Here is a 72,089-nt window from a genome sequence, read left to right as displayed (position 1 = left end):
GATGTTTTATATCTGCTGGGCTTCATAATGACTGAGCTGTTTATTATTGAGTAAACAGAACAAAAACGTATGACACTCTGGGAGCAAAAGAACCCACTCAGTGGAAAATAAAGACCATTCAATGTGATTTCACCAGCATTCAGTCTGTCCTCTGCATCTCAACCTTGGACAGAACAAAGAGTTGAAATATTTTTGAAGACATTGTTAATGTACTTTGGTAGCGATTTGTGCTGAACATCTTTTTAGCTTATGGAGTGCTGGTCTAATGTTCATGGGTTAATTTGACTGAATACTTGCTCAAACATTTACTTAACAAACAGCCACACAGATAACAATACTAATTTTCTATGTTTTTTGACTCAGAGAGCAGAAAAATGAACCGTGTAGAAGAAGCCACTTGCTAATTAGCTAATGAACTCGTTGCTGCTAACTGATCAGCTAAAAGTACCGTTCACACATTCAACACACACTGGAACATCATTAGCAATTATTTGGAGTCTAGTTGCTTTCAAACTGACCTGTATATCTGCTTTAAGCTTTAGTTTGTCTCCATCATTATCTGAAAATAGTAGCCTTAGCGGGCTAATGCTGAGCTTTGTTCATGTGCTAGTTGCTAACACTGTTTGCTGGAATCAGGCACTTAAAAATGTGGTGTAGGGCTGGGGAATACTTTGAAAATTAATCAAAACTGACATTCAGAACCTCTAAATGACCTTTTTTCTTTATACCTCTGTTAATGCCGGGGATGTGCAATAGAATTCTGGATTTTCTGACCTGAAGATGTGACCCATGAGATTCATGGATATCCTAACTAAAGGCTTGATTATGAAATTATAATTTATGTGTAGAAGTTGAAATCAACTTGTTGTTTTTGAAAGACAGCGGTGAGCCATGATTGCTGTTTGTGTTTATTAACAGGATCTGATGCACTTCAACATACGATCAAACTGAATCAGCAGCTAATGACTCATCTAGTGTAGTTTGATCCCCACTTTGTCTTTGTAAAAAGATACCACCAAGGTCCAGAACTCTGAAGCTATATCCACATTTAGAAACACAGCAGCATGAACTGGACGTTCTTTCTATTTTCTTTGCATGGTTGCGTATTTAGTGACGCAATGATCAGCAGCAGCACAACTTTCCTCTCTTTCTCATGTGCAGGTGCAAGTGAGCATTGCCATAGCCACAGGCATGGTGCTTGTCAGTCACTTGAACTGTCTTGCAGGCCCTCACTTCATCAGAAATAAATCAGAGTCTGAATTATGACTAAGTATAGAAGATTTTTTTCCTTTCTTGTAAATGCACAAAAACAAAATCTAGTCAGTTTATACAACCCTACATTAACAATAGCAAAGTACTTCTTTGGAGCCTTCAACTATAGAAATTCAATGTTACTGAAACAGTATTTAAATGTATATAATTGGTATTCACGGGTGTCATGGTCTCATTCAAAGTGGTTTACAGAAGACGTCACAATTTCACATTACCTTATATTGTATGCTGAATGCCATTGAAAAGCTGTTTATCATTGTGTGTGTGTGTGTGTGTGTGTGTGTGTGTGTGTGTGTGTGCGAATGGGGGTTTGGGGACAGATTTTCCTGCTTTATTAATCTGATGTCAATCATCCTATATAAATAGTTCATTTGTCTGTGTTCTTCAATTATTCTGAATTCACAAAGATAAGATTTACAGTCTTTCATTAGAAAAACTGTTGCAGCTTTAGTAGTTGAGCATGTTTACAGTATAAACCCTGTCGACGAACTATGAGGGAAACAACAAAAACAAACATAGCAAAAAAGCCCCAAAGTAATCATTAATCGCAATCAAGGTAAAATGTTGAGATAATCCTGATATTGATTTTAGGCCACTTCACCCAGCACTGACTTCATCAAACCTTTTTAAATGGGGAGTGGTGAAAGCATCTCTGGCTAAGCTGTAAAGTATTTGACGCCAAAACGTGAGTAATTAAGTGTTAAGAGAGGATTAAAAAGTTCAAGAGTTACTGAACTCTTTTCTTCAATCTTTGTCGATATACATCTTGTGCTGATTGGTAAAAATCATAGACTGTATAAAATATGGACGTAGTATCCGTGACGCCGACCATCTGTTTCTGAAGCGCTGTTTTGAGGCCAATTGTCGGCGGCAGCCATATTGCTGTTGTTGAGAGATTGTGAGGTAAAGAGGCGGGCTTTGAGCCTCCTAGCCAACAGCTGCAGTGTTCCTGCCTGTCAATCAAGTCAGCTGTGCCTCTCATTGGAAGACTCGTAATCTCAATATCTTTGAAATTGCTGTGTTAGAAAAAAATTCACCCCCGTACAGTGTGTGCTGATCAACCAATGAACTATCCAGACTACACTCATCTTTTGTACCAGGCTGTAAACATGTTTATTATTGCTGTAAAGATTGGCTTTTTATAATTGGTGTGTATGTGGTTTCCGGTACTTCCGAAGCCAGCCTCAAGTGGATCCTTGATGAACTGCAGCTTTTAGCACTTCTGCATTGGACTCATATTTTTAGACCGGAGGTTGCCGCTTGGTAAAAATGTGAATGATGGACAAAGACAGGCAAGCTGTTTCTCCATGCCTCCCATGTCTATGCTAAGCTAAGCTAATCTCTTTCTAACTGTCTTTGAGGTGTATAAACAAAGAGAGAGTAAATGCCTCTTTTGAACAGCAAAATGTTGATATTATGACTAATTCTGTGGTCAGTAAAAAAAAAAGTTATATCCAAGATAATTGTTCAGTTGCATTTTATTTCAGGAAACTGGGTTGTCTTTGTTTACAGTTTGCAGTGCATTTTTATTAAAAGTTGCAAAAAAAAACACCTGGGAAATTGTTTCTAAGTTGGTGAACGAAATAAAAAGTCCATGTGTGTTGAATGACTGAAAATGGAAACAATTAAATCCACTCACAGAGAGTGAGTGTGTTAAAGTGATTCATAGTTTCAACCGGTTCAATATAACCCCCGACTGTTAAGCTGTATGAATGTGAGTCATTTTAAATGATGAGAACAGGTAAAACTCTCACTCTTTGTGGCTCAAAATGAAATCAGACAAACTTTGGATGATTTGTGGAGCTTACTTTAGGCCACAGAGCAGATGGAGACTCTGTTATCAGAGTGGCAGCAGCAGCAGCAGCAGCAGCAGCAGCAGCAGACAGACCTACATCCCTTCAGCAGTCCTCCTCATCCTGGCTTTCACAAAGTGGATGAAGTTTTTAGGGAGTGACCTCATCTTCCTCTTGGGTACCTGCTAGGGTCAAAGCCATCTTCAGCGGTTGCCCATAAATCCCAGTCAGGTGACATAGACCTAAGAGTAACATTAATGTCATATTATCTCTATTAATTACACAGGTTTCTGTGTTATTTACAACCAAAAAAAAGCTGCCCAGCTTTAAAACACATGCATTTATTGCAATTGGCACTGACATACTGCCAGTAAGTGTTTTAAAATTTGTACAATTACATTAAGACTGAAAATGATCTAAGCACAATTAATACATGATTTTAAATCCATTAGTGAGACATCTGTAATGCACATTTAAGTCTCTTGTTTGGATTAAATCTGATTTGTAGTTTTTAAATGGGAGAATAAATGAGAGTTGTTGTTTTTTTGTTTTTTTTTCTCCTTGGATTTTGGTGCAATCAATGACAAACAGTAGGCCACTAATTGCATTAGTGTGCAGCAGACACAAGCCCACTACACTACACTACACTGCAGCAGTAAAGAAATCCAATGTGAATCACAGCTGTGAATTTCTTCTTCATGCCTGATTGTGTTATGTTCATTTCTGTCTGCAAGATGTGTGGCTTTTTCTGTGGCATTGGCTTTAATGAATTTGCTGAAGTCATTTAGTTAGTGAGTGATATTTGGTCTGACAAAACAAACAACAGTAGGTGATGTATCACAGAGTGCCCAAATCATCACCAGCCTACATTGACATTGTCCACAAAAATTGATGACAACATTTTCTGCCAATGAATTTAATTGCTGATAATTAGCTGATTACGTCATCACACATGTTTTTCATGCTGTGAGCAGACACAAAATCATCTTCTGTAGCTGAATTGCTGAAGAGTGACCCATGTTGCATCCTTTTGTTTAGTTGATTGTTTGATTGATTGATTGATTCTTTTTGTGGGTATGTTTTGCCTCTGTTAGATAGGACAGCTGAAGAGAGAAGGAACATTTGGGGAGTAGAGAGCAGGGGGATGTGTAGCAAAAGGTTGGAGGTGGGAGTTGTACCATCGACCAGCAGTTGATGCTACAACTCCCGCAAAGGGTTGAACATGCAAAACAGCAACAGATAATTAAGCAAAATGGCTGATGATGCAAGCTCATCTAGCGTTAAAACCATAGACTGTATGAAATATGGACGTAGTATCCGTGACGTCACCCATCTATTCTTGAGCGCTGTTTTGAAGCCAATCCACGGAGGCAGCCATATTGGAAATGCGGAACTCAACCAAGCAGAGTGTGACATGAAGAGGCCGTGTTTGAGCCTCTTCGCCAACAGCTATATGTTCCCGACCGGAAGTCAAATCAGTCATGTCCTTATTTGTGAAAAACTTGTAATCTTGATATCTTCGGAACCATTGTGTTAGAAAAAATTCACCCTCCGTACAGTGTGTACCGATAGAGAAATTAGCTACGTAGAGGCAAGACGTTTTTTGAACCAGGCTGTAAACATCTTTATTAATGCTGCAAAGATCGTCTTTTTTGAATTGGTGTCTATGTGGTTTATGGTGTTTCTGCAGCCAGCCTCAAGCGGATTCTTAATGAATTGCAGTTTATAACACTTCTGCATGGGCTTCATAGTTTGAGACCTGAGGTTGCCGCTTGGTTAAAACCTCTTAAGAGTGGGAACATTTCACCCTCAAAGCTGGAAAGAGAGGGATTTCATGTAAAATGTGTTAACTGGTCCTTACTTATCACGGGAGCATCAACTGTGATAATCAACTTAATAGACCAAAGTTACAGCCATGTTGTGAGGATGTGTTACACTAGTGATGTTTAAAGCCAAAAACAAAACATTGCTTGAACTATTTATAATTTCCTGTTTTTGTTTTAAAAGAGCTGTGGTAAACAAAAAAACCTGATGGCCAACTAAGGGTCATTAAGTAATTTCAAATTAATTATCTGATTTTTAATTGCTTTAACAATCAATGACTTGTCAGCTATTGAAATTGTTGTTAGTTGCAGACCTGATTTTCTAGTGACATAATCAGAGAAGAGAGAGAGATAATAGTTGTGGTATGATTGGTCAGTAGGTGCACGAAGTTTGAAATTGTGTTTACTGGTGTGACAAAACCTAAAGCGTATAAGAGGTATCTTGATAGAGGTGATCAACTTTTTTGCTGACTCAGGTTTTCTTTTGCCAGCCCTATGCACATTCCCATACAAGGGCAAGTTTGTTAAGACATTTGTTTCCTCTTCAGCACAAACTTATTTTGTTTTTGGTTTTAAGGATGGAAAAGATCAACAGATAAACAGGGTGGTGGGCAGCACACTTCATCAAAAGCATGCTATAAAAGCCACAGTGTAATGTTTTCAATATGATGACGGATGACGCAACAGAGACCTACACTATGGGGACAGTTTTAGCATTTATATCTATGTTGTATGCCAACGGACAGATGCACAGACATCTTTGCATCACTAATCCAGAAAATAATTCTCCTTCAGCCTCAGATGTTTTTTGTTCCTCCCACAATGCTCTTCTTGGTTAGCACCAGTAATATGATATAGACGTCATCACTCATGCATGCTTGCTTGCAAATACTTCCGAATGCGTTCTCTCATCAGCTCAGAACAACACTGTGTCTTGTGGGATTTTTGCCAAAGGGGCTGGCAGGAGAAAGTTCAGACAAAGTCATGAAAATTTTGCCTGGTTGCTTTCACACATGCTTCCCACCTGGACATTCTTGGGAGTTTTCAGGAGTTTTTTGCAAATGTGTATACAGCCAGAGTTACTCTTTGACATGTTTACACTCAAAGATTCATATGATCAGTAAAGGAACTCTGACGTTACGCTGAGCTGTTTTTGTGAGTAAATTGAACCAAACTTCACACACAACACTGAAAGCCATACGTTTATGAAGGCAACATGCATAGTTAATCAATATCTTTTGTTGTTATGGAGGACTTGTTTGGCATATGAGGGTAAGAAAGATGAAATACTTAATATGTCTTACAGAGGCAGCACTTTGAGAGCATCTCACTCTTGTAATTTCCTGTTGAGTTATGATGATAAAATGTTGTATTTGATGGGAGGAGAGGAAGGGCTGGATTATTCAAGAATCGGCTTTTCATTGATGTCCTGGGAAAATGATGAATCTTCAGATAAGGTGGTTTTGAGCTTATGATTAAATGCTCATTTATGGGATAATAATATTCTCCTACCCCATTCCTCTTTCATAAAGCTTTTTAAAAACATTCATAGCAGGGATGTTTTGCTTGTAACTAAATGTTAAGACCCTAGGTGTATGAAGGATATCTGCATGTTTGTGAAATATTTGGAAATGTATGTACATTGTAGCATGGAAAATGAAATTTACAAAAAAATGTTTTACATATTAATTATTGTTAGAGCAATTTTCAGTTTTTTCGCCATAACTATTTCAAACCTCTCCCTCTGCATCATTATCCTTTCATCAAAGCACTAAAATCTCAGTCAAAGCGTTATCACAGGATGTTCAATATGTCCCTATATTTTATGCTGTGTTATTACACACTTATTTGTCATAGAGGCAGCCAGGGAGTCAAGCTGGGTATGTCCCTAAAAGATCCTACAGGAGCTTTCAGAATATTTCATCCTGGTTGTCATATTGTCCTCATCTCACTCACCATCTAAGCGGCAAAAGCGTCTGCGTGGAATAGGAGTCTGCCTGTGCATACAGCCATTAATCACAGGCCCGGAGGTAGTAAACACTCTCTGATGGTCATTAGAAAACAGTTCTATTACAGAGGTTACTGTGTCTAGCGGTTAACCTTCTCCTCTTTGATGTATAGCAGCGTAGGTTTTCATAGGAGGAGGAGGAGTTGGGGTATAAGGAGGAGGGGAGCAGCATTTTCACCTAAGCTGGAATGTCCCCCTTCAGCAGGGTTGTGCAATCATCGTGCAACCTTTTGTTTCCCTCCTCTCCTTTTGCTCCTCCTGCAACCCCCCCCCCCCAGCCCCCACCTCCAATCATTCCCTTTCCTTCCCCCCTCCTCCCTCCCTCCCATCGTCCCTCCGTCCCCCCTGTCATCTGAAATGTGCCCTGCATAAGTGGAGGCAGCTGCTTAAGTGCTGAGAGAGGGAGGAAAAGGGGAGAGTGGAAAGTGGAAGGAGGGAGGTAAAGGGCCGAAGAGGGAGAGAAAGAGAAAGAGAAAGAGAGAGAAGGAGAGTCTGACTCACAGTTAGCTTTGCTTTCCCTCCCTGAATGCTGCAGCATCTACTCCTCCCTTTGCACTCAAGGTCTCTTGCTCCTTCTCTTTCTCTCTCTAACACACACATACAATCATGTGCGCACACACACAAACGCACGCATTTTTGCAAGCATAAAAAAACTGTTTTAGTATTTTACTTGAGGTTTCTGGGTTGTTGAAAATAATTTTGTACTGTGCCGCCTCAGTGCATTATTGACTTGAGAGGCTTTATTGTCATCGTGTTTTTTTGTTATGAAATTTTAATGCGGACCCTCATAATTAGGGTGGCTCTATTTGATGCAGCTACCAAGCTTATCTCTTGCCGCTGTGCTTCAGTGTTGGCGGTAGAATACGCAGAGCCGCTGATGCAATACAAGAAATAACACTTGGTTAGAATAGTGACAATTGTCTCTGTCAATAAAATGTCAGATGAAATGCTTCTGGAGCTTAAGGGCAATTTGGCGAGGGGTTTGTGCCTGTGTCTTTAGTGCTCTTGTGGCAGTGGGCTTCATAGCTAAAAGCACACTCCCCTGCAGTGGAATTACATAGTGCCAGTGACGCCAGCAAAAGCCCAGGGCTTTTATCAGCTGTCATTCACTCAGGAGGAGCTGGATACAGGCAGCAAGGCCACCGCGGCACAGCACAGGACAAAAGCCTAATACTGGGCTGTAATTGTCAGGAAAAAGGGGCATCTAACAAGGTCAGAGCGACGCAGAATGAAGTCGATGCACAGTGCCAATGACAAAACCGCACTGAAGCCTTGATTTGGATCAGCAGATGCACTTCCAGAGATTATACGTGTAATACTCTCACATCCCTCATGCTGTTTGGTTCTTAATGCGTGAACTAATGTCAGATGTGTGTTAAGATCTTGGCAGGCGAACAGATAAGCTATATAAATGATTAAACAAAGCATATACTGTACACTTATTATGATACAGGTGTTTTTTTTTCTTCACTCCAGCAGCCTTTGAATAATTTTGGAAACCAATGGATACCTGGTATCAAGGAGTAATGCATTGCTGCTTTTGATGATATTTTAAAGCTCCTGTGAGGAGTTTTGAACTGGTTATGAAACAGAGTGAAATCAAGGATTATGCCTCTTTATGACATAAGCAAAAAAGACTATTAGTGAGAACACTGACAATTTCTATTAATTCATTTTTACAGTCTGAAACCAGTACAGCAGGATAGGTGTCAGGTGAAGTGAGTAACCACATGCCCTAGAAACAGCCTTTGTTTACATTTTAACACGGCAAGTGAGAAGTGATTGTATCGTGATGAATGTAGAGGGCGCTGATTAAACTAATACAGTAGATTCAGCCTGCATGGGAAATGTACTGTATGGTAATGTAAAAGTTTGAGTTGAGGCTTGATAAGTTGATGATTTATTTATCTCTTCTCAGTAAGTGATACTCTACCTTCTTCCTTTTTTGACGAGATGATTAGATTACCTTGTGAATGATGACGCTTAAAATCTTACTTGAAAGTAAAAATCATTCAGGAAAATACTGAGTGCTGCCGAAAGGAACACAGTAAAGTAAATAGACTGATATGCTAACTTGATAAATTAGCTTGAGCAAAAGTACTCTTAACCTGAGTGTTGTTTTTGTTTACCTTTTCAAACTGATGTTCACTTCTGAATCAAGCTAAAACAAAGTCTTATCCATGTCAACATTCTTGTTTAATGTCACTTGTACTTGGCACAAGTTGGCCAAATTGCACACACAGATCTGTTTAAAAAGGTTCATAAGAATCCAATGGTGTATTAACCATTTTTACTTGTGTACTATACTCTATTAAACAGGAGAATTATTCTTGTTGTTCTGGTCCAGTAACATGTAAAATTGTCTTTAAATAAACCTGAAAAGAATGGTGATAAAACTGAGATAATAACTCTGCCAGAAAAAAAAAATCATGAGATGCTATTTTTGCCATATCACCCACCTTTAGTACCTATCATAGACTGTATAAAATATGGACGTAGTTTCCGTGACCTCACCCATCTGTTTCTGAAGCGCTGTTTTGAGGCCAATCGTTGTCGGCAGCCATATTGCTGCTGTTGAGTGATCATGACGTAAAGAGGCGGGCTTTGAGCCTCCTAGCCAACAGCTACAGTGTTCCCACAGGCAGCTGTGCCTCTCATTGGAAGACTCGTAATCTCAATATCTTCGAAATTGCTGCGTTAGAAAAAAATTCACCTCCCGTACAGTGTGTGCCAATCGAGAAATGAGCTATCCAGACTACACTTGTCTTTTGTACCAGGCTGTAAACATGTTTATTTCTGCTGTAAAGATCGTCTTTTTTTTTATTTGGTGTGTATGTGGTTTCAAGTACTTCCAGAGCCAGCCTCAAGTGGATTCTGGATGAACTGCAGTTTTTAGCACAATCGCATTGGACTCATATTTTTAGACCGGAGGTTGCCGCTTGGTACTTATACATATATGACACATTATACACCATGCAGTCATGACACCTCCATGTGTCACATAAATTCCTCTTGAATGAGCTCCCAGTTAGCAGCACACATAGTTAAGCCACAGATTAAACTGATTTAAAATAAAGATTTCTGCAGCCTGTTGTGTTTGAATGTAGAGACTTAAAATGACCTACTGCAGTGTAGAAGTTTGAAGGTTTGTTTTAAATAGGATTTTGCTGAAGACTGTGCAGAGTTAGATGTGTAACGTGTGAGGTAACTGCCCTAGATATGTACAATAGATGTTTATGTACCATTATCTGGTACAAAACAGGTTTCATACAAGATATATCTTCTTGAGCTTTTTTCACAGATATGTTGCTCTTTCAAGAAACACAATTTTCTGTCACAAGGGTTTGGGAGGTATGCTTTGACGTGAGCTGCCACAACATGAGCAGAATATAGGATTGTGCATTCATATACTCATCGTCACACAGTGACTTGTTTAACACACGATAATGAACACTCGCCTTACATTTGACCTTTTTAGAAGCTGTACTTCCATAAATACCTCTTGTGAACATGATACGTTGTTGCTGTGCAGTTTAGTCAATAGTTGGGACACAGTGTGGAGTAGATCAGTAGAATCCTGTTGTTGGTTTACAATTTAAAAATCTGAGATTGTTCTGATTTATGTTGAGGGGAGCAGAGTTAATGTTTCAGGGGGTCACCATCATTAAAGTGGTGATTATGATTCAATTTTGTAAAAGTGCAGTTTGAAAGCATTTCACACCAAAGCAAAGAAGTGTGATCTGTGATTTCTTCCCCAGTGAAACAATGTGGATGAATCTATGTAGACAGTGCTTTCCCCCATGTGGAATATAAGCCAAAGATGATATAAAATGTAGTAAAGGATCATTCTTTGCGAAACTTGTCTTTGTTTGCTAGAGGCAAATTTAAGTGAACATGCTAACAATCAAGTTTGGATTTGAGATGGTTATATTACTTAGCTGCTTCAAACTGGAACACAGTGAAGGTGTGTGTGGGATTACTCACTTTTGCCATTCTTTATCAATGTTCAGTGTCGGGCGGGGGGGGGGTAATCATCTATTAAATCAGTCAGGAACTAAATCCATAAGGTGAATGAAGAAAACAGTGAATAAGTATTTATATTTTTAAGGAAACATGCTAAGGCACAGTTCTTATCTCACTTAAGGTTCATAGCAGGTGAAGAAATTCAATTTATAAAGGCTATTTCAGAAGTTCAAGCAAGAACAAATCAACAAGCTAAAATGTGAAGATAGTTTAAACTCCAGGTACTCATACATGAGGCCCAAATATATTTAAAGTACTGATGACCATAGATGAGTGCTGAACAATCTGTGTTATCACACAGTGATTTTAAGTGAGGAACAAATTATCAGCATGACAGCTTCAATTCACGAGGACAGTCCATGTTGGTTTATAAGAAGTTTTAGGAATTACAAATTTGTTTCCGTATAAAATGACATACAATAAAGTACCTCTAAAGAGGGGATGCCAACAATGCAGTTAAGTATTTGTAGTTTTATTACTTAAGTGACAGAAAAAACACAGTCTGCATTCAATACTGTAACAACTTGTTTGATCAGGTTTTTAGACTTCCGTATTATACCAGGTGACACCAGCTATTCCTCTTGGGATTCACAGTGACAAAACAAATCACATGATTAGATCTAATCATGAGAACACAACGTATGGCAGCTACACCCATGTTACAATTTCTGTTTTATTGTAGCAGCTGACAAGTTTACATTTCTGCTATTTCAACAACAAACCTGTTTTCATGTTGGAAAACATTGTTTTGGCCATATACAAGATAAGCTGTTTGTAGTTTCTTGTTTTCATATTTGTGACACTTCTAGTGTCTGCTCCAGGTTTGTAGAAAAGTGTGTTGCTCCAGTGCAAAAAGGGTGTTTTAGTTGTATTGGGTCAGATGTGCCACCCATTTTATAGATTAGAGACACCTAATTGGATAACCTGACCTCACCAAGTGCTGCTTTTCAATGCTTCAAAAACAACATTTTGATCAAGGATATACTCATAGATATACCATGATGTCTTATAAGTAGAGGTTTTGTGATTCTGAAGCAGTTTTAATGTGCACCTCTACCAACAAATGCCATGAAAACAGCTCTGTAGCCTTTAGTAAGCAAAAGTGAAGCACCATTGTTGGCAGAAAGTGGACCAAGCTAAATTTCATGCTTGAACAGGGACCAATATTGCAGAACTTTAGAAGGGACTCTGCTGCAGCACAGCAGTTAACTCTGAAATGGTTTTACAGCTAAAGCTAACTGGGCAGACCTCTCCACCTTGAAGCTTTTCAGAACTGCTGTTTTCTAGTTATCCCTGACCTGTGATGCTATGAGTCACCGAGTAGTGCAGCTGCTAGTAGCAAACTCAGCCTGCTTGCATTTTCTGGATACACTCATGCATGTGTGCTTTTTTTCTCAGCAACTGGTGCTTTCATTTGCTTCTTTCTTGTGTGTCATATTTTCAGCAGCAATTACTCATACACAACACAACACACACCTACTCACTGACACGCCCTTTGTAAACACGACCTCAACCACGCTGCAACAAACTCATGCCCAGTTTATACTGAAACTGTAATTTCTGATTGAGATGCTTTATTAGGACATAGACTTATTAACCTGATGTTATCATTTATTTAATCTGCACAATGCCCTCTTCAGGATAAACACATTCACATGGCACTTCTACAATCAGATCAGGCCAACTCAGGAGGCCTGAAACAGAAGCACGTCCACAATTTGAGAGACTAATGAGAGTAAACAAGGACAACATAAATCTACAAATAAACAAGAGTTTCCTTTCCCAAACTGATGTTTTAATTTTTGACTTTCACACTGCATCTTGCTAGCTTGTTCTTGTTTTCTTTTCACACATGGACATTTTCACTCCCTCTCACGTTGATTTGTTCAATTTAAAAACACCTGTTTAGTCAGTGTGAATTTTAGTCAGGTAAAAACAGTTTGTTTAAGCACTGATCTCTTTAAGTTCAAGCAAATAATTGCATCAGTGTAATGAGTTTCCCATTCTTGTTTTTTTTTGTACGCCTGTGCCTGTGAGCCAGCACCTCACAAGAAAGGCAGAGGCTTCTCCCCTCCTGATTTTTCTTTTAGCGCAATCATAAACAAAATGCAGAGTGCTAAATGAAAGATATGAAATGGAAATTAACAGAGTCAAACTGCTTGACATGTTTCATTTGTGGAACAACTTGCCGACAGCAGAGTTTCTGCAGTAAGCATGAGACTTATTTTGATATCACTACTTCTGCTATTACTACCACCATGAAAGAACAATTTTCAGAGTTTGTTCCTTTTGTCGCTGCACAGTGCATTACTGTCACACTGACAGCCCAGAGAGAGAACATTTTCTACATTGTTTTCTGACGCCGTACCACCTCCAGTACTGACAGAATATATTCAAAAATGTAGTATGTGACTGTGTGTACTAGAACATTATAACCCAATGATAAAAAACAAAGTAATGGTTTTATGATTGAACAAAAAATGATGTAAATGTTACTCCCAACCTTTTTATGCAGCTGCAGAACAGATTTTATATTTTCAATTATAGCCCTTATGTTAGAGAAGGATGGTTGTTTTTGTGTAGATTTTTTTTTTAGCAGACAAAGACAGAGAAAATGCCCCAAGTTGAAAATACAACAGATATGATTTCTGTTTGTTGTTTATGTCTTTTTTTTTTAAACAGCATTGTTAATATCAGAGTGTATAGACTCAGTATTCCAAGATATTTGATGGTTGTGAAAAGGGCTGCAACCAATGAATACTTTGATAGTCGATTCACTAGCAAGGACCACGCCACACAAGGATATAAGTTGAACATTTAATGAATTAGTTGTGCATGGTGTGCCCAGCAAAAGGAGACTCAGGATGGGGGTTCCGTCTCAGCGTTATCCTGCCAGAGCTGATCTTGACCCAGGTTGTACCTGGAAGTAGACTGAGTAGGAGAGGACAAGGAAATAGATTAAGAGCAGTAGAGTAAGGTGAGTGAGGGTGGGTTGAAGAATCACGGACGAGCAGTTGGAGTAGGCTGGCTACATTTAAGAAGGCTTGTCAGGTGATTGAGGGTGTGGTTTAGGCGTGGTCCTGCTCCCGAATCTAAGTTAACACCTTAACTTCATCTAATCATCTATTATCAAAGTAATTAACTGACTTAATGGATAATAAATCACACAGTTATTGAAGGGCTAACATTTAGTTACCAGGCTTTATATTTTAACATTATTCCTTCAAACTCTAAACACAACCATTAAAAATCTTAAACCAAGTCATATTTTTGTTTTGTGTTGAACATGACTAGCGTTGATGTAAGACAGGTGGTTTAGTTTTAGTATGGCGACTATGGTAACATGATAAGTTTGCTCAACTGTCAAGGAAAAGGAAAGAAAAGTAGATAAGGGAAAAACTATTCAGTTATACAGGAAAGACAGACATTATAAAACTCATCGAATGGCTCTAACTTTGGGCTGTCAAGTTGAATGTCCCTGATCATGTTTGAAAGAGGCTCATAAACATGCCTTTTCTTGAAATGCTTGTGCCTAACCTGCTGCCATGATAAGCAAGTTCCGATTTACAAGTCTTGCAGGCAGCTCTCAGCGCAGGGAGTGAAATGCTCTCAGTGTTTACCATAGAATGTATAAAATATGGACGTAGTATCCGTGACGTCACCCATCTGTTTCTGAAGAGCTGTTTTGAGGCCAATCGTTGGCGGCAGCCATATTGCTGCTGTCGAGCGATTGTGATGTAAAGAGGCGGAGTTTGAGCCTCCTAGCCAACAGATACAGTGTTCCCGTCTGTCAATCAAGTCAGCTGTGCCTCTCATTGGAAGACTCCTAATCTCAAAGTCTTCGAAATTGCTGTGTTAGAAAAAAATTCACCCCCCTCAAAGTGTGCGGGGGATATAGAAATGAGCTATCCAGACTACACTCGTCTTTTGTACCAGGCTGTAAACATGTTTATTTCTGCTGTAAATATCGGCTTTTTTGAATTGGTGTGTATTTGGTTTCAAGTACTTCCAGAGCCAGCCTCAAGCGGATCCTCGATGAACTGCAGTTTTAACACCTCCGCATTAGACTAATCTTTTTAGACCGGAGGTTGCCGCTTGGTCTTTACAAGTGAAAGACACAGTGATGTTGCTTTGGCCTCTGCTACCACACTGCTGCGTTTTGTTTACCTATCGCTTCCTGGCCATTGTTTAACATGTGCCCCTCACAGCAGAGATAGGAAAGATTTGAGAAGTCTCACTCTTCAGTAATTTAAATTTTGAACACAATCTTATTTTTGAGCCCAGCATGAAGTCATCAACCAGTTATCGTTGATTAATTTGTTCTGCAATGACAAAAAACTTGACTACGAATCATTGCACATCCAGTGATGTGAAATATTTGGATGTTTGTCACCCTGAATGTTTTGGATAAGTTAACTGAACCTAACACAATATATAAAAATTTATGAATATAGATATGGTTACCATTTATTTCAATATCTATCTAAAGTTGATCCCAGAAGAACTAAAAATTTTGTGAGTATGAAATCGCTTTTGTGCTCAGAAGTGTTCATGCCTGCTTTTTTTTATCGATGCTGCTGTTTTGATTGTCCTGCACTTACCTGATGTCAGATAACAACCCTCCTTCAATTCAAAATAGGCTGCCAAAACCCAGATCTTTTTTCCTGCTATCATAAACAAAACAAGAACACAGACAGAAGTGCCAACAACATGCTGCAGATATCAACAGAACTGACATGCAATCTAGGTTACTGTGTTTTTTTCTTCTACCTGAGCTTGATTTAAAGGAGCCTGAGTGTTTACGAGGCAGGAAAGATAATTGTGGTATCACCTGCAACAGAATATAACCATAATAGCAGATATGATCTAAGAAGGAGAACTAACCCACTGCCCTACATTTATGGTTTATGTAGCAATGATAGCAAATCCTATATGTTATTCGAAAGAGAGATTTCAAGGAATGTGTTCTGTGGGGCTGATGAGAAATAACGTTGCAGTGGAGGAAAAATTCAGAGCCTTCCTGTTGAATTTTTCCACCCTGGATGTTTTTTTATTTCATAAGGGCTCATCAACAACAGGGCCGATCTATTGGAGGAACTATTTAGGATATGAGAGAGGATCTGTGCTGCTGCTGCTGCTGCTGCTGCTGGGGAAACATCTCTGAATGGCTGCCCTGGGCTTTGAGCAGAACAAGGCACAGAGTGAGCTGCAGCAAGCAGCTCTGCACAAACAGCAACACTCTGTTATTCAGCCCTTGGCCTGTGCTCCAGAACATTGTGTGTACATCTGTAATCTTACCTACCCCCTGGGCTCACAGAGAACCCTCCCCACCACCACCACCTCCTCTCCTCTTTCCCTTTCTCTCTCTTTCTCTTACTCCAACCATCACCACCATGTTCTCTCCGTCTATGTCCATCCTCTCTCTCTTTCTCTCTCTTGCTCAGTTGCTCTCATCACCACGTCATTCCTTTTTTTCTTTTACTTACACAAAGATACAGTCAAGCAAATACACCCACACACTTTCTCACATTGACACCCATACACAAACACACCAAGGGCCTTGAAGATACACTCATGTGTGAAGATCACAGTCTTAATGTGTCGGAGCCACTACAGCCTGCTCCATTCTGGTATTAATTAAATGAAACAATGACGTTAAGAAAAAGGATCCATCCTTTGGGGTCATCTGTGACTTCGTCTCGCCCTGATATCTCATATATTTATGTATGTGTGTGTTGTTTTTAGCTGAAATTGAACCGGAGCTGAGAGTGTTTAAATATACATGAAGCAGAGGGCTACATGAATGCGATCCTGTCCTAGATGGCGAGCAGTTATGGGCTGTGTCATGTGTCTGCGCTTTCGACTGCTCTGTGCAGAGCTTTCATCAGCCTCTGCCTCTGTCACTGAGATGTTCCTCCTCTTCCCTCCCTGCTCCCAGCTCCACTTCACACACTGTAATAAGGCATTCAGACTCTCTCTCTTTCTCTGGTGCCTCGGCTGTTATGCTGCACCACTACATTGCAGTCCGAGTGTAAAAGCCTGCTGTTGTATCAGGGAGCATGTGCAGATTCACATACACTTACATGTACAGGATTTAAGACTTTATTCTGGAGCATTTTTAAAGCTCTCTGTCTTTTCTTGGACTCATAATCTTTGCAAGCCAAGGGCTTGTAACAACAAGGATATCTTTGCATGTGATAATCCATGTAATATATGTCATATTCTGCTGGTTAATAAGTACTGGTGTCTCCTTTGGGATTAGATGGGGCTGTCATGCTCCAGGTTAAGGATATCATGAAATCATGCTGCTGCAAGCTTATTCTTTAATAGACCTTTATTGTTTTCATTACATTACCAATCAATCATCATTTGATGCAATCACAGTTGTATTTTTTATATTTCAGTGCATAGCGAATAAGTGTGCTGTTAACTATGTTTCTGCTGTAAGGGTTTGTGTGTTTCTTGCTAATGGGAGGCATTATAAAATGCATCTTTCAAGCTCCCACCGAGTTCAAAACAACGGGGATGTATTTTTCTTGTGCGTCTTTTCTTTTCTCACACAGCAGCAGCTTTCACAATTGAATTTGAATGCCATGCTTTTAGCGCCAGGGTTGTGTGATTATCCACAGACTGGGAGCTGTGCTGGATTCCATTCCTTTCATCATGCTTTAACCACTGCGAGCTGGCTCCCCTGTCGTATTTTATGAGAGGTGATTTTAGTGCCTCTCCTTTATGCAGATGATTTTGGCTACCGCTCCCCGGTCTAGTCTTCAAGAGGTGGATATTGGTTTTGACAAGGAAGCTAACCCTGCTACCTTCCCTCTCGCCGGGCTGTCTTCTTGACTGCTGCACTAGGCTGGATATTCTGGACCATATGCTAATGCGAATTAGGCTAAGTGAAAGGGAGGATGGTTGATGCATCTACAGGTGTTTTTCAGAATTAGACTCGGTGACAAGAATATTACACTGGGCTGGAAACCTCATTGACCCTTTGCACTCCCACAGGGATGAGAGTGGCTTTATATTCTGCCACTGAGCCATATACGCTCTTTTTATGCCGTAATACTCAGTTGATATCCACATCAGATGACAGTGGCGCACATGTGCAGAGTATTCATCCAAACATACATGGATTACAGGTTGGCGTAGAGCCTTCATGTGGGATCATGTGCTGTCATTTACAGGATTTGTTCCTTGCTCTGCTAAGTGTTCATGTTGTTCTGCCTGCTGACAAAGACAGGGTGCACAAAGACCATGCAAGATATCTTTTGTTGTTGTGTGCAAAGATATTTCATGTCTCTTTGCAGAGGGCACTGACTGTACAGGGGATGGTTGTTCTACAGCAACAATTAACAAATTAACAAAATTCAAACATTTCCCTTGCATTCTACAAAAGTGGCAACCTCCGGTCTTAAGATATGAAGCAAATGCACAAGTTTTAAAGACTGCAGGCCATCCAGCATCTGCTTGAGGCTGACTGCAGAAGCACCAGAAACCACTTACACACCCTTTCAGAAAAGCTGAAATCTTCATATAAAAAATAAACATGTTTACAGCCTGGTACGAAATTTTTTTTTGGTCTGAATACCTTATTTATCTATCAACACACACTGTATAGGGGGTGAATTTATCTATAACTCGTTATTTTTGAAGATTTTAAACTTACAAATTTTTGCATGGCTGACTTGAATGACAGGTGGGCACCCTGTAGCTGTTAAAAAATAGGCTAAAGAGCCTGCCTCAACTCCACATCTTTGCCTCATACTGGATCAGCCGAGAGGTAAATTCAGCATATCAATATGGCAACGGTTGACGATAGGCTTCAAAACTCTGCATCAGAAACAGAGGGATGAAAAAATGTATTCTACAGTCTATGATTCTACAAGACCTTGCAACTTTCATTGACCAATCACCCTGCTTCCCCTGCACATCGTCCTGTGTGTCACCAAACTCACTTGTTTGATGTTAACCCTTTCAGGTCTGCAAAGTTGTTTAGAACATCTGAGTGTATCATTCCTTTATCTTTAATATCTTTGGAACACTGTATGCTGGAGACTTTGTTATCTGTTTGCTCTGAAGTAGACAGCTGTGCAGCACTAACTTACTAACTTCTTTCTTATCTGGCCTTGAACTTTGTTGTCTTTTCAGACACTTTGTACAGTAAATCCATCGCAGATCAAATCAAATTCTAGATGTCTTCTTGTGATTCATAACATGTTTCTGAGTTAAAAGCGTTTAGCAGTCCACCATTCTTTGACGTCTTTAGTTTAAACTTCTGGCCATGAGAGACTGTGGCTGAGGCTCTTTTACTGATTAGAATGTCAGGGCGTACTTTAAAAAGTAATCATGCAGTCAATGCACTGTATAAAAACATCGACAACACAACTGCTACCTTCAAGTGGAGCAAACATTTTTCGATCACCTCCTCAGTTATAACATGTGGAACAGGGGTCAAACTAGAAAATTTAAATATATGTCAAATAATTTTTTCTCAAACACGCTTTATGTTATTAAAGTTGGCTCTTGTCATGTTGAGTTATGTGCAAGTGCTGATTTTTTTCTGAGGTTTAGTTTTAATCTATTTGAGGTTAAAAACGAGGGAATGTGATGTCATGATTAATAGCTCTGTAGATAAATTAGGATACTGCAATAATCTTTGCTGGATTAACAGAGAGGAACAGCAAGAGACTATGTAACAAACACTGACAAAGTCATCTTTTCATAACCAGCTTCAAATCAACACAAAATTCTGTTTTGTTGTGGACTGTTCTGATCTGACCTGAGGTGTCTGTGCTGTTCATTGGAAAGTTAAATGTATGACTGTGTCGGCGAAAGGGTGTGGCACAATCCCAAAGCTCCTCCAGCCTCTGCATATGTATTAGCTCAAAAGTACATCACCAGCGCAATATGCCAGTACCCGTCATGGCTGTAATTTTGCAATGATACAGTTAAAATAGTAACCCCCTTGTTTCTCATGAAAGCTTTTCTCTTATAGCGCATCAACCAATACAACAAGTTGACAGCATACATGAAATAAACATGTAGATTCTTCTTTGCATGTCTTATTTTGGCATCTCTTCTGTCATGTCACAGTCACCCACAGAACATGTGTAATGTGTTATATGAAAAAGAAGTTTAAAAACATCCCAAGTTGTATTGCAACTTTGTTTGAAAACTGTCACAAAGACAGGAATTTTAGGAAAGAGCAATCACAGAAAAATCCCAATTACTCCTGGAGATACTTTTATAAGTTCATAGCATTGTAGTAGAAGTTTAAACATTCACACAGGATCACGTTTCTGCCTTAATACTGATGCTTGAACTCTGAAGTCAGTCACAGAGCATTTGATAATCACGACCCCCTCTTTCACTCTCCTTTTTCCCTGCTCTACTAACTAAGTAGAGGGCTTTGCATGATTGCCTGGATGAGTGTTTCCCCTCAACGCTGCATTGCTATTGTCCACTTGTCCCTCCTTCATCTGTGTAATTGTATGCATGAAGTTCCAACTGTAAATCCCAGCTGTTGGCAGGGTGTCTGCTCCTACACTGCCGGGTATTCTGGTAAGCCATTGGCTGGGGGGCTGTTGGTTCTTCTTAAGCTGGCAAACATCATGAAAGATAACACAAAGAGAGCTAGGTAGGTCGTTTTTTTTCCCCCCTGCGTCTCCAGTCAAATGGATTGTACAGAAAAGCAGGCTGCGTTAGAGTCTTCTCTCCCTTCACTGAAACCGATAGAGTAACTGTGCGGAATAAAAGGAGATGCTTCTCTCTCTATCACACTCCATCAGCATTATTTACCAGACCTGCCAGTTGCTTTGTACAGCACCTCTCCCTGCCAAGTAGGCGACTGGCGTACGACCAGGGGCTAGTGACAACAGGCTACAGTGGAAAGCAAGGAGAGCTGTATGGACGAGCCAAGTCTATTCATTCCCTCAGGCTTGCTGAGTGAAGCACAGAACTCTATCTGCTCTCACGGAGGAGAACATAGCACTTTATGTTTTCCTCTTTTATTTGTATCGTAAGCTGTGTGCTAGAAGTGAACATAAACTGGACTTATCTTGTTTGAACAGGAGTAGAAATGCCACTGAGTGCATCATTGTAACATTAAAAGGTGTACAATGGCATTTAATAACTTTATATGTTAACCCTGAGGTAAAGTTAGAAGTTGTGAAGTAACCATGAGGCATGTACTGTGTATGAGGTGAATCACACGTGTTTGTCATCCACAGCAACACTCCCATCAGCCCTCCTTACTCAACCTATATGGAAACATCAGCACTCACGGCTTGGAAACAGAAAAGTGATTTTTTTTTCCACTGCGTGTCACAGATGGTGGGAAAGCCTTTGTAATGCTAATATAATATCACACTGTGTCGGCCTAGCACTGCAGTTCGCTGTGTGTGCCAAGCAGCCTGGCTGTGGAGTGATTTACCAGTATGGAGAGAAAAAGACCTCCCTCGGCTTACACTGAAAGGCTGCGTGGTTGGAGGGTCCCGCCGCTTGGCCTGCTGCGACCGGGCCTGCCTTGACTTTATTGATTCCGTGGTCCGTCCAGCGTTGTGTACCGTTAATTAACTCTGTTTCCGTGTATTTGTCACATTGTGTGCGCTTATTAAAAAGGATATTACTAAGAGGGGCTCGGCATTAAAAGCAGCAGGAAGGACATGGTAAATTATTTTTCAGAATCAAAGCATAGGACAGCCATATTCAGGGTTACGTTAGGCAAAAATGAAAAGGAGCACATTAGCCTAACGTAAATACCCATTTATCCCTGCATAAACAAAACATTTTTATCCTGAAGGAAGCAAGTGTTCACAAGAAAGAAAGGCACCTTACTATCTAACACTGTGGCTCCTACTAAGTATATTATGCCACCTCCCAACAAATGAGCCAATAACAGGCCACTTCCTTCACTGTGAACCAATGACTTTATGCCTCCTGCAGTGGCAGTGAGTCAGCTGCCAGAGAGGAGGAGACAGTACACATTGATGTCTTCTCTGCTTGCTCCACGTCACAATGTTGTCTTTCGATTTCCAGCCCTCATCCTTGGTATTTGAATCACAAGGGGGAGCGTTTCATATCCTTGCTGGGAGAAGAAGGGTGATCTTGTCTATCTGAAAGAGCATGGTGGATTAAGGGGGTTATTTCCCCAGAGGGGGGGATATGAGAGTGAGTGTCACTCAGAGAGCACTGACTCTCACAATACCTCTGCCTCTGCATGTTGCCAGGGAGCCCCTGCTTTGACTCCTTCCCCTCTCCTTCCCTTTCTCTCCTTTATTTTACTTTCTCTTCATCTCCTCTTTTTCAATCTCGTACACCTCCTCTTCCTCATCGTCACTACCATCTCGTCACGCTTGCTTCCTTCCTTCCCCTGCTGGTTCAGTGCTGCCCTACAGGGAGTGGAGAATTGTGTGGTTCGGAGGATGGTTGTTATTCCAATCACACCTCCGATGCAGCGAGGGTCCAGTAAAGTACAGAATAATTGGCAGGTTACAGCAGCTACAGGCAGCCCTTCTATTCTAGTGTGTGTGTGTGTGCATGCGTGAACGTGTGTGTTTGTGCGTGTGTGTAGCTGTGATGAAAGGGGGCTGCTGTAGGTGCAGCATTCAGAGGTCATTTTGTTAATTACTAGCTCTTGTGTTGCGTGCGTGTTCTCACATTCTGTTTAACAGTCTGTGTGGCGATGACATGTGCGTGCCGACAAAAGAGCGTGCTGCTGTCAAAAAAAGATATATCAACCAAGTGATACATCACGGCTGATGTAAAAAAAAAGTGAAACCTGCATTTTCACTGTTTCTTTAAACCACCCGATAACATATTTTCAATTTGGCTGCAGTTTTTCATCTGTTAGATATCTCACTCAATAAACAGCCCACCTCTGCGTCATAACTCACTGATAGTATTTGTGTCTGTTTTGCAAACATGATTCTGCTTTTAGACAGTGGAGTAATGATGCAAGTGGAGCAGATGTTTGGTAAATGTACACCTAATTAACTGAGGGTCATCTTGGGTCGGAAGTTAGGGTCAGAGGTTACTTGTGTGCACCCTGCACCTCCTGAGAGTCACTGACTGATGGGACTCCAGGGGTGACTACTGATACACATCAATGGAGCCAAGCAGGGTAGATAATAAAGCATGCTGGGTAAAGGGCCGGGACAAGCGTCAGAGAAAATCAAACCGTGCTGTCTGCTAGCAAACACATTGACCTGCGGACTTAACGGAACATGTCTCCCATAGGTGCTCTGCTCTATTGATTAGCCATTGATGGCAGTTGTAGCCAACACTAATATTGAGTGTAATTTTACACTATCTCCGCAGCAGGTTGCACTGATCTTGCAGAGGTTGGAGTAATACGAGTACAATCTAATTCTGTATCACCGCCTGATGTGTTTTTTTTCCTCCTCTGTGCTGTGATTGGCTGCCCCAGAAGACAGCACCATAACGACCATCATCACTTTTTGGTCTGATGCCCTTTCTTTTTGATCCAGCCTCACCTTTAAGGGCTTCTCATTATGAAGGGCTCTAATTTTAAGTTCTTACATGAACAGATGTTCGTGGCGTGCTCGTGTTCACACAGACCATATGACGCAAATGCAAGCGCGCGCGTGCACACACACACACACACACACACTGGAGTACACAAACATGCAAAGTTGGAGGCATATCTGTCTAGTACAGATTAGACAGACATGTTCATTTATATGAAGTTACACACACACATAGATACATGCAAAGACATGCACACACGCTCACTTGTTGTAAAGAATGCAGAGAAATTGCATAAATGCCAATTATTGTGGAGTGTACATGAGAGAGGTAGAACAAAGTGGTGGTAATAAAAAATATTGATCTCTTCAGCCCATAATGTGTCTAATAGGCATTGTTGAGGCAGAAACAGGCATTGACAGAGTGCCTTCACAGACGTGTAAACCTGCAGGACATTATGTCACTGTATTAGTACTGATCACTGCGGCGTAATGGCCCTCGATCCCCCCAGCCTGATTTAGATTCAGCAAAGCAAACGAAGCATAGCTCTAATAAATGCACCTGTTAGAAATATGATAATTACATCTCTGATGGCTGACCTTTTTCAATGTTGCAGTAAGAACTATTTGATGCATGTGATGCAAATGTGTGTGTGTGTGTGTGTGTGTGTGTGTGTGTGTGTGTGTGTGTGTGTGTGTGTGTGTGTGTGTGTGTGTGTATGCGTGTGTGTGCATGTGTTGGTATTTGTGTATTAGGTAGACATTTCATCGGAATACACACCACACTGCACGGACATTTTGAATTATGAGGACATGTCCAGAGTCCTCATAATTCGGACACTGTAGAAGTGTTTCTATAGGTTAGGGGAGCTCTAATTCAAATTTTCTCCAAAAGTCCTTTTAGTACACAAAACACTGATTCTGTGTATAATCTGTGTATTGAAAGTGCGCTCGTACTGCTGGATTTTGGTACTGCACCCGCTCATGAATATTCACACATGTGTATGATTCGCGGCTTCTGATTGGCTGACGGCCGGAAGTCCCCATAATGTTGGGTTTTGTCAATACTGTGTATTAACCGAATTTCATCACAGACTCTTGTCTGCTAGAGATTGATAAAGCAGCAGACTTTTCCTTTTAAAATAAACCAATATAATATATTAAAGTGTAGAAGTAAGATAAAACCATATAGGAACAGGGTAATCCAGACTGAGTAACAAAAATCTTATGACATTTTTTGCAATTAATTAATTACAAAGCCTGTAATTTGTCATATTAATTTATTATTTTTTACCGTAAATACAACTGTCAATGTAACTGCCACTATTACTTTTTACTAAGCTTTATTTTGTAAATATCTTATTGTACTATTGTTATTATATTAGGCACTGTCTTTTTGCATCACTCCGACGGCCCACTGGCGGGCCCTGCCGACTTTTTTCTTTCAGAGGCTTCTGTGGGCTGAGTTTTAAAGATACAGCGAAGATACTGATATCATATGAAACTAGAAGACATAAGGAATCAATTAATGAATCAATTAATACCAACCATGCCATGATAGGAAGGGAAGTGGGTTAACTAACGCTCCAAAGTTAGGCTAAATTTTGGCTATCAAAAAACTTTTCAAAGTGGTCCCCTGACCTCTGACCTCAAGATATCTGAATGAAAATCTTTCAGTGGGTTCCCACAAGTCTCCTCTTTACATACATACCCACTTTATGCTATTCCCATTCAGTTTGAGGCAAAAACAAAGCAGGTTTCTGCATGCAGTACAAATGTGTTTTTTTCGCCTAGTCTAAAATGGTGTTTCTGCATACTGGGGTCCCTAAACCGTGTTTGATTTGCATACATGTGATATCACTGGAAAGCTGAGACTCTTGTGGATTCAATCCCTATTGTATTCATGTGTGATGATATTAGAGCCCACAGTAGCCTTTTCTCTTAGTGAGACCAGTTTTTGAAACCTCGAGATCACTGTATAAAATGACCTCTTGTGACCTCTAGGATAATCACAGCCTCATGAAACATTACACATAAACTAGAGACACAGGGCTCTCAGAGGATGTATGGCTTTCCTAGGTATGTTGACAATAAGGGGCTTTCTCAGCAGCCTCAAGAACAGAGGTGCTCACCAGCCAATCGTCGAAAAATGCGATTCTTGCGAAATCTCCAAATGATGTAAACCACTTCTATGTGACATATACTGTTGACCTGTTATCTATCACTGAAATTACCCGTCTTACACCCTATATTACCATTAAAAACGCCCGGAGTGCTAAGAGGTTAACTTCTATACACTCTATATTGTATATTAAACTTATATTTGAGTTATTTTGTAACTTGGAGCAACCTGTTCTATTGTATTTTATTCTATTAATCTCCTGACAACAGTAATTTAAAGACACATTTTTTTACTATTCTATGCAAGGAACTTTTGAAATAAAATATATCATTGAAAAGAGTAAATAAATAAATAAATAAATAAATAAAGACCCCCCACCGCCCAAACATTTTGGATCCACCTGACTCTTTCCTCTTCCTGCTGCCTACGTCTAGCCTGGCATGGCCAGAGAGATTGCAAATACACCTCAGTGTGGAAACAGTGCAATGTCTATGTCAAGGGGGCGTTATCAACAGGCACAGACCAAAATGCTTACAACCAATCAGAGCAAAGAAACGTGACCTGTCACTCAAGGAGCTGTCACTGAGCGTGGTGGTGAGAAACATGGCTGCCTGATCACAAACGATCTCAAATTACAGCTAAACAGTACACTAAAATGTGATTCTGAAAACATTTGAGGTGAGAAATAGGCAATGCAGTAACGGAATCTTGATTCAGATATGATCAGCACTGCCTAGTTTTACAGTTTGATCCGAGTTTCGGGAGCTGGATGTGTTGCACTGGACACAACTGCAGACTAACAGCACCTACAACCAATCAGAGCAGAGAAACGTGTCTAGAACGGTGACTGTGATTGGCTCGTCTGTTTCTGGAAAAGATATCTCCGAGTAGAGGAGACTGTATACGTCCAAGGAGGAGACGCACCGCATCTGCTGCAGGTAAGACAGGTGACGAAGTCTGAATCACACATATCACCGCTAAACTTTAAGACTAAATACTACTATGAGCTTTTCATGCTATTTTAAATGACTAGTCTCTGTTTTTACAGAGATGATCTGTGGCTGAGTTGTTCAGGGAATATTTTACCTCAGTAGTATACTGATTTAACAAATTGCCATCATGTGGAGATGTTAAGGGGTTAACACTTCGTATTGAGTCCCCTGTTGCACTGTTTACACACCAGTCAAGGAACAACAGTCATACAGTTTGGAGGATACAAGAGATTTTTTTTTTCTGTGTAAAACGGACTTGGCAGGAAATTAGGACCACTGTTTGTATTTAGAAGTATAGATGAACTGTCCTCATAAACCTGCGAGGTTACTCACACTGAGGACTGTGTGTTTGTATTTTATTGGTCTGTATGCTAGTAAATCCTCACATTCTTTAGTTGATAACTCACAGTATCACCTGTGTTATCTACCATTCTCTAAATAGATAGTTGTGTTACAAGCTTAAAACATCAGCATGTACTTCCTTGGTGTGCTTAATAATGTTCAGTGATTTAAGTTTTTCATTTTTTCCCCACAAGATTTCACCTGAGACAGACCCTCAGCTGAGACCGAATGGTGGCATTCAACAGGTGACTTATTACATTATAAGTTTTAGAATAGACAAGGCTTTTTTTCTAAGATAAGATGTACTTTAATGTGGCCATAGGGACATTTGTTTTGAAGTTTGTTCTGAAGGTCCACAGAGGGTAAAAAAATACATTCTCTAGAGAGCAACACATACGACATGTTCTGTCATCTTATGTTCTTGTCGTGTCAGCGTCTGATGATTTTGAGTTCAATCTTTTAGGATGGATGCATACTCGAGTTAAGAATCATTTTTTTGAACTTTGCTCACATTTTTCCACTTGGTTACAGAAGAACCCCTGCAAGGCTTGGTTAACAAATGTTACTTTTTTTCCAATTTATGAATATAATGAAATGCTGCCTAAGTTAAACACTTAATTTGCATTGAATTATTGCATACTAAATGTTGCTTCATATTTCACAGGGGACTCCAGACAAGGAAGGCCAAGGCCAGGCCAGCTCTACGGCAGAGGATGCAATGGGGAAGGTAAATGTCTGTGAGGTGTGCCTCTGACCCGTGGAAATAACTTTAGTATTTGGCAAAATAGAATTAAAATGTATTTATTGAGTAGATTTAATCTGTGATAAATACCTACAGACCCATCAGTTTTATTATCTGTGTTTAAAACCAGCTGTGTAAAACGGACTTGGCAGGAAATTAGGACCACTGTTTGTGTTTATAAGTATTCATGTAAGGTCCTCATAAACCTGCAAGGTTACTCACACTGAGGACTGTGTATTTGTATTTAGAAGTATAGATGAACTGTCCTCATAAACCTGCGAGGTTACTCACACTGAAGACTGTGTGTTTGTATTTAGAAGTATAGATGTAAGGTCCTCATAAACCTGCAAGGTTACACACACTGAGGACTGTGTATTTGTATTTAGAAGTATAGATGTAAGGTCCTCATAAACCTGCAAGGTTACACACACAGAAGACTGTGTATTTGTATTTAGAAGTATAGATGTACGGTCCTCATAAACCTGCAAGGTTACACACACAGAAGACTGTGTATTTGTATTTAGAAGTATAGATGTACGGTCCTCATAAACCTGCGAGGTTACTCACACTGAGGACTGTGTGTTTGTATTTAGAAGTATAGATGTACGGTCCTCATAAACCTGCAAGGTTACACACACAGAAGACTGTGTATTTGTATTTAGAAGTATAGATGTACGGTCCTCATAAACCTGCAAGGTTACACACACTGAAGACTGTGTGTTTGTATTTTATTGGTCTGTATGCTAGTAAATCCTCACATTCTTTAGTTGATAACTCACAGTATCACCTGTGTTATCTACCATTCTCTAAATACATAGTTGTGTTACAAGCTTAAAACATCAGCATGTACTTCCTTGGTGTGCTTAATAATGTTCAGTGATTTAAGTCTTTCATTTTTTCCCCCACAAGATTTCACCTGAGACAGACCCTCAGCTGAGACCCAATGGTGGCATTCAACAGGTGACTTATTACATTTTAAGTTTTAGAATAGACAAGGCTTTTTTTCTAAGATGAGATGTACTTTAATGTGGCCATAGGGACATTTGTTTTGAAGTTTGTTCTGAAGGTCCACAGAGGGTAAAAAAATACATTCTCTAGAGAGCAACACATACGACATGTTCTGTCATCTTATGTTCTTGTCGTGTCCTCCTGAAATCCTAAAATTTTATATATTTAAAGTTTAACATAAAAAAAATCATTTTGATTTAAAATTGGCTTAACTCTGTTTTTCTTACTTGTCTGAAGTGGTGGAGATCTTAAATTTGACATCACATATTCTTGTCTACCAATCAAAGACTTAACAAAACTACAGAAGTCTGACAAGTGAAATTACTGAAACTGCTCACACTTTGACATAAATTGATCCATTTATTTAGGACTGTACCCTTGTTAGTATGATATAGTAAGAAAAAGACTGTAGGTTTCAGTGCTGTTTAAATCACATTTACATGTCAGAGCATCTGTATATCTAATAATGTGATGAACTTCCAGGTCAACAATGTTTTTGTAAAGTGCATTAATGAGGGGATTTAAGTCCAGTTCTTTAGATTTGGTTTAAAGTAGGCAAGGCTTTGTAGATATAGCGCTGTATGTCCATGAACAACTTTATCATATTTTGGAGCTGCAATGATGTCACACTTTATAAAATGTTAACATAGAACAATTCAGACACACACCCACCCTATATTGTTGTACAAGCCCTTTACCACAAGCTAACAGCCAGTTAATGATGGGCAAATCACCAATCCTGTTTGTGACATTCATGGACAGGATTTCAAGGCGCAGCCGGGGGGAGTGTCCAAAACATACGGCCGCAGATCAGATGATACGACCACAAAGTCGATCATCGATCTTTGGCCTAGGGTGTTCTGGTACCAAGTACACTTATGAACATTCCTATGTTCGAACATGGTGTTTGTTATGGACAATCCATGACTAGCACAGAAGTCCAATAACAAAGCACCATTCGGGTTCAGATCAGGCAGGCCGTTCCTCCCAATCACTCCCCTCCAGGTTTCTCCGTCGTTGCCCATGGGAGCATTGAAGTCCCCCAGTAGAACTATAGAGTCCCCAGGCGACACCCGTTCTAGGACGCCACCCAGAGACTCCAAGAAGGCCGAGTACTCTGAACTGCTGTTAGGCGCATAGGCACAAACAACAGACAGAGACTTTCCCAGAGCGACACGAAGCCTCATCGAGGCGACCCTCTCGGTCCCCGGGGTAAACTCCAAAACTGTGGCGCTCAGCCGTGGGCTTGTGAGTATTTCCACACCCGTCCGGCACCTCTCACCCTGGGCAACTCCAGAAAAGGCAAGAGTCCAGCCCCTCTCCAGGAGTTTGGTTCCAGAGCCGGTGCTACGCGTGGAGGTGAGCCCAACTATATCTAGCTGGTATTGCTCCACCTCCCACACCAGCTCCGGCTCCTTCCCCGCCGGAGAGGTGACATTCCACGTACCAAACGCCAGTCTGTGCTGCCAGGGGTCGGCGCGCCTAGGTCCCCGCCTTTGCCTGCCACCCGGCTTACATTGCACCCGACCCCGAAAGCCATCCCTGCTGGTGGTGGGTCCACAGAGTTGCTCCGTGTAGCTTCTTCGGGCTTGGCCCGGCCAGGCCCCATGGGCAAAAGCGAGGTTGATTATCATGGTACTACCACAGAGAATACAGCTCTTTGAGTTGAACGTGAGTCACAAAACACCACAAAGGAAAGGACAAACCAAATCCCTGCAAAGCAAAATAAAGGATAATTTAATCTGCAATTTTAACTGTACGTCTGTTTGAGATGCTGAAGAGATATTGCCAGAGATTGTTCCTCTATAAAGAAAGTGTAGAACAGTTTGGGATTATGAAATGTTTGAACATATGACACCAAACCATTCATATTGAGTTTTGTTTTTCATGCTGCAGGATTGGAGACAGCTAGCTGTCCTGTTGAGGAACCTCCAGGCAGCTCAGACGGTATGACCATCAACCTCAGTTCAGCAGCCCAGTGATGTTTGAATATTATGACTCAGCAATCACAGCTTAAAATTCAATTTATGTGCGGAGGTTGTTTTGCAAAGCTTACAGGTTTTTTTTAACATGAGATATTTTGACACTATATATTGTAATGTGACAACTTTGGACATTTAACATAATTACTAATGCTGTTTAAAATAATTGTTGAGATATTGGCCCAGGTGAAATGATCATATGACCATTCATATTGAGTTTTGTTTTTCATGCTGCAGGATTGGAGACAGCTAGCTGTCCTGTCGAGGAACCTCCAGGCAGCTCAGACGGTATGACCATCAACCTCAGTTCAGCAGCCCAGTGATGTTTGAATATTACATGTGGTCATGTAGACTACACACTGCTGCTGTTTGTTAGGGTGTATTCAATGTGTACTTCTCCATTCACAGATTGTGACTCTGCCCTAGAAGGGACATCTCAAGGTATAACAAGAATTAAACATTTTTAACTGCAGAGCTATGGTTAAAGATATGTAAATGTTGACAACAACACATTTTGAAACTTAAACAAGTTCCATTAGTCATCATCTTGTAAGCAATATTTTGCAGTATCTATGAAGTGTTGTGATCTTCCTTTCTTGATGGTTTTATATATATATGCTCATTAGCTGTAGGATGCTCTGAAGCTGTTAAAAAAATACAGTTTAGATGGTTTGGAGATGTAGATTTATAACATCCTGTAAATGACATAGCAGTTAAGATGACAATTAAATGGTAACCTTAATGTCAGGATTTAAGATATTTTACTAGTTTCTCCCCTCTTTTCAGCAATCAGCAAAAAGACTGTTGGGAAGTGCAAAGTGCCCAAAAGAAGAGAAGAGCAGGAACCACTAGGTAAAAGCACAAACACAAAGGAGACTACAACCGAATCATGTTGATCGATTTTTCTCGTTTTTCACTGTTTTTTGCATTGCTTATTGGCAGTATAAAAGCAGTATAAAGACAAAACAAAATATATAGTTAATACTGAAATGGGACATGTAGCCTCCCCGGCTGAATGATGCTCTGACTCACCAACGGATGGTTCACAAATCTTAAATTTTTTAGAATGTAGCTCCAAAGAGCATGCTGTGACCATTGTGTGAACACACCGTCAGAGCTACGGAGAAGACGAAACAAAATAACAGATTACCATTTTAAACTTGACGAAATGACAAGCTTTGATAGAGTGCTAAATATAAGCATATTTATCTGTAAATGAAATTATTAGCTTCCTTTTAAACTAACATTATCAGCCAGGTGCTAAAACAAAGAATACAATTTCGACACACTCCGTTTGGGAGACATTTGTGTGGTTTCAAGTTCGTCTATTTTGTCCTTTTTTTACCGAAAGTCTGCCTCTACAATGTAAATAAACATAAATAAAAGCACTCATCTTAATAATGTAACTTACAGGAATTTACATAATGAACAAATATGAAAACAAGATTATGCAAGGACCATGATGAAGGTCATTTACAGGACATCAACCTGCCTTGTTTTCAACTCAGGAAATGCTAATCATAAACTGAAACATTATATGCTCTTAATCATACCCACTTCAAACAAATATTCTTCTGTTGTTATATTAGAGTGATGTAGAGCTAGAACCTAAACTAAACAGTACTTTATGATATAAGCTGACAATGCAGATGAAGGCACTGTAAACCTAGAATATATTCTTTTTATGGCAGCTAACCGTTACGAGATTATTGGCCCAAAACAAATAAATCAGCCTTTTGAGGCCTCAGAAAGTAGGTATGTTACTGTAGGCCCCAGTACTGAACAGCCTTTCAGAGGGAGAACAGTGAGCTGGAATACACAGGTGCTACCTGAACAGCTCACAGAAATGTATTGTGTTATCCAGTGATGCTGCAACTCTTCCAAAACACTGCTTAAATACACTGACTCTCTTTGTCTTGATTAAATAAAACAAATGTTATTGTCCAAGGCACAGTTTCACACATACACACATGCCTAATTTTTCTTCAGGCTGATTGGCATTTAATAGAGACTAATCAAACCATTATCATCTGATCGTTATAGGTTGCAGATCAATAAGAGCACACTTAGTTTTAACAGATATAACGCAAAAAACATTTTATGTTACCTTTACAAATACAAGAACAATGAGCTCTATGCAGTTAGGTGTGCATAGTTAGATGTGTTATCACATTTTAAATATGGGAAGGGAGAGCATTGGTATCTGATCTGCACCTTGAATCCAGTGCCATGATCTGGGATATCAGAATATGTATCAGGAGATACATTTTTTTATTTACATTTCTTTGAAATTGTAATTTTAGTAATTCACAAACAAATGTAAAGTCAATGAATCTCTTTTCCTCTTTTATAGAGTTACTTGAAGAAGCTGCTGAAAGGGACAATCCTCGGAGGAAACAAAAACAACAGTGGTCTCTAAAAGAGGTCTCAGCAGTGATCAGACACTTTAAGAACCTTCCTAAAAAAGAGAGTGAAGTCCAACTCCCTTTGTGTTTGTTGTTCTCAGCCCTCTGATGATGGCTGCTGTGCGGCCAAACAGGGAACTGACTGTCACTGTTTTCAAAACAGAAATAATTAAACATGGCTTCTTCTTTACTGAGTATGCTGTGATATGTTCTCTTGTCTATTTAAAGATCATACTCAATGTAGAAAAACAGTCATATGACACATAACACTATATAAAAATCACTACACATACAGGTTTGGTTATATTGTCTGTTACAGTAAACCAGCTCTGCATTACAGACATACCTCATGTATGGGGATATACTTTGTGTTTTATAGAACAGGCAGTCCTCATATATCGGGTGTGTCCTTTTAAAGCACAATGTCTTCACTGTAGTGTGTGTGTTTTCCCGTTCCATTAATTCATGTTTGACCCTTTAATACACTTCAGTGCCGTTTTTGTGTGTTGTATAGCCACTGTCCTCACAAATGGTGTTAGTCCTTATAATAACACTTTATGTCATGGGTGGGGCTTATTATCAAATTAATTATTGTCCACATAATGATGCATATTGTCAGGTTGTTATATTTCCAGTTGTGTTGTGTGTATTCAAACTCCGAAGTGAGATCTGTGTTGTTGGGCTCAAAAAATAATTTTTGATACCACCCACATCTCTGTGGGGCAGCTGGAAAGGGGTGCTCCCCTAATACACCACCAGACTGGTTTGGAGAGATGTGTCCTTGTAATACATATAGGCGGGTATGTGTGTGTGTGTGTGTGTGTGTGTGTGTGTGTGTGGAGTTAGGAATTGGTAATACAGATCATAATTGGTTGTTCTAACTATGGTTTATAGCCATCTTCTTTATTTATCAGCAGTTACTCATACATCAGCATCTTTTTAACCATTCTGAGTGGGAGCCATGTGTGCATGTGTGTGTGTAAGCTTGGATGCAGAGCCTCATTAAATACGCAATCGTTTCATAAGACTGACCCTTCAAGAGCAGTGGGTGGACCAAACATAGATTTGCTCAAATGAGCAAATGAATCTGCAATGTGAAAGTTTATAGCATGTTAGTCCCCTTTGTGTGTGTGTGTATGTGTGTCTGTGCGTGTGTGTGTGTAAGCAGCGCTTACATGCATGCGCACTGTGGTAATGCATTTTTAAATTCTGTGATCAAATAATTTAGCTTCACCCAGTCTTCCTCTGTACTGTTTGTTCTTCTGCACTGCAGCTCGTTACAGCAACCTCCGGCAAGTCAAGATGGTTTTTTTTTTGTTTCTTTCGTCATAGTAACCGGGTGCTGGCGTATTCACTTGTGTACCATAAGAAAACTGCTATACATAGGAGCAGGATGTATCCATATGTTAGTGAGGATGCCATTGCTTCTGTCTCATTAGCAGCAGTGCTGAGGCCCTGAGCTGCTTCTCCTGCTCCATTGGGACAGCTGATGAGGCCTGACTATGTGACCTTTAACAACCTAATCAACTTTTAACACCTCGCCTACTGCCTGCATTATTGCCATTCTTCTCTCTGCCATTCACCGCCAGGGCCCCATCCCCTTTTAGTCTCCATCACTTATTTTTGTTTTAAGCTGGAGCCTTGTTTCAGTACTGATGATCTGTACATGTATGAATGAAGCAGCACTGTAAACACATGCAGCAGCAGCAGCAGTGGTCTCTGGAGGCTCACAGTGATGTATTGTAATCGTCTGTCTCTCTCCACACTCTTGACCTTCCCTCTGCTTATTTCTCTGCTCTCCTTATCTCTCTCTGTCTGTCCTCTTCTCCTCCCTGCAGAAGAGCTCAGGTTGTACATAAGATAAACAAAGAAATAGTTATTAGCTTATATAAGACCATTTTAAAATAATGTCTTGTGTCACAAGTGCATTTGTTACATGACAACTAAATTAAAAAGGTCTATTAAATGTATATGCACATGGTTAAACTTTGAGAATAATAGATGTCGTATTCATTTCCACGTATCCTTCCTCTTCTGCTGGAAACTGTTCATCTTTTTATAATGCCATGTTCATGGTAGAGAATCATCTTTGATTTAATTAGCAGCAGCAATGATTTGCTAATAAGTGACACTGAATGTCAATATTAAACCATTTCAAATTACATTTCTTACATTCAGAGCATGCAGTGTTATAATTTTGGAAGAAAAGATGTTACACTTGTTCTGAGTGGTTAGACAGTTAAAAACTTTAAAATGAAATCAAATTGAATATGTGCAATATATCATAACCAAGCTCTTAACCCCATGACCAATGCTAAAATCTGCAAATATTTTTCAGTTGACAATGACAAACACACTGATTTCTCCTTAAAATTGGTGGTGAAATTTTTCCATTAAATCATGAAACTTTTGGCTAATATGATGTAAAAGATAAATGAACAGAGATGAGATAATTAAAATCCACTCAACTCTGAAGCCATGATGGAGCTCGGATTAAATCCTGCCTGAAGTGTCAGTCATACTGTATGAAATAAAGAACAAAGGATTAATTGGTCACAGAGCCTCCTGAGAAAAAGCTGGAATTTGACTTACATTCAGACCTGCAGCTTTATCCTAGATCAAACCGAGGCCTCAGATGTAACAGTGGCTACAATTGTCCCGATCTGGCTCTGCAGGTTTTGTCGTACTGATAAAGATCCAGCTCCATAATCCCGATTCATAGTAAATCTCTACCTATCAGATGCTTCCCTTGCCTGCTCTTCAGCAGCCCATGATTGACGATCATTATCTGAAGATACCATATCTCTGCCATCACTGTGGCTCTGTCAGGGATTTTAGGTGAGCATGTTTGATCAAATACAGCAGCAAACAGCTGACAGAGGAGATGCATTGCTGTAGAAACACATGTAGATTGGCATATATTGCAGACATATAGATAAAGAATGTTGTCTTTCATTGTCTTCGCATGTCAGGGAACATTTTTTATTGAGGTTTGTGTTTACCAACAGCACAACTATGACAAAATATCATGGCAGAGTGAGCCAGCCTTAGCTCTGTGTATAAGAAATATGGTTAAACAATACTGTACAGGATGCACTTCATACTGTGGATCTGTAATGGCCCTTATAGACAGGAACATCTTGTTAAGTCCTTGAAGAATTAAGCTTAGAATATGTACATGTGCTGCCACCCTTTTGTGCATCAAGAAAAGAAAAGAAATACAGAAAGTGAAAAGCTTAATAATATTTACATGATAGCTATTACAGTAGGTAACGAGGACATAAAAAGGTAATTTATTTAAATGTATGTGTTCCCACACATACGATGGCCATCCCTATCTATGTCAGCCTGGACATGCCCCTGCTTTAACATTAGCCACCCATCAGGCACTCAGTGTTATGAAACAGAAGTTGTTGTTTTTTTTCAATGCTCTATAATGTTTTTAAATTAAATAATCTTTTTTTTTTTAAATTCCTTAAAATTTTGAATATTGTTTGATTAATCAAAGGCCAAATTTGATGACAAATTTAATTAACATGATTTAACACTGCCCCAATACCTATGTTTATTCTAACATTGCATTAACACTAATTATTGAGAGCTCTGCAGGAGTTTACACCTCCTTGGAGTCAATGCTTGTCTCATGGCTTGCCGTTGCAGCAATTACAGTTTAGAATACCTCATTCTGTGCCACCTGTACAGCACCAAACTGCAGACAGGCCGAGTTAACGACTACAATATGAACACAGTTTGGCTTTTACTAAAGAGACAGATATTTCCATCAGCAGATGCAGAAAAAAAATCTGAGCTAAACAAAAGGGTGGAGACTGTATGTCAGGGCTATTCAATTAAATATTTGGTCGGGCTGGATTTTCAGACTAAGGACATGAGCTGGGCTGGACATTTTTAGCAGACAGTGAGCAAAGTTAACCATTTAAAAGAAAAACAAATAGATAAGATAGCAAACACACTGGATGTTTATGAACGTATTGCCACATCCAAAAGGGTACAAACACAATAAAAGAGCAGCACTTTTCAGTGTAAGTAAAAGATGTTTTTCTTGCCGGACCCAAGTCACAATCACTTGGCAGTCGCTGTCGGTCCGCTCGAGGGTTGCTTTCGGGCCGCATGTGGTCTGTGGGCCGCTAATTGAATAGGGCTGCCTATGCTGTATAAAACATGGATGTGCTCTCAGTGACGTCACTCATTGGTTTTCCAAAGCTGGCAGTCGCCATATTGGAAATTCTGGTTCTACCTAACTTTCAGTTGACCTAGTAAGAGGCAAAGAGGCAGGGTTGAGGTGGGCTTTAGGCTCTAGGCTAACAGCAAAGCCACTAATTATGCATAATCATGCAAAACTAACCTTCATTTTTCAAAACCAATGAGTTACACTCCCCCCCACCCAAACCCCCAAAGTATAGTGAGAATGAAATAGGCTACTCAGACCAAACATGTTCTTGTACCTGGATGTAATTTCTTTTTTCTGCTGGAAATCTGGGCATTTTAACATGATTGTCACCTCGACATATCGTTTTAATGCTTTTTTTTATATGCTCTAACTTTTACAGCTTGGACTTCATGCTCACTTATTTGACCACGTTACATTTATCCCATTTATGTATATGAGTCAGGAACTGATGTGGTCAGTGTGGTATTCATAGGAACATTCATCAGATGTGAGGTGATGCACTGCATTTGATCTGTCGGTCACGGACAGTGCTGTGTCTCTGAGGTTGTGTCTGTGCCCTCTGAGGAAGAGAGCGCTGACATATCAGAGTAGTAGGCCGGTTGACCTTTGACGGGACAATGCTCATGTTGTGAGGGTGATACAGGAAGAGATGGAGGGAGAGAACTAGAGATGTGCTGCTGCTGCTTCTGCTGCAACAGAGAAGAAACAAAGGCTTGTGATATTATACAGGATATTTGACAATGATTATTAGATAATGACAAGGATGGAGACACAAAAATAAGCTGCATGATGGCTTTTTGAATATCACCTTTTCCAGATAGGAAGCTAGCAGAGGCCTTTCTGTGTGGAGTTTGTATATTCTTCTAAAATCAGAGAGTCTCTGCGTGTTTGAGAATTTGACCTCTTCATAACTAAAGTTAAATTCAGAGGTTAAACCTTATCGTATGAAAAAATATACTCAACACAAACAAGCTCTACTTCTGTTGAAAAGCTGTATAGAATGATTGTATCTTTATACTAGCTTTCGTTTGAGTGAAGCATGGACAACATTTTCTTAACCGCTATTGAAAGTCTGTAAATACAGTGTGGAATTTGTAGTTCTATGATTTTTTTTATGTACGTCAGCCGATGTCTGTTTTGGATGCGTGTTTCTCTGTTCACACACCACATTTTGCTGTGGGCTCAAAGGTATTACCACGAGTTGCGTGTGAGGCAGGTTACTTCAGCTGTGTGTGCAGCGAGCCAGTGAACCTGCTCTGAAACAGTATACCTGTGCTGAAAAGAGGAGTCGCCATTTCAGCGCTGTCTGTTTGTATCAGTGTTCCCAGTGGCACTCTGCCCTCCGTGAGAGCTCCTCTGTTGGAAATCTATTCCTTGGCCCCTGACTCTGTCCCTCTGTTGAGACAATAGGCCCTTTGTACCTGCATATACTGCTGCTGTGGGACCTGGCTTCGTATTTTCGGCAATTATACACGATCCCACTCCAGCCGTGCCTCTTGATGCCGCTTCATTGGAGAGAAATGCAATGGAATGGAGGAGAAATGCAGTAAAATGGGGACGTGGAAAGAGGCTTGCAGGAATTAGATTGCGTTGCTGATAGGTTCCTTATAGAGCGAGTAAACATGTTCTTATCTTGTTATCCAGCTTGCACATTAACACATGGTGTGTGGAGGAAGGGGAGGGGGGGCTTGAAGGGATAAATCAAATTCTAATCATTCTGTTTGGCTTTTCTCATTCTCTGCACTTTGTCTCTTTTTCTGTTTTCACATCATGCAGAGAACCCTGGCGCACACGCAAGAACAATGGAAGGGTCAGCAGCACTAGACATTCTCCTACACCCGGCGAATGCTCCAGAAATGAGTGCACAGTGATTACATGCCCTAATGTGAGGTGTTTAAAGAGCGGTTTCCTGCAGCAGAGTTAAATAACGGTGCCCTCAGTGAAGTATTAATGATGTGGATGGATGAATCAGGTCGGCACAAACCTGTTGACGGCAGCCGCGGCGCTCTCTTAGAGCTGCGCCCAGACATCAGGCTTAACCGCTCGGCAAATTGGACATGCTTGTTGGCTGTAGCTCCAATTTATGTGCACTCTCTATTGCAGTTAGTCCGTCTTCATTATTGAAATGGCCTCTCGTCAGGTCCTGACAGAGTGGTGGAGATGGTGAAGGGAGGGAGAGGTGGGTCTTATACAGGAGAATCATGAATAATGCGGAAAATAAACACATTTGAGGCTCTGGCAGGAGGGGTGTTGGGCATGTTGTGAAATGCCCGGCTTTCAATTCCCCCCCTATCTTTCCCTCCCTCTCTCTCTTCGTGTGATTGTATGAGCAGCTTCTGCCAGTGGATGCTGATGCTGTGGATCCTCAGCCTTGGGGCTTTGTCCAGCACACATATACACACACACACACACACACACATATACACACACACACACACACACACACACACACACACACACACACAAACAGATGCGACCCTGCAACACATCCACAGGCAGCTCCAGGCACTGAGCTCTGGCAGGACCTCTGCAGCCTGACCAGCATCCCAACTGTGTGTTTTGTCACTGCCACTCTGGAGACACAATGCTCACTGGCTGCAGCCTGTGTCTAATATAATGCTGCTGTGACTTCACATTCTCTTGTTGTATTGATACATCTGTGCTTAGATCCTGTAGGTTCAGCAAGTTCAGATTGGGATATCCAATAACATGTTTTTTCAAAAGTGGATGTTTTTATTGCTGGATGTAGAATTTCAATTTCTCTGTGTGCTGAATTTGATACAAGATGACCTGAAAGACATCTCTTAGCTCAGTAAATGCCATGTGCACTTGAGCCTGAGCTTAAGGAGTAATAGGGCTTTTCTGTAAGGAGAGAGGAACGGGGTCTGGATGGGTCCTCCAACAGGGTCCTGGTACCTGCTGTACGCATGAGCCGATGTGATGGCTCATGAGATAATTACCCACTGAGCCGGCGTGAATGTAACTGTAAGCTGAAGCAGGGGTTCCCTTCAGGTAGCTCTGTGCCACTCAGGTCAGTGAACAGCTAATGACATTTAGAAGCAATAGCACGAAAGAGGAGGCAGTTGTTTGTAGTCAGCCGCACACTACCTTTGTCTTATTGTCTGCAGTCTGTCTTAATCTCCCAGCCGACGTTTTCACACCACGAGGAGATCATGTTATTAGATCCCCTCCCCTGGCTCATTTGTCATCCTGCAGCACTGCTCCTCCAGAGGAGGACTGCAGGAGCGGAAAAAAAGGAAAACAATATGAACAGGCAGGAGGCCACAGCATCAAATGTTCATCATTTACAGGGCCACAGTGTCTTGAATCATCATTATTCTTCCAGAAATTACACAAGGTGAATGTGCCTTTTCTTTTATACGCTACCACACCTGATTTCCAGAGGCTGACAAGTTTCTGCCTCTCCACACTTTATTTAAACATATTGTTTTATGTTACATTTGTACATCTGCATCCTGCTTCAGATACACTCCATCACCCCCCACCCCTTCTTCTCCCATCATCTCTTCCTACAGTTAAAAAAGGATTGTAAGAGTGTTCGCAGTTAGCTGTCACAGCTTCAGTCATATCTCTTCTATCTGTCCTCTCGGAGCCAGGTTGGTTTTTCCTGCAGCTGAGGCACGCAGAAACGAAGGAGTCGGCTAATTACAATAAACAAATATGCTCAGAGCTGCCTATGTAAGGCTCGCATAGGTTAACAACTTCGCCATAAATGTTAAATGAAGCTTAAAATAGGATAGTATGGCATACAGTTTCCATAGTGATCTGGGATCTGTGATTCCTTGTGTACTTTCTTGGTTGGTTATGTTTAAATTAATCTTAGACACGAATCAGAAATACAGAGAAGAAATGAGAGATTGTTTGTTGAATCTGCAGAGCTGGTTTGATGATTTTGTTATGTTTAGAGCTTTTTTAAATATTTCCTGCAACTTTATGTTTGCCTTTCTTTGCTGTGATAAAAACCTAGTGTATCCGTGTTGATCTTATTCTATATTTGAAGATTCCTCTCGTACTTATGTCTCTTTCTCTTTCCTCTTTCCACCCTCCCTGTTTCTCTGCTTCTCTTTTTCAACAGGTGGGACAGTCAAAATGATGCATAGGAGGTGAAACGTTGAGCCGTATCGATGGATGTGTTAACAGACAGCAGTCTCACATTGATCGTGAAGACTTCAGAACCGGAGAATGCAAATGCAGTGGAGAACACAGGTGAAAACCATTCACTTTGAAAAAAAGTTTTGTACCATGCATACATAGTAGTCATACATTTTATTTCTTTTTAGACGAGAAATGCAGATTAAATAATTATTTTCTGGATTCTTTGTGATTTGCTTTGAACATTTAGAGATACCTAGTTGTTGATCTCAATGCAGAGGTTTTAATTTCCCCAAGAATCATCAAGCATTTCTTTTCGAATAAATGACAACATTTTCTCACATCTGAGAAAACTTTTTAAAAGTCAATTTGTATTAGCAAATACCATGGAACTAGATTTTCTTAAATTAGCTTTTAACCCTCAGTTTTAAGCTTTTTGACAAGATATGTGGGATATGAAACACATCCTGCCTTTTCTCAAAATGAGAAGTGGAGAAGAAACATTAAATGAAGCTTATTAAGCTATTGTTAATCCCCTCTCCTGATGCTGCCACAGCTCTCTTTTATGACATCTACCTTTTCTTCTGAAACCGTTCAGATAGGTGCAAACATTATTTCTCTCTCATTCACCCATTCTTAGAAGCAAGAGTAAAGAAGAAGAATGTAAAGAAAAAATATTGTGATTATCTGTTTATTAATTATAGCCTTTTTTAGGTTGTGACAGTTGCTTGTTTGTAAATTCCAGTAATACGGATGTATCACTGTATGGCAGCTTTAACACAAAACATTTAAAATCTAGAGCCTTCAAATGTTTCAATTGTAACATTTGAAGGTTCTAGATTTTTAATTTCTTGCACGTTCCTGCAGTGCAGACCTTCTTATATACACCTGTATATTGACTTTTAGAGAAATTGTGCATTTTCAAAGGACCTTCAGCCACTGCCTCTCACCTCTCAAGCACCACTGATCTTTAGATGAGGTTTATCTTATTGTTTCAGCTCAGGTCAGGCTCAGCAGGGTCTGAGCTGAGCAGAATCACACAGATTATCCCCAGCACTAGCCTGTTCCTTCAAAGGAATAGAGGAAAAGAGAGTGTGGAGAATGAGAGTAGGAAAAGAGTGGTGGAAAGGGTGAAAGTGTCTCCATTGAGCAGGGAATAGGGCAGCTCTCTGAGGAGGATAGCCATGAATCATACTGCAGTTACTCACCACTTATTATGAACATCCTGTACTGGCTGGATTGATTTCCCCCCACCATTCACAAAATGTCATATAGTGAAGATGGAGCAATAGGTAGCAAGAGGCTTGTGTCTGGCCTACCAGCTGGATGAGTTAACGCCCCGGGTGGCTGAGCTGCAGAATGGCTAGCTCTGCATTTTACGAATGTGAAAGCCTCCTTATAACAGGGATAAGGAGCAGGGAAGTTTGAAGTGAGGGAGATAGCGAGTAGAAAAGGGAGGAAGGAGGAGATGGAAAGGGGGGATGGGGGTGAGGAATGATTTGAAAAAGCCATTAGAGTGAGAAAAGGGACATGTCAGCTGTTTTCATTTGCATTGTACTTAATATTGTGATATTTGAGCTATTTAATTCCTTCAGCCTGATGGAATGGATGTATGCATATGAAACTAGTTTAAAACTGGTTATAAAACAGACCCACAAAGGCAAACCGGACCATCAGCAAGACTGGCTATATGGATATTTTTATTCTGGTCACCAGGTTCCTGCAAACAGCAAGTAGTTTGTAAGCCAGTAAAAAAGGAAGGAGGAAGGGATGTTTCTTTAGAGAATGCTATGCATATATGTACAGGACAGGAACAGAAAATAGATCGCATTCGACGAGAAATGTTTCTCAAAGTTGCTCTGTAATAGAGACTGATTGTTGTCACAAAGAAATATTCTTCAAATGCTGTTTTTTATCCAGATAAAGCGGCTAAAAATGTGCTGTAAACAAAGAAAGAAGCATAGCTGTCTAATTTGTGCATATATGCATGTGTGTGTGTGGATGCGTGTGCGTGTGCGTGTGGCATCTGACACACTAATAGATAAGGACACATACGCCAACTTGTCTCTCTCTCTCCTTGTGTCCATGACCATGTCCCTCAGCATGGGCTCGTCTCCCTGCAGAGCCGGCTGGCACAAAGCAGCTCAGACTGCTCAGGTGGGTGAAGCCCTGAATGTCATGGCTCGAAAGATAAACCAGACTCAGAGAGCTCCGAGCGCTAACTGGTCTGGTCTGGTCTGGTCTAGTTTGGCGGTGGTCAGGCTGTCTAGCATGGCTGGGCTTGGCAGGGCTGAGATCAGAAGATCACCACCTCCTGCCAGCAGCCGGGGTCCTTCCATATGCTCTGTGGTGACAGTCCATGCCAGCTTGCATGAGTTGTGTCACATCCAGCCTTGGTTACTATTCAGTAACAATCCTCAAAACACTATTACAAAACTACATCTGTGGAGAATGATCTCAGAGTGTAAGGCTTGTTTTTTATTTGTGAATAAGCTGCTCTTTTTGTAAGCTAGATACTGAATTCTGGCAGCAGTGAGTATTTTGGATGTTTATCTTGTTTACATTTGCCAGCTCAGTTGCAGTCCTAATATTGCCGTAGCATATCTGTGAATTTGTGTCTGCTGAGCCCCCTTTGACCTCAAATGTCAAACTTGATTTGTCATCTACAGTCATTGCTGTAAGACCCTGTCTGTGTGTGTGTCTGAATGTGTGTTTGTGTACCTGTCTGACTGACTGATCTGTGGCACATTCTGAACAGCTGAAGAGCTAATGGTCCAGCTGGAGACAGATGGCCTCTCGATAACACTATACCCTCAAGCCAATACTCACACTCTATCACTCTCCCTCTCATACACACGCATGCATCCACGCATGCACACACCCTCTCCCTCTCTCTCCCTCTTACATGCACACACACATTGGATAGGACAGATTGTTAATCCATTATAAACCCTGAGGAAACACATTTTTCAATATGAGTTGAATGTTTCACAGCAATTTTAACAATCTTTTGGCAATATTAGGTGGCAGCTTAAGTTTCATTCGGGCAGGGGAGGATAAAGGAAGTTAATTTCTCCACCTTTTTTGTAATTTCCCTCTCTCGGTGGCTTGGCGTCTTTGCGGGGCTAATGAAAGAGATAAGTAATCATTTCTTTTTATTTCCCTTATCTGTGAGTCCTGCAAAATTACTTGTTAGATTTCAGGCTTTGGCACTGTTTACATAAAATTCCAAATAAAGCCAAATTAACTTTTCCACCTTGGAATTAAAATCATTACATCAATCCTCCAATGCTCATCTCTTTATAACATATGCAATAGAATTGACTGTCTGGAAATGTAACATTGACTGACATTGACGCGTCTAACCCTACTGCCGTTGTACATTAATAAATACCTTAGAATGGGCACTGACATATTGGTGGTTAACATTATTTTGGAGTAAGAGTCTGCCCTGTAGGGATTGGCAGGTGGAGTCGGGGACAGCCGGCCTCTTTGGCTAACCAAAACAAACATTTAACTTACCGATAATATTGCAGAGATCCTTCAGGTTGTTACAGACTACAGCATATCAGGGTCTTGTGTCAGTTTGAAGCAGACTCTTGCCAGGAAAATTAAATGACTCTTGTATGTTTACTAGTCTCAAGCTGTTCCTCCTCTACTCGGCTATAACGGTGGGCATTGGCAGTGGGAGCTGCAATTATCGACAAAGCTGTCAATCCTATTTATAGCATCATATAACTAATTAAAAATGTTTTATTCTCAGAAAAAAGAACACTTGGACATTCTTCAGCATAAGACATATTAATTACAGAAACTGTGTTTTAAACTAATTTATTTGACGTGTATTTTGATTTAGTAGTTTGACCCATTTCCCATCAGCCAACATAAAGTTGGTACGCTTTCTAACATGTACCACAGCCAGTCAGTCGGGGGATCTCCAAATGTTTTGATTTTTTGGGGGAGCTGTAATGTTTTCCATCCTTTATACAATCTATGAAATGTACTGAAAAAGTATCTGGACATTTAGGACAAGGATAATAGTCCTGACTCTCCACAGAAACATGCTTTTACTCTAAGTTCATTTTGGCTCAGAGCCCCAAAAGAACCGATAGTAAACATCTCACTGAGATGCTCCTGCAGCCGAGCTGCAGCTTTAACAGTTTTTGTGACTCTGGGAGGAAGAGAGAAGGAACATATTTCTCCTGAGGTTTTCTTCATTACCAGTGACAGCAGCACAGTTGTATGCTTTTAGTAGGCGTCTTGGTGACTCCGATGTGTCTGCAGGCCACAGCCCTAGACAGACACTCTCATAAATTTCATTACCTTGATAAATCACTCTCAAATCATATCCACACTCAAAGGGTTGACTCACCATCAATTCAGCTATGCTGAATATGAATGACGAATACTTTGTGTTGTGCAGTTGTCCCCTCAAGCATTTGTTAATACCTTAATAATGATTAGGCGCATCCATTATAGAATGGGGAATTTTACTAGTTAACCTTGGTGAGCACATTAATTGCGATAGTATGTTTCCCAATTTGTTTTTTTTTTCTGCAATGATTTTTAGAAATAAGTGTGAGGCAGCAGCTTGAGATTGTAGAGGGAGGCAGGTGTAGATGATATTGGTTATACAGTCTCCAACATATGGGCCTGTCGTGTCCCATGCGTACGTACCTGCCTCCGCTGCTGTCATCTAATTATGCAGAGCAAACAAAGCTATCTGCCTGCTGCTACAAGCCCGCTTCTGTGGGTTTTGATTGTTACTCATCAGATGGATGTTTTCAACTGATTAAGATATTGTCACAATCGACCTGGAGGAAATCACTGAACTTACTTTCAATTTATTCATTACTGCTGTTGTTCCTGCCATGCATAATTTTATGGTGTCTTGTTACCTTAGAGCTAAGTTGGATCTACGTTTATATAGATGGCATCCTAAAGGGAGGGGGGGAGGTAATGCAGGAAGACTCAGTAATTTCATTTCAAATTTAGCTCTCATGTTGATAAAAGAAATCATGTCACAATTATTTTTGTCTTCTTTCCAGGAAGATCCGTCCTTTGCATAAGTAACAGTATCTCTCATTAAACCTATGACTGACATTGTGGATTGAATTCTCATTTTCTCTGTCTGTGAATGAAATGAAAAAAAAATTAAACCAGAGTGACTACTATCTAAAACACATGTTGCTTAATTGTGGAAATCACTTCTTTGATCACACACACCTACTTTAAAGACATTCAGAGTGAGTTTTTTCACACTACTTCATGCAAGCTGGTGTTAAAAATTGCTGGCTTTGTGTATTGAATTAACAACTGCATTTATTCCAGCTCTTTGTCACTTTCACTTATGGCACCATTCTAACTTCACATGAAGGTGACCCCGTTTGTGAGTCACCTTCATTGTGTTTTATGTGTCCTGAGAATTAGCAAGGAATTTTAATAACTCTGTCACAATTTACTTTGTCTAGAATCTTAAATCAGAACATCAAACACTAATGGGCAAGAAGTTGTCCATACAAATTTGGCAACGCTACTACCTTTTATTGAATCTGCTACCCAAAGAGTTAAAGGCTGGCATCACTAAATGACATTTTAAGCTCCAGGGGGTTAATTGACTCTAATTGCATTTCGGGAGCTGAGAAGAAATGTCAGAGTAACTACAGAACAAAAACAATGTAATTTAACTTCAGACTTACTGTTCAAAGAGTTGAAAGAGCTGAAATTCCTTTTTGCTTTTCCAACAGGGGTATGTGAGCCGAGTTGTGATCTGAGTCTGTGCGGGCTCGTCGATGCTGCTCTCCCTCCATCCTCATCTCCTCCTCCTGCTGCAGAGACTTCACAGCAGGCCTGCCCAACACACCAGAGGACCACGCCTACACCACCAACACTCCCTCTTCCCCTCGACACTGACTCCTCTCTGGGCCTGACAGCGGCCCCCTCCCCTCCCACTGATGACACCCCAACTGTAGTCCCGCACCTTCACCACGCCCCCACTCCCACACCACATCCTGCTCAAGCTGTTGGCTCCTGGGACACAAAAGGGGACACCCAGAAGAGTTCCCTTCTGCTGCCTGTTGCCCTCCCTCTGCCAACTACAATGATGGAGCCTGGCACTGTGTCTGCGCTGACAGAGGAGTGTCTTCTTCAGCCTGCACGCACCTGCCTTGGCTGCTTCATTGAGACACGGGATGCTACTGACCCTAATTCCATCCAGAACCCACCCCATGACCCCAGCACCAACCCTGACACAGAGACTGTGCTGAGTGCAAGGATAGAAGATGTGAGCCGAGAAGACTTCTCTGACATCAACAATATCAGCATCCAGTGCCTGAGCCATGCGGGGGAGGCAGTGAGTCATTATGGAGAACAGCTCCTCTCTGACCAGCTACTTAGCTTTCCTCTACCGAAAGCCCCAAGTGAGGGCAAGAGAGTGGATGGAAACAAAACAACAGAAGACTGTGATGACCCCGAGGATGATGCAACAGCTAAGAACCTATACGAGGGACTGTTATTGGACAAGGTGAGCGGAGAGGAGGTTCTGCTGGCCAATGCTGGCCAGGACTGGGGCTACTTTGAATCCTTCATCAGCGAGAGCAAAATGGAACTGCTGGACCTTTGTTCTAAGAATGAACTGTCTGTCAATCTCTTCTCTGAGGAGGATGTTGACAATCTCTTTGACGATGAAGACGATGACTCGACCTTAAGCAGTGATGTCTGTTCACTGAAAATTCGTTACGAGTCTTTCCAGGACAACATGAGGGAGAAAACAAATGTGCTTCAGGAAGAGACACAGTTCAACTTCTTCCCCAGTGTCCTGGCCAACTGTGCCAAGAAAGAGGAAGGAGTGGGAGTCTTGAGGAGGAGTGCTGAGGAACTTCAGCCCAAAACTGATGAGCTGATACTGGAGACCGGACAGGATGGAAAAACAGGGGACTGCAGTGGTAGGAGCCCCCTTGATGGTTCCCAAGGGTCACCCATGTCCACGCCCAAAGTCAACTACCTAATGGACTTCAATTCAACAGAGGAGTCAGGTGAATTCAGCGATGACAGCTCCTGCACTGGCTCCTCCTCAGACACCCTGCAGGAGGGCAAATTTAAGAAGGGCCACTCAAAGAGATTGCTCAGCCCCTCTAACCCTCTCAACTACGGTCTGCGCTCCAAGAGAAAGGTCAGATACAGTGATGATTACCTATATGATGTTGATTCACTCGAAAGTGAGAAAAATGCTGAGAAAAAAGAGAAAGCTCCCTCTGGTCAAAAAGAGGAAGAGGATGTAGACTGGTGTCCTAAAAAGCGTCGGAAATCATGTCGGAAAGAGCCACCAGTGGTCATCAAGTACATCATCATCAACAGGTTTAAAGGAGAGAGACTCATGTCAGTGAAACTGGGCAAGTTAGATCCTGTGGATGCGACTGTGAGCCTGAACACCGACACAGTAAGCAAATATGAGGCACTGGCTCCTCTGAAGGATTTCTGGCAGGAGAGGCAAAGAGAGAGACAGGAACAGCTTAAGCTGGCTGCCAGAGATAAACAACAACGCGGCGTTCATCTAAACGGACGCCACCATCGCCCTTTTAACTCTAGTCATCCAAAAAGGAAATACAAGATTGCAAACAGGCTTAAGGTTCAGAGGATTCACACTGTCGAGCAATCAGCAACAGCACAGGGCTCCCCTCTCTCTGATCAGGGCCAGAGAGGTGTCAGCAAAGAAGAGGCCACCCCCATGGTAGCAGGAATAACAGCAGCCCCAGGCCTCCCAGTGACATTAGACACAAACTCTATCACGCACACAGTCACAGCCAAGAGCCGCTCCCAGGAGAGGGAGGAGAGGGAGGGGAGGAGATTGGGTGGAAATAAAACAGTAAGGATAAGGAAATTCAAAAGCGAAGCCAGGCTGCGGAGCAAGAAAATGAAAGAGGCAGAAGGAGAGGAGAGGAGGAGCGTGACAAATGAAACGGATGTCTGTGTCGCTGCGGCACAGATTGAGACCCTTACTGCTGGGTTAGAAGAGGCAGGCATTAGAACAACCACAGTCAAACCCCATTTCCCTGTCAATACCACCACAGCTCACACATCTGAGGAGAAATTCCCCTTTGTTTCGTCCAACTGCTCTCCTGAAAAAGCTCCCTCCTCAGAGGCGGTAGAGGCGGGTGTCCCTGTTATCCCGGGGGGCTACCTGCAGACCCTGTTAGATGCTACAGACTCCTCCAATGGAGCAACTATCTCTTATTTCCCCCAGCAGCCCTCTAGGCAGCAGTATCCTCTGGGGCTATCCCTAGAGGAGAAGCAGTTTTCGTCTTTACAGCTTGCTCAGAGCTGTGTCCTCTCCCCTCCTTCTGAGTCAGAGCTCCAACAGTCTCCCCAAAACTGCCCCAGCTTTCCCCAGATGTGGCACCCACAGCTCTGCCCAAGTCACAGCCAGAGCTTTGGGCCTGAGACCCCTGAGACTCCCATCTTACCCAACAACTTCCCAGCTACTGTGCCCCTGAATGACAGCATGCCAGTGTCTAACTACAGCCAGCTGAGCCCTGAGGCTGACAGGCTGCTATATGAGAAGAGCTACCTGACTGAGGCTGGGCTGCAGCCGGGGGCAGATCTGCAAGTGTGTCAGCCTCCATGTGTGGAGGGCCAGGTGCAATACCAGAGAGGGTCCCTGTGCACAGACAATGGCAGGCTCATCAGCTATGACTCAGTGGGTTCTCTGTCAGCCTCCTCCAGCAATTACAGCTCCCTCAGCCTCAAGTCTTGTGAGCGAGAGGGTGAGGAGGAGGGCCGAGACAGCTTCTTAGCTCATTGCAGTCCTAAAGTGGTGATTCAGCAGAGTGTGGATGCCCTTACCCCACTCAGGGAGTCCTCAGACCTGCTGGACATTTCCAACTTCACCCCTGACAAGTTTAGACACTCATCACTGTCAGAGCTTTCCCCTCCTGAAACCCCCAACCTGTCCCCCCAAGTGGTGGGACGTGACATGAAGATGGCAGGCAATGCTGGAGAATACCAAGATGTTAATGATATGACTATGGACTGTAATAGAGAGGCAAAGTGGAACTGTGATGTTATGCATCAACAAGAGCACACAGCAAATTCATTTACAGTGGAAGACAGCCAGTTCCCGCTTCACAACTTTAACAGTCAGGATGTGTTGACTTTAGATAAGAAGGAACTGGAAGCTACAGAATTTGATGAACAGACCGGTGAGATGTTGACTGGTGCAAAAAGCATAAAGTCAAAGAGGAAAGGCAATTGCAAACAGACAGCTGCAGGACAGAGCCCAAAGAAAGTCCGGGCTCCAAGAGCTCCAAAGTCAGAAAAGGTCAAGACCCCCAAACAGAACTCACGTTCCACCAAAAAGATAAAGGCCATGTTGGAGGGTAAGGCAGCAAAGAACCAGGCAGGTGGTTGTGGCACAGGCCTGACTGACAGTAGTAGCACTGGAGACTGGTCTGGCACCGGCTGGTCGGAGAGCAACAGCCTGGTTGGGGATGACCAGAGAGAATTTGAAGAGCCCTCCAATATTCTGTCCAACATTGTCTCGGGCATGGCTGAGGTCCAAAGGTTCATGATGGCATCTATTGAGCCACTGTGGAATCCAATGTCTGAGGCCTGCATGCCCTCTGAGGCCAACAGTCTCAACCTAAAGACCCTTAAAATCTTGGCAGGCACAGAGGCCGACCTGAAGAAAAAAGGAGCTGTGCTCACAGGGGCTGGGAGAGGCAGAAAGGCAGGGGGTAAAGGAGGGAAAAACCAGGCCAAATTCAACCCCTCCCATCCCTTATTTCCTCAACTAGCTCTTGGCTGTAACATGTTCGATAAACCCAACTTTATTAACCCCGGCCCAGCACACAAAAAGCTGTACCGCCACAAGACCAGTGCAAAGTTCCCTCGGATTGAGACACTGAAGGGGAAGCGAGCTGAAAGGGACCCAAATAAGGACATAGCACTGATGACCTCTTTTGAGAAACTGAGGTAATATTTTGTTATCAGCTGCTGTTGCACCCCCTTCTCACTATTCCCCACTACCTGCTCAGCCCCACCTCCCAAGCATACCTACACTGACGTTATGCCAGAGCTGCATGAGTACTACGTTCCCTCTGACTACTCCCACTTCCTTTTAACCCCACTGCCCTGAGGAGGAAATTAATATCTGCATGAAAAACTTCTTGTACTTTGCAAACTACCTATTGAGTGATTGTGTCAAGCTTGATTGAGATTTGAAACGACCATGGCTGCATTTTTCTTGCTTTTGTTGTTTCTGCCTTGTTTGTTCTTCTAGTCGGTTTGTTTTACTTTTGTCTGAAAAAAAAAGATTAAGCCTTGAAAAAAGTTCTGTCGCCTTTTTGAGGAACTTTGTTTTTGTATTTTCTCAGCAGAACTAGCTCCCCAGAATTATGTATTTATTCCCCTTTTCCTAAAGATGTAGCTATATACACAAAAGCATTGAGTGACATCTACGCACCCCACCTCCTCATCTGTTTTTGTATGCAGAATATGGATGTCCTGTTGTTGCTGTCCGTCATACACTGCCTGGCTCATTTCAAGAGGGAAACCGACAATTAATGAGCCCTATTTAAGCTCAAGACATCTTGAACACAAGATGTGACCATTTTGTATTGAGTACATATCAGACGTTGTCTTTTTTCCCTTCAAAGTTGGAATGATTGCCCATTTCCTTTTATCAAGCATTTCTTTTTCTTCTGGAGTTGAGAGGAACTGGTTATCTAAATTTACATTTTTACGCCTCGCAAATTCATAAAAGCTCCACCCTCAGAGTATTTTTGTCAATGTTGTTGTACAGGGACATGCAATATTTGCAAAAAAAGATGATTATAATCTTAAAATCAATGTGCCAAAAGTAACAATGCTGTGTAAATGACCTCTTATATATGTGTGAATATTGGCTGTTCCTCTTTTCTATCCATTGGAGTATTGGCTGCTCGGGTTGGAGACTCCTCACAGAGACTTGCCACCACAGGAAATCTTTATTTGGGACTTTTCTCTCTTCTCTGATGAAAGGCACCAACAGCTGGCAGTGGTACACCACCACTCACTAAACCAAATCAGAAAGACTCTGAATTCTCCTTGTTTTCCCAACTTTGTTTGCCAAATTCAATTTACCTCAACATCGCCTGGCACTGAGAAGCAACAAAAGAGAGGCAAAGGGGAGATCTGCTCTGAAGGCTACAGTAGAGGAAGAAGATAAAAAAAAGAGGTTCACATGAGCTATCTCTGGACCAAGGAGAGGGTAGGGCAGATGTTTTAGGGTAAGCAAGGAATTTATTTTTCAGATGGGGCTGTGCCTCACTGAATAGCTGTTTTGTACTGAATATTCAAGGCAATTTATTACTCATAGAGATTCTGATGCACACTTCAGCCATGAATAGACAGGGCAATTTTTGCAGTTAGACTAAATGTGAATGTGAAAGCAGTTTTCAGTACAAATCAAATTAGTAATCTTGTAATTGAAGGAAAGCATGTCTTTGCATTAGCTCCACTTGGGAATCTTACTTACATGTTACCTGACATGGTAATTGAAACAGTAATTTTTCTAGGCATTCTCATGTAATTCATTTCTTAACACCGCCATCTTTTATATATTGCACCACCGGTGTATTTTGGTTTCTGATTGTTTTGATACTTTTCTACATTATGTCCAAATTGATTTTCTTTCCTCTGAAGGTACTTTACTTTTCTTTTTTTTTACATTTGAGTTAATTATCATCTCAGTTTGATGGGTTAGTATTTAATCAGAAAATACTGTCAACTTAAAAATGAAGGCCAAGTAAAGGCACAAATTTAAAGAAGTAATGGTGCTATTTGATCCTGTGGCTATTTAAATCAGTTACTTTGGGCTTGTTCACTGCCACAATATCTTAAAAAAACTTTAAAGTGAATCATACAATCAAGTTTGATAGGGTATAAAATGTTTTGATAATATATACTGAATGACTAAGAAGAAACACAGAACCACAGCAAATGGCTATGAAGTCTATATCTTTAAGAGTTTTAAACTCACACAATAGGCCTATATTTTCCCTTTGCTTTGAACGTTGAGTATAATTTTAGACACAGCGGTAATTACATCAGACTACTCTGTGATGTGTGGACAAATGGAAGCTTGATGTAAAAACAGGCCTTGTCACACTGGATATGATAATTCTTACGCACAGGTGATGGTAATTGATTGCTTGCATATGGCAAGAATCATAATCAATCTTTCTCTGTCTCTTTTTTTCTCTCCTCTCTGCCATGATCCTTTGTTTCTTTTCTCCAGTGTATCAGGGTTAGGACCAAGACAAGCTGCTGATGGGAAGCTCCACATGGGCTGCAAGCCTATTAAGTCTGCCTTCTCTCATTTCTGCCTATTGTCAAATTGAATGTACTTCTCTGAGTTCATAGTTTCTTTTTTATTTTCTTCTTTTTTGTTTCTAAAATGTGCCACTGTTGAGCTGCCTCATGTTAATGGTGCTAAGAAAGCCGACAATTGTTTTCTTCTTTTGGTTTGGTTTCTTTCTTTTCCCAGATTTAACAAAAAAAAGAAATGCAAAATAGATTAGGTACCTAACCCTCTTTATGAATGTATATTCTAATGTTATGTTTGATGTATTCACTTCATGATTCTTTGACATTGATTGGAATTACTTTTGCTCTTTTCATTAAAAGATTACCGAGCTTTATATATACTGTCTAGAGTTGTTACCAGAAGGAATCTTAATGAACTCTTGACACTACAAAATCTTGTATATTTTTTGTGTGCCAATTTGTAACATATTTTGTAAGTGTATATTTTTCTTAGAAAGTGCTGTGAAGTATTTGTGTGTGTGAGTAACCTTTTATGCGCCTCTATGGGCAGTGGAAAGGATATACAATGACAAGTTTCTGGTTTTAAAAACCAAAATATGAAAGTATCAACAGAAAACTAGAAATATTTACATTTTGTTGGGAGTTTTGTAATAAGACCATGATCTTGTTGTGAGAGTGTTGTGTTACTGTGCAAAACACAAATAAGCAAAGAAAAAAATACAAAACTTGGAAAAAATATAATTTGTGAACAATTTGCTGTTTTATAGATTTTCATGTAAATTATTTGAGTATTATTTTGTTTTTGTTTCGTTGTAAACTGTTGCAAAGGTTTTAAATATTTGTGATCAAGCCTGTACGGTGATAATGTAATATTGGTAACTTGCTGAGTTTTGTAATAATGTTTATGGAGTAAATATACAAATTAAAATAAGATTTTGAATGCTGCTTTCTGAAGAGAGTTGGGTTGTGTTTTTTGCCGCCCACCTTTTGCTGTAGCTGGCAACTATAGCAAAATCAGCAAACATCAAAGACCCACATTTTTAACTTCCTAACAAAAATATTCAGTCGAAAATAATAATTACAAGAGATTAATGACAACGTTTTAGAGAAAACACTGAACTTTACCAAGAACTTCTTCAAAAAGTCAGGAGTGATGTTACATACTAGCAAAAAAAATAATTCTACGACCCATCCATTTGTCCGTCTTTGCAGTACTTCTACAATAATAGCAATAGGCAAGAATTGAATCTTTATATCAATGTCTATTCTTACCACAAAATGTGAAAGCTTAATACAAACCTTCTTACTCCAATTAGGCTGTCCTTATTTGTTATATGGGAAGATTCTTGGACGAAAGGCATTTTAATTTCTGCACAAGTCTGGCTCTGGCTCATGTTATTTTAATGTCATATCTAATTAGCACACAGGGTCAGGCATCGCTAGAGTGACTGCTCATCCATAACTCTGAGCTGTGCTGCTGTGGTCTGCACTGCAACTCATTCTGGCATGCTTAATTGGAGCTGGAGATACTGTCTCACACCATAAACAGATCCTGTGATGTATGCCTCCAAAATTGTCAGGTGGAATTAGCATTGTGTTTGTTCTTTAGTCACCTGTAGCAGATAAGGGAGCAAGCAAATTATAAGACAGAATGCCTGATGCAACGGATCAGGTACACCTGTAGTTATTAAATGAGCTCCTGCTTGTTCTGTCGGTGTGTGTTTGCTGTAAAGACAACCATATACTCTCTCATTAGCACAGTTGTTTGCCATAATGGCCACTGTTTGTGCATTTGTTATTTTCTATCACAACTGACAGAACAATTTGGTAACATTTTGAAAGAATCAGCATTTCTTTTTCTGCATATTGTTGTAATACAGGCTTGTGCCTTTTGAGTTGGATCACAAGAAACACGGACAACGCAATTACAAACACAAACCTTTGTTTTTCAGGCACATTCATTCTGAAGGAGGCCTCTTAAAACACAGTCTTTAAAGACTAATCTGATGTGTTGAATTAGGTAAAAAAGACTCTAATTGTAGGTAGACTAAATCCTTTACGTGTGTGAACAATAGCTTGAAACCATTGCCAAGGTTTTCCACAACTACCCAAAGGCCCACTTTAATGATATTTGGTTAGTTCATGGTATTCAGAAATAAATAAATAAATAAAAGGGCAACAATACTATTTTCCCAGCCATGTGCCTGTTAAAGCTAGCTGTGGTAAGTACAAGTCCATGTAAGTATGCCACCTACTGCCTGAAGGTCACCACTGTCATCTCTGGCATACTGCTGTAACAGTATGGTCCCACCTCCTGCCACACTGAAGTCCAGAGTCTCCAAGAAATTCAGCGTTCTTTAACCTTTTTTAAACGATACATTTAAGGAAAGTACCATCCATTCAATTACTGTCAGTTCAAATCCTTATTTTTATTTCATAACATGAATGTGTTGTCAGGACATAGTGTGCCAACACTTGTATTTAATTTAAAATATTATAAGGAACAAAAATTGTAAGTGTTTTTACACTAGATTAACAGTAATAACTATTATCTATTACATATGTAAGAAGTGAACGTGGCCTCTTGAGCTCAAAAGTTCAGCTGAAGTGTAAGTGCAGGGACAACAGTCAGTTGTCAATCTCTCCAGACACTGACTTAAATTAGAATGCAACAAAATCCCTTTACACAAATATATGATCTTGTGTTGCAATTGTTAGACATTTTTTCTGAAATCTGAATTAAATACAGATTCAAGTTCTATTAAGTAATGGCTGTTGATTGGCCTTTGTTATTTTGTAAAATATATAGTTGGAGGTGTTCTCTTTAGACTTGGCATGATCCAAATGTCCCAAAAAATGTTAGGAGTACTTGTAAAACATGTAACTATGCTTTGTTCATCAATCTTTTTAAAACTTTTGAATTGTAAAATTGCTCACCTTCTGACAATGTGTGTATGCAGGACAACTGAGCAGGATGAGCCTTTCTGTCTGTTGGTCTTGAGAAGTTCAGTACTCACCGATGGCTAGAAAAGAAGTGGCATTAAGTGGACATTTGAGAAACTTTCACAAGCCATTCTGTAAACACTCTATGTTACATATTGTGTGTATTTGTGCCATGCACAAAACCATTGGTTATATAGCACTTACTTAATGACTTACCAAATCAACAATGCTGGACATAGGATTTTAGCTTTTTAGCTTTTGAATGTCAAGACACTATTAGACATTCCGTCCTAATGTTGATTACTTTTAGAACAATGCCTTCCTTAATGTCAGAATAAAAACTATTTTTATAAAACCTCCCCCATCAACAGCTGGATTGGAGAAATGCTCTCCATGCTGCAACTAGAAAAACAATGATACAACCAAGCCAACCGTCCTGAAAAATAGAATGCTATTTGGTCACCTTTCATCGAATATGTAAAAAACCTGAGTCCATCATGAAACTCTTTTTGTTTTTGGTAATGTAATTCTTCATGTTTCATTGTCATGTCTATGAATGTAAAGGAGAATTTGTTATTTTATGTATTAATTAAATTTTTGTTTACAATGTTTATTATGTAAGTGTTTGCTTGTTAGTCCACTGATTTTTTTTTTTATACTAGCAATGATTATTTCTGCATTTACTTTTATTTTTATTATCATTTTATTTTTGTGTAGTTTATTCATTAATTTTTTTCATTCTTGTCACTCTTGTCTCTTGTTTGTAAAATGAAAAACTACAAAAAAACCATTTAAAAAAAAAAAAAAATTATAGACACATAGACTTGATTTGTCAAATTGGGATTAAATGTTCCAATGGCAATAATATAATATTTTATTAACTTTTCCTTATGTGTCACTTTGCTAAGTCTTGTAGCATCATACACTTGATGCAGCCTGAGTACCTGCATAACTATGAACATTGAGGTGTATGACCAAACTTAAAGAATTAACATAATTAACAGGGCATACTTGTGTTCATAATTATCTTCATTCTGTTACCCCAGTTCTCCAGAGGGTAACAGTTTCTTTTTAAATTATTAGTAAAGGTGTTCATATACAGGTAGTAGAAGACAATAACACATAAATCAAGTGAAGACAGATTAAATAATATAAACATATATAAACTGAATACAGGACAACAATATACAAAGTAAATCAATCAATCAATCAATCAATCAATCAATCAATCAATCAATCAATCAATCAATCAATCAATCAATCAATCAATCAATCAATCAGTCTTTGTTGATAAAGCGCTTTGTTATACAATGACATTGTAACACAAAGTGCTCTACATATCTTCAAAATAGAATAAATTAAGAAAAAGATCCCACCCCCAGCCCCGACCCCAAACCAACACCATAATCCTAATGTTAAGAACACAATATGCAACAATAGTAATAAAAACAATAAAAATAAAATAAATAAATAAAATAAAAAAGAAGTTGCTGAACGAACTGAGGAAATGCTCTCATGATATCTTAATGAGGAAACACTGGAGGTAAAATAAGATGTTATAACTCAAAACAGGAAATTAAAATCACCAAAATAAAATACATTTCTAAGATAATAAAAGACTAAAATATTAAACCATTAAAATAACTTAAGATGCTAGACTTAAAATAAATAAATAAGTACATAAATAAATAAAGTAGAATAAAAGTGACTAAATTTGAAATAGATAATAAATAAATAAATACATAAATAAATAAATAAATAAATAAATAAATAAATAAATAAATAAATAGAACTATTAAGAATAAAAATGAAACTTAGTTAAAAGCAAGACTCAAAAGGTAGGTCTTGAGTTTGACTTTAAAAATATTTATGCTCTGGGCATACCCGCATGATAACAACAATTACATATATATAGAGTAAATACACTCATGAAAACAAAAAACGAAACGTATACAGAAATATGTAAATAATTGTTTACCTAGGAGTCTCAGGGAAAAAGGTGTTATAATAGTCCATGAATTTAATGCATTTTAATCATTGACTAAAAGAAATGATTTAATAAGGGACTTGAATTCCAGAAGTGAAATTGAAAACTTTGGGGCTGACTTTTAGAATTTCTGTTTGTGAATGAAAAACTTTGAATATAGTATAATGAAGTTAATGATGTATTCAAGAGCAGTATCTTCCTTGTTATCATACTAACAAACAACGTCTTTGAGTTTTAGAGAATAAACATAATTAGCAGCCGAGAAAAATTTGATTCAATGTCTGTCCAGAATCTTTTGGATAGTTTACATTAAAAAAAAAAAGGTGAGAAATTGTTTTTGTGTTGTTTTTACAAAAGTTGCACTAATTCTCAATATCTTAAAACTTAGCAATGAGGTTGTTAACAGGGTACATTTTATGTAGTATTTTGAAGCGTGCCTCCTTGGCTTTGTTTCTGATACAGTATCTATAAGGTAAAAGCCAGGCCCTCCTACAGTTTATGTTCCCAATCTTAGATCTCCAGAAAAATGTTCCTCTTGGAACCAATTTCAAGATTCAAGATTCAAGATTCAAGAAAGCTTTATTGCCAAGTGAGCTCGCACACACAAGGAATTTGACGTGGTGAATGGAACACTGGTACTTAACAACAAGACAGAAGGACACAACAAGACAGTAAGGACAATAAATATCAAACTAAACACAAATCCAAAAATTCTAAATAAAAATAGAATTACTCAGTACAAAGAAAGGTATGGAAATAATTGTAAAGACATGAAATAAGTTAACTTAGCCTAAGCCAGAGTGCACATTTAGTAGATGAAAATGATAATAAAATATGTTATGGAATAAATTACAATATAGTACATGATTATTGAGGTTTTGCCAGTGGTGGACAGTAACAAAGTATATTTACTTGAGTATAGTGATTAAGTAAATTTTTTTAGTATCTGCACTTTACTTGAGTATTATTTTTTGGGGATACTTATTACTTTTAGTCCACTACATTCAGAAGACAATAATTGTACTTTTTACTCCACTACATTTCTATCAGTGCTCTAGTTACTCACTATATGTCCTTCTCTTTTCTGAAATCTGATCCCTAAGACAGTAAAATGTGTTTGTGTAGTTCTGTTTGTCTCAGTGGTTTAGTCATACCTGTATATCATGCGTCTCCACGGTTGAATGTGGAGCAAACACAGAGCAACTTTCACTCAGATCAGGCAGTTCATGTAGAGGTGGTAATGATGGTTATAATTCTCCACCTGAACACCAATGTCCATATCTTCAGCGCGTGTTAGAGGTTTTTGAAATGAAGAATGATACGTATCATTTGAAATGTTCTCCCTGTTTCCCACTCTGCTCAAACATTCACAGTCCAACCTGAGAAAGTGTGTTGAGCTACATAACATTTGTTTCATTCCAGATGAATATTTCAAACTAAGTTTTCTGTGCTTGGAGTAACTTAGTGTCTGTTTTTATTCCATGGTATAGTTATTAGAGATTTCAAGTAATGGTTTCTAATAAACATAATGTAACAGAATATACTCATATGTATTCTTGAATGCACTCATATATAATATTTGACCAGGAGTATCTATACTTTCACTTAAGTAATGAAGCGGAGTACTTTGTCCACCACTGTCTATAAGGTAAAAGCCAGGCCCTCCTCCAGTTTATGTTCTCAAGCTTAGATCTCCAGAAAAATGTTCCTCCTTTATTGTTCCTTTGAAATATCTGTCGAACATGCTGATTGTTACATTTTTGATCTGACAGATACTATTTAGCTACTACTGTCTGTTACCTCTAGAAGGTAACAGTACTTACACTTACAGCCGCTTGGTGACGCTACAGCTGAACAGAGCAACACAAAAACAAACATCCTTCCCCGGCTCTTCTGGGACAAACAAAGAGGTTTCAGTGCCCTGGGTTTAGTCTGTCAGGCAGCCCCACGTAGCTCCGCCTCTTTCTCCACAATGGGCATTCTCGTAGCTGAGACGGTTTAGCTTGCTTTATCGCAGGGTCCGTGTCTACCTGGGAGGTAACACTCAGGGACAAATGTCGTCTTAGCTCAGTTTCCGGAAGATCATTGTAGCCTTCCTAAAAGAAAGAAAATGGAATCCTGAAATCGCACTCAGCTTAACAGTCAAGCGCTTTTCAGAGAATCTTAGAGGAACATTTGGGTTGGTGGATTAAATTGTTTCTAACATCATCGAACAGGTAACACAACACGCGTTTGGTGACAGACTGTTTTTCTTTCTTATTGGCATTATTTTCACGAGCTAGCTAATTTTAGCTTGTTAGCTTTGGTAATTTACTGTGAACGTCACTGGTTAGCTTGAGGAGATGCTAACTGTGTTGTCTGTGTGTTTTTTTAATCGAAACTCTCGTTTGTAATGATTGTCCTGTGACAGCAAACGGGAGACATGTCGAATGTAGACCATGTTTCCTGGTGTCACTTGTTTCTTGGCTAAATAAGTAATTACGTAAGCTAATTTCACTGGAGACTCTTTCTGAGAAGTTACTTTGCTGTGTTAGCTTTATACAGGATGTGAGCCACTCGGCTACTTAACATGGAATCTAGCTCACCGTCACCGGGGTTGTTTTGAAATCGCAGTGGCTCATTATGAGTGAATGTTACATATGGTGTTGTACTCTGTCGTCCATCACCTTTATGGACGGTCTCACTCAATGTCAGACTTCTAAATTAGCCTCAACTGGTTGTAGTTGTCACAGTTAGCCACCGAGCACAGTGCTACAAGCTAGCTAGCGTAAGCTTAGCCAGGTGATGCCATTTTGTTTTTATCTCGACTTTGTACAACATATTGTGTTCCTTTACGGCGTAGAACTTCAGTGCATCGGCATTATTTCCGAAGCTTTACCAACTAAATTGTCAGATTTTAAAATATTTTAAGTAATATGGTGTTATGGTAAACACAATGGCTCAGCTGGGTATGATCACAGTAACATAGCATGTCAAATCAAGCTAACATGAGCTACAGGGTCGATGGGCAAGTGACAAGTGTGTCGCATTGAGGTACTGAATTTCTCTTGTTGTTATTAATTCTCTGAAACGACTACTAATGCTGACAGAGTGGATATTTCTTGGCTGTTGTTGAATTAGGAGTTTTCATTTTGCTTCTGTAAGTGGGTCTCGGTCCTCGAAGTTAGCCCCAGTAACGTCACCTTGACTCATCTGGAGTCAGAGTTTATCAGTCAGTCTTTTATTACATCTGATGTTTTTCCCCTTTTAATCCAGTAGCTGGATCTTGCAGAGGATTGGAGAAGATCCCTCGACCCTCCTTCCCTTCTGAATCAATGGAGGGGTCTGACAGTTTAGATCAGAGTGGCAGTGACCAGCCGGAGTCACCACTCAGAAGACAACAGGACCGCCTGAGCAGGGAGGAGGCCTTCTATCAGTTTGTCAACAATCTCAGTGAGGAGGACTATCGTCTCATGAGAGACAACAATCTTTTGGGAACCCCAGGTAAAAAACCTTTAATCCCATTACACCAGTCTGTAGTCTTGTGACAGGAGTCTATGATTGTGGCGATACTTACAGTCAAACAACTCAATGAATAGTTTTATTACCAAATGTGAACTGGTTCAATTACAACAAACAAGTCACAGTGCACAAGTGAATTACATCTCTTACTTTCATGTTTAAAACATTTGGCTGACTCTGGTTCAAAATTGTGCCTATATTGCTGTAGGAAAACCTAAAAGAAAACCAAATAATAAGATTAATACTCTTTGGCTGACTCATAAATATTTTGATACACAGTATTGTATGTGCTTCCTCAAATTAAAGCTGCTGTTGGTAGTCACAGAGTAAACATCTGTTCAAAAAGAGGGACTTCGAATGTCAACACTATCCTTCCAAACCAGATTTCCTCTTAGCCCCCCAACACAGATTGGCGTATGCAGCCATTATAGTGCCGGACTCATAACCAATCGGAGGACATAGTAGGGGCCACCCCTTAACCAATCAGGACAGAGGATTGGAGATTAGCAATGACTGGTCCGTCATTACGGGAACGAGGGGAATAATAACATTGCTTGATACAAAGGCATTGGAAAACGCAGAGATTTTGCAATAGTCTCAAATTACTCCACTTACCAATGAGTACCGATGGTATTATGACCTTTTCTCCAAACCCAGCAGAAAAAAAGTAATGTTTTTTACACCATTCCTACCAACAGCAGCTTTAAAACTTACCCAGTGAGGCTATTAAGGCTACACTGCCTCTAGAATAAAGCAGTGATTCAGAGCGAAGGCCGATACAGCTGGAAAATTCAACATACCGAGGTATGTTTTGGTTATGGCTTCACTAACCCTGATGGAGGAGATCATGCGTTGAAGAGGTCCCTCAAAGCGAGTTATCAACCTGATGAGCCAACCCTGAGTTACCATGAGCATGTTCAGGGGCAGTGTAAGCAACATTTGACCAATCACAGACAAGAACAGGTCTGCCTTCAGCAGATCGCCATATTTTATAAATTCACTTCAAAGTAATGTATCAGCAAAATGTGAATTTAAACACACAATTCAAACTAAAATCATCACCACTATGTTTGCTTATTGAAGAAGAATTGGCAGATAGGTAAAAAAAAAGAAAAACAAAGGCAAGAGAGAATGTTTTTTTTACTTAAATCTATTCTTGTGGTTTGTATGAAAGTTTTAAACGTTTGAACTGCGCCCCCAAAGGTTTCACACAGGACTAGTATATCCCCTTGTGGTCAGCTCACTGAGCTTCACAACCAAGCAACTTGATAGATCAGTAGGCTGCATGTTTTACAAACTGGCCTCCCGAACATAACCTGCTAAGGATTCGGTTAGGTGTTCAGCCCAAGTTATCATGAAGGTCAACCTCGAAAGAAGTAAACCAGGTTCGTAGTATTGAAAACCCTGTGTCAACCCTGAAGTTACCTTGATAACAACAAATCCTGCTTCGTAGTATACCCCTCAGGCCTGTCTAGTTCAGAAATGTGGACATGCTCCTTTACCTAATTTAAGTATTGCGTACAATTAATTATTTGGTTTTGAAGGAACCATCCTCCATCCCAGTATCTTCTGCTTGTTATAGGGTTTCATATTTTATCAAAGAATGTTCAGCTCAGATGCAGCTAGTTTGGGATTTCTCACAATGCACAAAATGTAACAGACTATGAACTAATGAAGACGCCCCATCCGTTTCTGTCCCAGGACAGTGGGAGAAGGAATGTAAGTTTGGAGCATCCTTTAGTGGAGCATCCTGCAGGGAGAGGGCATTGAATGGACAGTTGGATGCCCTGGTAAGTCTGGAGGTTTTCCGTATTGTCCTGTTGCTGTGTTCAAAGAAAACCAAACAGCTCTGTGCACCAATACAGTACAAAACTTGACTACAGTTCTCTAGTGACATGTTCATCAAAAAAAATCTCCCTTTTCTCTTCTCACGCAAGTGTTTTGTTTTGCAATGTCTGTTTCAGGCGAGGCAACGGAAGATGAGCTGATCAGTAGACTTCAGCAGATAAAAGATGGTCCAGAGAGGCAGGAGGCCCCCCCCACCACTGAAAGTGGAGAGGATCCAGTTGGTAAGTTGTTTATTTATTATTTTAATTCAGATTTTCTGCCAATTTCAGATATGTTTTGTCACTTGTTAACCATGCTGATTTTCAGAACCACCAGAAGACTCTGAGGATCCTGCCAGTGGGGATAGCCTCTTGGACTTGCTGAACACTGTGAGACGAACAGGCAACACAACTAGAACTGGGCATCGTGGAAACCAGTCATGGCGGGCTGTAAGCCAAACCAACCCAAACAGCGGCGATTTCCGCTTCAGCCTGGAGATAAGTGTGAACCGCAACCTGGCTGAACAGCAGGCAGCTGCTGAAGGGGAGCAGCAGCCTCCTGAGGAGTCTCCGGAAGAGCCCCCAGCGGGCTCCCAGGAGGAGTCACCAGAAGTGTCACAAGCAGAGTCACCAGTAGCTGAAGAAGTGTTGGCAACTCCTGAACCTGAGGTCCCCATGGAGACAGAAGTGGTGGAAGAACCAGTTGTAGAGGAGTTGGCTGTCGTTGTGGAACCAGAGCCTGAACTAGAAGAGTTTATTTCACAAGAGGTTTTAGAGCCACCCAGCCCACCTGCTGCAGCTTCCCTGCCAGTACAACCCCCACTTCCTCCTTCTCCACGCAGAGGGCAAAGGAGACCCCGCAGCCGCAGTCCAGAGCCACGCAGGACTAGGGCCCGCACAGCCAGGAGCCGTTCCCCTCTCAATTTGGATCAGATGGATGGTCTCTCTAACCCTCGTAATGCTCATAGCTTTCAAGGCCCCAACTCCTCCCCCAATGACCCCCCCGTCCCCCAAGTGGAGGGCAGTTCTCGGACTCGACAACATGTCCTCTCCAGGCAAAGCAATGTAGAAAGTGAAGTTCAGCCATCTAGGGCTAGCCCAGAAACAGTTCCAGAGACTCAAAATGTCCCACCTCAGGAAGGAGAGGCTGCTGCGGGGGAAGGAAGCGCTGCAGGGCGCCGTCCCCCTACTATTATGCTTGATCTCCAGGTGCGTCGTGTGCGTCCAGGCGAGTATCGCCAGAGAGACAGCATTGCCAGTCGTACCCGCTCACGCTCCCAGAACTCTAATAACACATTTCTTTATGAAAGTGAACGTGGCGGATTTCGAAGGACTTTCTCACGCTCTGAGCGCGCTGGTGTACGGACCTATGTCAGCACAATACGCATCCCTATTCGAAGAATCTCTGATGCAGGTTTAGGAGAGGCAACCTCAATGGCTCTCCAGTCTATGATAAGGCAGATTATGACTGGTTTCGGCGAACTCGGGTACCTAATGGATTCCGATTCTGATTCTTCAGATTCGAACCGAGGAGTCAACACAACCGCTGATCTGGCGGAAGCTCTCAACAACCCAGATACTGCTCCTGCTGCCCCCCCTGCTGCTGCTGCTGATGTTGATGAGCCCCCAGTGGCTGCTGGAGTTAGAGCAAGGACAGCTGAGACTGAAATGGATGAGAGTCTTGCCAGTGGTCCACCTGCCCCTGGTGGCAGGGCTCGACCTAGACCACCTATTAGTCTAGAAGAGCCCAGCTCATTGCCCTTCCTGCGGCTCGCCCACTTCTTCCTCTTAAATGATGATGATGAGGACCAGCCCCAAGGGCTGACCAAAGAGCAGATTGACAACCTCTCCATGCGCAACTTTGGTGAGAGTGATGCTTTGAAAACTTGCAGTGTATGCATAACAGAGTATGCAGAAGGAAACAAGCTTCGTAAGCTTCCTTGTTCTCATGAGTACCATGTGCACTGCATCGATCGCTGGCTGTCTGAAAACTCCACCTGCCCAATCTGTCGCAGGGCTGTCCTGGTATCAGCCAACCGAGAGAGTGTGGTGTAGCTCACAAAAGACTGCAGGCCTTTTGTCACAACCAATGTAATTTAGTATCCTAAGTCTATAAAGAGGATTTTAGATAAATGTGTTTCCACTATTCACTCTTCATACCATTTGTGAGTTTGATTTTAACGAAGTCACAGGTTTGATTTCGGGTTTTCCATACAGTTATTTAAGGACATTATCAATCTCCAGGAAGACATTTATTGTTGCAGTATAAAGTAAGGCACAAGCAGTGCATGTTGATGGAATCAACCTGTAGTGACCAAGCTGTTATTGCATTGTGTAAAGACTTCCTCGGTTTAAAAATGCTGCACACCTCCAGGTAGTTCAGGCACAATTGCTCTCTGGTATTGGCTCCCTAAATGGTGCCTTATTTACCAGAAGGTGGTTTTGGTAAAGTTCTTAGTTACACCAGTTTAAAGTATTAGCTGTAAATAAGCTTGTAAAAAATAATTTTGATTCATACTTTGTATCAGTAATTTGGTTATGGATTGTAAATTATGTCACATGAAGGTCAGGGTGGTGTTGATGGAAATAACTATCAGAGCATCCCTAAATTTGGTGTCTGAACAATTCTTTCATAATGTCTTGACTGCGATGTCCAAAGGACGTAGAACATCAGTAGGCTCAGCATTTACATTGTCATCAAAATGAACTGCTATGTAGGTGTGGCAGATACCATGAGCACTGAATTGTTTTCAAAAATAAAATGTACAAAGGTGTAATGGAAAGATAAAGTCCACTTTATTTTTACTTTTGCAAAATGCAAGTTTATATTAGAATACTCTAACAGCTCTTTTCTTGTTAAATTAAAAATGATTTAGTATTAAGGCCAGAAATTAGGGATGTCTCTTTAATGGTAGTAGATATTTGGTTGATAACAAGTTCTTGGCATGTGAATTTTTCCCACCTGTAAAATACTCTACTAACAGGCATGAATTCAGACATTTGAAAATAGTTGCTGGCCCTTCTTCCACTCATAAAAGAACATTTACTTTTTCCATGTACAACAATGAGCTCACAATCATTTCTGTTTCATCAATTAGCTACTACTCCTTTTTTCAGGTACACATTGATTCCCTCATCTTACTAACTGATCAATTAAGTTCTCTAAGCTGGCGAGGCATATAGTGAAATGATCCTTTGTGACCTAGAATGAAATGTGGACTTGCTCTTCGAGATTTCTCTTCTTGCTGCTTCATCTAAATGGACAAGTTACAACTTAACTAATCAAACCAGAGTTCCAGGTATCCGGTGTACCAAAATTCACACCATCCTCCTGTCATTGAACAGCTTCAGCAGGAAGTCAAGAAATTTGTCTTTTATATCCTCCCTCTGCCTCATGAGCAGATGCTCCATATCAGTGTGCAATACATGCTAGGTTAAAGTAGGGAAAATATAAACCATGATATTAATGTTTGCTATTGTTAAAGCTGTTGTTAAAGGCTAAAATCTTAAATGAAGACTTATTACCTTTTTAAATGTGTTTAAGTTCATTTTAATTAGAAGTTCTGTAGGTTTTAATAGCACTGTTGATGAACAGAAACACTGGCTTATGGAAGAAAGGGCAACACTTCAGTGCCACCCTGTCATGTTTCTTGTTTCACTGTTTGATGTTTTTGCCAGATATTACCTCCCTTGAGATAAGCGTTGGAAATAACAATTTGAATGCAAGATGTTGTCATTGTTGAATACCATAATAAACATGTAAATGAAATGTATGATCCCTTTAAGGCCATGCTTTAGTTTTGGCCTTCCTCTATGACCCACCCATTGCGGTATGTAACTGGGTGTCAAATGAAACTAACCGCTCAATTAAAAAAGTTGTTATGCTTGGAAATGAATTGCAGGTATGTATTCTGTACAGTCACTTTGCTGTTATGTATTTTTAATCTCAACCTAGGTGCACACACAACTAATGATTCTATCTTGTTCATTAAATAGTGTGCATATGGTTTTGTCCCTTTGATTTGACTGCCAATTTACTTTTATTTATTTTTTTACTTCATATGACTATCACATTTTTTAAATATATCACAAAGTCTTCTAAGATTGAATATTACTATGGTATTGAATGATGACCACGATGATGATGGCGGTAAGTGCAAATGTGGTTTTCCTTAAAATCAGTGATGTCAGCATAATTGATCACTCTCTCTTGGCCTTGACAACACATTGTGTTCACACATTTATGATGCAAGTTCAAGGACTAGCACCCCTGGTGGTAGAAAAGAAAGCACCCAGTTATTCAATAAGAGGATATATTTAATAAGCTCATATTCAGAGCCACAGTACACAATATCAGGAACAATACTTCTCAATAATCTTACGGTTAATGAACCTCGAAGTAGAATTAATTGAATATAATATTTGGGAACTTCAGGTGCTTTGCCTGTATAAATAAAACAGCTGGGTCCACGTACAAGTAACAAACAAGGAAGTGCCGACCGGGGACAGACCGGACCATAGGACAGACCACGGCAAGGATGGCGCTTCGGGCAGTCGGGAATCGTTTGTGGCACATTAACAGGAGCTGTCTCAAGGTACATCTGTGTGAACTTGTTAATTTAGCTTCAGTTTCTTCTCAGTTTACACACTTCCGACTGGACTTGCTCTGTGAAATAGTTAATCCTTACATAGTGAGAAATTGTCTGTGACTGAAACACACAAAAAGTTCCTTTTTTATTAGATTGTACAGTACATACTCAGAGTAGTAAACGTAAGCCAACTCTGGTTTTAATAAAAGTACAGTTTCGAGACTTAAAATAGCAAAGGTTGCATGATGCAGTACTTGGCACTCACCACTCAGTGGCTCCATTGGCACGAAATAAAAATGTACCATTTCATTTACAATAATAAGATAAGATATACTTTATTGGTCTCCCCTTTGGGAAAATTCTTTTGTTACAGCAGCTTACAACACGGGACAGGGGAATACAACAATGTAATAACATAGTTAAAAATATCATAACTATAATAATAATAATGATAAAGGTAAAATAGAATAGAATAAAATAAAATAAATTTGATTAAAGATATGGCAACTATTAAAGATGTATACACACTATGTACACTTCTATCTGATAAATGGATAATAAGGTAAGTTAATGCACGGATACAATTGCATTTAAAAAATATTTTAACAAACATACACAGTATGAAGAACAGTGCGAATCAAATGGATACAATAGTTATTTGTGAATGTGCCAAGTCACATAGTATTCACAAGCCCTCATTTACAATGACGTCGAGCATATAAAAGAAACATTAAAATGCATGACAAGCAAATAAAAGATAAAACCTTAAAATAATGATGATCAATTAAAAACATACAACAATTAAAAAGTAATGTTAAAACTATTGAAAAGTAATGTAAACACAAAGTCAGTTGAAACAGGTGCAATCAGAGGTTATGATTTAAAATGACTAAAAGACAAATGCATTCATTTTTAAAGTGCTTTGAATGGAGTTTCAAGCAGATGGTGAAAAAAAGCCAAAGGTAGATTTTCCCAGCTCTGAATTAACTCTGGGAACCTGGAGAATGATCAAATTGTAGATCTGGTGTGTTTTGCTCCAGAGGGCCAAACTAGCATCAAAGAGAAATATGACGGTAGCATCCCAACACACGGTTTATAAATTAACAGGTATGAATGTAAACCACGCCTTTCAGTCAGAAAAGACCATCCCACCATTTTGTACAGTATGCAGTGATGTGTATTGTAATGATCACCTGTAATAAATCTCAATTAATTCTTTTTCGTTTTTAACATATTTGAAATACATTGTGACAGTCTTACAATCAATTGTATATTACTCAACAAATATCCCGTCATTTGGGACCAGGATTTTAATACTTGTTATTGTCTGCAGAACCAGAGACTGCAGTTTCAGGACCGCAATTCTGGGACCACATATCCGGGGTCCCTCGTGCTGTTGCAACACTTATGGTTAGCATTATAGCAAGGGTATGGGTTATGGTTAGACACCTAAAAGGGTTACATTATACACAAGAAAAACATGGTTAGATACTAAAAATACAATCCTTGGCCACCACTTTGTGCTGTCTCCTTAACATCAAGGTACTTGAATCTGCAGCCTCCGGGTCTGCAGACACATGCCATTATGAGAGGGGGTCACAGTTCTTTTTTAATTGAATGTAATTTTGTTTCTTGTTTTTTGCAGACTGTTTCCATCCAAACACTGGTCGCTGACAGGTTCAAAAGCACCTGTCCAGTTGAAGTGAGTCATCTGGATCATCTGGTTCTAACGGTGAAAAGTATGCAAGACACTGTCAACTTTTACACCTCAGTCCTTGGCATGGAGGTCATCACTTTCAAGGTATGCACAATGCTTTGTACATCATCATTTGTGTTGGTGAGCATAAATTATTTTCAAAGGGCTCAGAAGAAGTTTAATATTAATGACAGAAACCATCCACTAGATGGCAGGCTCTCATTAAAATAAATGCTCCCCTTTCCAGTAAGTCAGGTGTCAGGAACCTGGAGCTTTCACACTTTCTCTCTTTGCATTTGAAGGGAAACCGTAAGGCTCTGGGTTTTGGGCAGCAGAAGTTTAACCTTCATCAGCTGGGTCAGGAGTTTGAACCCAAAGCCAAGTGTCCAACCTCTGGCTCTGCAGACCTGTGCCTTGTAATGAAAACACCTCTGGCTACAGTAGCGGCTCATCTGAAGGTCTCTTTCCTGTTCTACACCCCGTCTTGAATGCTAATGCAAATCTTAATTTTGTAAAGTGGTTCTACAGAAGTGGGTGTTGTATGTCACATTTTGTTTCCACCAAAAATGCTACGTGTATTTTATTGTCCTAATTTTTGTCTGGTCTCATCTGCAGGTCTGTGGAGTCAAGATAGAGGAGGGTCCAGTGGAAAGGACTGGTGCTGTGGGGACCATCACCTCCCTTTATTTTAGAGACCCAGACCATAATCTCATTGAAGTGTCAAACTATAACCAGTCTGCATCAGAGGGAACTTCTTAAGACACCTTCGGCTTTGTTTGTGATTTCACATAAATGGCCACAAAAGCTCTTTTTAGCTTGTCCTACTCTGCATGATTACACTATAAAAACATGTTTAGAGTAAATGTGCTGTAACCACAGATGCAGAATTTTCAGCCTGGGACTGATAACATCAGTTGGCTGCACAGAAACTGTTCCTGTGCAGGTTTGCAGGTTTCTATTTTAATGATGTGGAGAAAAGGCTGTTGAAGCACACTCAGTTCTGGGTGGAAAGTGAAAAAGTATGCACCTAAAGTTGTTACGGTTGTTTACTGAATACACATGGGAAGAACTTTTCCTTTAATCAAAAAAAAGGTAGCACACAACAGTCATTATTTTTTCAATCAAAATAAAAGGTTGTTCCACCAAATACTCAATCTTTTTTGTGTGCGTATTTTTTACATAATGCAAATCACATTTGGGATTATATTCCTATATGAGCTTATGCCATTTTAATAGTCTTGTCACTGTGTTGCTTAAGCCTTTAGTGTTACAATGTTTGAGTTATAGGCAGCTTTTAACTTCATGTTGGAACAAATAGTTTTATTGTTTATAATTCAACTATTTAACCAAAGACGTTTAGACAATTGTTTTAAGGAGGTCAGATAAGACTTTTCATATGCTTTCCTTAAATAGATACATAGATACACTTACCAGCCTATTCATAAGGTACATTTCAAATATTCTGACGTGATTCAATAAAGCATCCTTGACATAAATTCTGCCTTAAAAAAGTATGATTATGTTCAGTCTTGACCGTCACTGTCAAAATGACATCCATGTAGCCATCCTTATACTGAGGTCTTAGTTTGTGGTCTGGCTGACCTGGAAGGCATCATAGTCAGAGTTGTTACAATTATTTATGTAGGCATTTTAAACATGAGAGCGGCAGAATATATGCAGATCCGTCAAAACCACCTGAAAAATGACGAACAGCAGATTTTTCGCTCTTCTGACAACGCTGATTGAATTGAAAAAAGTATGCTCAGTAAGAGGGAAGTTGTTCATGTAGCATATTTCAGCAACAAGACTATTCAAAGTTCATAATACAAGATATTGAAAGCATGATGAGACAGAGCAGAGAAAGTTTAGCTTAGCGATGAAATTGTATTCCCCATGTACAGAAGCTACAGTCCTCAAAGCAGGTGGTCTGGGCTCTATTCCAACC

At 40.2% G+C, this 72,089-nt stretch overlaps 3 protein-coding genes across 4 annotated transcripts; all 3 read left to right on the top strand.

The window, feature by feature from the left end:
• Positions 1–41,331: 41,331 nt before the first annotated feature.
• nexmifb (neurite extension and migration factor b) lies at positions 41,332–51,444 on the top strand. Its single transcript, XM_034689236.1, has 2 exons — positions 41,332–41,413; positions 47,047–51,444. Exons 1-2 carry the CDS (start codon positions 41,332–41,334, stop codon positions 51,270–51,272), a joined length of 4,308 nt encoding a protein of 1,435 aa, XP_034545127.1. The 3' UTR covers positions 51,273–51,444.
• Positions 51,445–60,506: 9,062 nt separating this feature from the next.
• On the top strand, positions 60,507–67,797 carry rlim (ring finger protein, LIM domain interacting). 2 transcript variants are annotated; one of them, XM_034689700.1, is made up of 4 exons: positions 60,507–60,748; positions 61,788–62,015; positions 63,998–64,102; positions 64,188–67,797. In XM_034689700.1, the coding sequence occupies exons 2-4, from the start codon at positions 61,847–61,849 to the stop codon at positions 65,912–65,914; spliced, it is 2,001 nt and encodes a 666-aa protein (XP_034545591.1). In that variant the 5' UTR covers positions 60,507–60,748; positions 61,788–61,846; the 3' UTR covers positions 65,915–67,797. The 2 variants fall into 2 exon arrangements, with proteins under 2 accessions (XP_034545591.1, XP_034545592.1); XM_034689701.1 differs by having other exon boundaries at positions 60,509–60,748; positions 61,791–62,015.
• A 333-nt stretch (positions 67,798–68,130) lies between these two features.
• On the top strand, positions 68,131–71,298 carry glod5 (glyoxalase domain containing 5). Its single transcript, XM_034689702.1, has 4 exons — positions 68,131–68,454; positions 70,094–70,249; positions 70,447–70,602; positions 70,760–71,298. The coding sequence occupies exons 1-4, from the start codon at positions 68,398–68,400 to the stop codon at positions 70,901–70,903; spliced, it is 513 nt and encodes a 170-aa protein (XP_034545593.1). The 5' UTR covers positions 68,131–68,397; the 3' UTR covers positions 70,904–71,298.
• The last annotated feature ends 791 nt before the right edge of the window (positions 71,299–72,089 follow it).

Source organism: Notolabrus celidotus, chromosome 8 (genome assembly GCF_009762535.1).
Source record: "Notolabrus celidotus isolate fNotCel1 chromosome 8, fNotCel1.pri, whole genome shotgun sequence".
Lineage (NCBI taxonomy): Eukaryota > Metazoa > Chordata > Actinopteri > Labriformes > Labridae > Notolabrus > Notolabrus celidotus.
The sequence above is the reverse complement of the archived record's forward strand: the minus strand, read 5'-3'. Positions and strand labels throughout refer to the sequence as shown.

What these genes read in the sequence shown, in the direction of transcription:
- nexmifb (XM_034689236.1), top strand. Translation starts at nt 41,332, where the DNA reads ATGGATGTGTTAACAGACAGCAGTCTCACATTGATCGTGAAGACTTCA. An exon ending in AAATGCAGTGGAGAACACAG is followed by an intron (nt 41,414 to 47,046) that starts GTGAAAACCATT and finishes CTTTTCCAACAG; the next exon opens with GGGTATGTGAGCCGAGTTGT.
- rlim (XM_034689700.1), top strand. Translation starts at nt 61,847, where the DNA reads ATGGAGGGGTCTGACAGTTTAGATCAGAGTGGCAGTGACCAGCCGGAG. An exon ending in CAATCTTTTGGGAACCCCAG is followed by an intron (nt 62,016 to 63,997) that starts GTAAAAAACCTT and finishes TGTCTGTTTCAG; the next exon opens with GCGAGGCAACGGAAGATGAG. An exon ending in AAGTGGAGAGGATCCAGTTG is followed by an intron (nt 64,103 to 64,187) that starts GTAAGTTGTTTA and finishes GCTGATTTTCAG; the next exon opens with AACCACCAGAAGACTCTGAG.
- glod5 (XM_034689702.1), top strand. Translation starts at nt 68,398, where the DNA reads ATGGCGCTTCGGGCAGTCGGGAATCGTTTGTGGCACATTAACAGGAGC. An exon ending in TTAACAGGAGCTGTCTCAAG is followed by an intron (nt 68,455 to 70,093) that starts GTACATCTGTGT and finishes TGTTTTTTGCAG; the next exon opens with ACTGTTTCCATCCAAACACT. An exon ending in CAGTAGCGGCTCATCTGAAG is followed by an intron (nt 70,603 to 70,759) that starts GTCTCTTTCCTG and finishes TCTCATCTGCAG; the next exon opens with GTCTGTGGAGTCAAGATAGA.